General features: G+C 45.4%; 3 protein-coding genes and 1 pseudogene across 4 annotated transcripts; 2 read left to right on the top strand and 2 right to left on the bottom strand.

Annotated features, from left to right (window-relative positions):
• The first annotated feature begins 19302 nt into the window (after window positions 1-19302).
• LOC124706499 (guanosine nucleotide diphosphate dissociation inhibitor 2) lies at window positions 19303-24809 on the top strand. The gene is made up of 13 exons (XM_047238163.1): window positions 19303-19451; window positions 20123-20185; window positions 20401-20484; window positions 21926-22033; window positions 22185-22357; window positions 22725-22836; window positions 23004-23084; window positions 23181-23243; window positions 23321-23422; window positions 23597-23721; window positions 23832-24042; window positions 24119-24193; window positions 24453-24809. The coding sequence occupies exons 1-13, from the start codon at window positions 19365-19367 to the stop codon at window positions 24504-24506; spliced, it is 1338 nt and encodes a 445-aa protein (XP_047094119.1). The 5' UTR covers window positions 19303-19364; the 3' UTR covers window positions 24507-24809.
• A 2235-nt stretch (window positions 24810-27044) lies between these two features.
• LOC124706498 (guanosine nucleotide diphosphate dissociation inhibitor 1-like) lies at window positions 27045-51882 on the top strand. 2 transcript variants are annotated; one of them, XM_047238162.1, is made up of 13 exons: window positions 27045-27170; window positions 29542-29604; window positions 29729-29812; window positions 30088-30195; window positions 30343-30515; window positions 30997-31108; window positions 31280-31360; window positions 31451-31513; window positions 31592-31693; window positions 32019-32143; window positions 32268-32478; window positions 32556-32630; window positions 51792-51882. In XM_047238162.1, exons 1-13 carry the CDS (start codon window positions 27084-27086, stop codon window positions 51846-51848), a joined length of 1341 nt encoding a protein of 446 aa, XP_047094118.1. In that variant the 5' UTR covers window positions 27045-27083; the 3' UTR covers window positions 51849-51882. The 2 variants fall into 2 exon arrangements, with proteins under 2 accessions (XP_047094118.1, XP_047094117.1); XM_047238161.1 differs by lacking the exon at window positions 51792-51882 and adding an exon at window positions 32905-33240.
• LOC124707673 (putative F-box/kelch-repeat protein At1g15680) lies at window positions 33621-35248 on the bottom strand. The gene is made up of 2 exons (XM_047239335.1): window positions 34542-35248; window positions 33621-34440 (listed from the first exon to the last, which is right to left on the bottom strand). The coding sequence occupies exons 1-2, from the start codon at window positions 35246-35248 to the stop codon at window positions 33621-33623; spliced, it is 1527 nt and encodes a 508-aa protein (XP_047095291.1).
• A 704-nt stretch (window positions 51883-52586) lies between the features above and the next one.
• Window positions 52587-54233, bottom strand: LOC124647868 (annotated as a pseudogene).
• Between the last annotated feature and the right edge of the window lie 16382 nt (window positions 54234-70615).

The raw sequence follows: 70615 nt of genomic DNA, 5'->3' as shown, positions 1-70615 counted from the left end.
GCAGTGGACTGTCACAACTCCAAAACTGCAGCAGTGTTTGGAGTAAGATAACTGCTATATGATCGTATCAGCAGTAGACGAGTACGTGGTACATATAGAAACTATCTAGAATGGTTTGCTGCCTTTTATCTTCGTTGTAATCGAAGATAGCTGTGACTGAATTGGGGTGGCACGATGGCCAAGGACGGATACTGCTGTGACTGCACTAGTGCGGATCGATGTACTGCCCCGGATTCGCAACTGTACTCGTTGGCCAATTGGCTTGTGTTGGAGGGCAAACCCTGAAGATTTTGGAGGTCTGGATACAATGCACCAGACGCTTTGTGCGTTCCCGGGAATGGTGGTTCACCTACATAGCCGGTCATCCATCCTTTGACGCCCACTTTCCCCCTAGTGATGCAAGCAGACGAGACAGCCTCACATGGCTTCAGATTCAGTGTTGTTAAGGTTCCTCCCCCCTGGAGAGAACGAATCCCGCCCGTCCGAAAAATCTCGTCTCTTTGCTTATCACAAGTGGTGTGCTACGTAATTATGCCCTCTCGACAGCTTCGACTACGGATGATTTGATGTTCTTTAGTTCCCAGTAGTGAACTCGATGTACTGGCCGGACTGATAGCCGGTCGTTGCAGGATCTCAAACGAGATGTTCAGTATCTCTTCGCTGATACTCCTCTTACCCAGATACATGACAAGATCAAGCTAACGATCAAACCCTAAACCGTGCAATGTGCATGCATCGAATATTTGGTGGCGACCGTGGTGTACTCCCAGAATCGCACACGCATCAGCGTATCTGCTGGTTCAGCAAGCAGCGGCTTTGTTAATGATATAATATCCCTTAATTAAGTGCACCGCATGCTTGCATATCTCTTTGGTAAAGCGAGAGCGCAAGTTGGCCAGGCTCTGTTTGGGATTGAATGGGATCATTGGGACGGATACATGTACATGATCACTTGCTTTCATGTGAGCGTGGGTCGCTCGTTTGGGATCGAGTGATGCTGAAAGTGTCGAAGTGAGATGATCAATGCAAAATTGCAAATTGGCAATGACTTCAGTGCTGCAACAATTTGATAACCATGGAAACAAAACTAAATTTCAGAATTGTGTCACTACTCTCAGTGGCAGCCTTAGAAGTTCCAAATGTGCGCAAACTAAGGTCAACGTTGTTAAGGCGTCAATTTTCCATGTAAAACACCGTAAAATGTCACAACAGGTAATTAAGGTCTTGTATGGTTGGCTGGGCAAGGAGGGGCCCTATATGTCTGCCCATGACTGTTGGATGTCTTCCTCGTCGGTGCAAAGGGATCCAATCGGTGGTGGTGTTGCCTCACGCCGGTTCCCAGTGGCGGATTGTTTGGCCCGTGGGGTGTGGCGGTCCACGGTGAGGATGAGACTGTGGTCCAATTGGTGAAGCGAGTGAGGATGCGACCATCGACAGTGGTGCCTGTGGGTGTCGTATTCCTCATTGGAGGCGATGGTGGGGCGTCTCTCGCTCCATTGATTCCGGGGGAAACCTCACATCTGGGGGAGGCCACCATTGACAGTAGCGCCCGTGGGTGTCATAGTCCTTGTTAGAGGCTTTGAGGGGGCTTCCCGGACTGGATGATGGTGACGAATGCATCGTCACCCCCGTGGGGGCATCATCCTCGGAGACATGCATCGGATAGAAGGACGTGTGGACGGCTTTGATGGCTGGGTGACGTCCTTCGGTTGCTTCTTGCACGGGGACCAAGGCGGAGAGGCGTGGCATCTACCCTCTACGATGACGAGTCCTGGTGGCATGGTGCAACGGGGTCTCGGCTACGGACGCGCGCAGGGCGATGGCACCATGTGGCATCGTGGCAACATCGACGGTAGGCCTAGCAAGATCAATGCCTTGGTTCTTACCGAAGATTGGTTGACGAAAGATGGTGGCAACGACTTTCTGATCGTGTGCAATGGTGTGCTTTCAGAGTTTGTTGGACTGTTTTGTGTTCCCGACTCGATGTTGGGCGTTTTGGTGAGGCCTCCGGTTATCCAATGATGTGCGTAGGTGTGAGGTCCGGGCTTGAGGCCCCGACATGGCCACCCCCTTCATCAAGCTTGTAGGTGTTGCGGCATCTATCATTAGCGAGGCAGCTTCGGTTTGATCTTTGTATTTTCCTTGTAAGGCTCCGTTGAATATTTTTAATAAAAAGGCTATTTTTTCTTCTACTAGATAATTCTCTAACATTTTTCCCTAAAAAAAGAAATCAAACATCACACTCCTATCACCGAAGGGCTTAGCTATGCAATGGGCCTCGAAGTTGGGGAAAACCTATACACCGACCAGGTCGGTGGCTACTGGCCACCGCACACCCCCTGGTCGGGTTTGGGCCAGGCCCATTTTTTCTGTTTAGCCTGTATTAGTTCGGTTTTTCATTTCGGTTTCCTTTTTCCTTTTTTCTTTTTTCTATTTCCTTTTTCTTTTTTCGGTTTTGTTTATATTTATTTTTAAGATCTGAAATTTTTTATGTTTTAAAATTGTTCAAATAGAGAAAATTTTCAAATTCAAAAATGTTCAAATTTGAAAATCATTCGATTTTGAGAAATGTTAAAATCTGAAAATTATTCAAAATTGAAAACCGATCAAAAGTGAAAAATGTTCATATTTAAAACAATTTTTCAAAATAATAAAAAAGTTTAAAATTAAAAAATGTTCAAATTTAAAATATGTTTATATTCGAAAATGTTCAAATTTCGAAAAAATAAAAAATAAATCTGAAAAATGTTCAATCTCAAAAAATGTTCAAGTTCGAAAAATGATCAAATTTCGAAAAAATGTTCAATCTCAAAAAAATGGTCTAGTTCGAAAAATGTTCAAGTTTTGAAAATATTTAAATTTCGGAAAAAACTAAAATTTTAAATTCTAGATTTTATAAAATGGGATCTAAAAAGAATCAGCTGTTGGAAAACTTAAAGAGACAAATAGAAGAGAAAAAAATGATAAAGCAAAAAATTAAACAAAAAAGGAGGGGGAATGTTGGGCCGGCCCAATAACCCGTCTGGGGGGTGATAACCCACAAATATAGGGGATCGCAACAGTCTTTGAGGGAAGTAAAACCCAAATTTATTGATTCGACACAAGGGGAGGTAAAGAATACTTATAAGTCTTAACAACTGAGTTATCAATTCAGCTGCACCTGGAAAAGCACTAGTAACAGGGGTGATGTGAAAGTAGCAGTGATATGAGAGCAATAGTAACAGTAACACAACATCAGTAACAGTAATATGAGAGCAATGGCACCAGAAAATAGTTGATACTACTTCCAATGACATGTAGAACGAGTATATGATGATGAAAGATGGACCGGGGTTCCCAGCTATCTACACTAGTGGTAACTCTCCAATAACAAGTGTTGGGTGAACAAATTACGGTACGGGCAATTGATAGGATTGAAATAGCATTAAGACAAAACATCAAGATCATTAATCATGTAGGCATGTTTTCCATATATAGTCATACGTGCTCGCAATGAGAAACTTGTACAACATCTTTTGTCCTACCAGCCGTCGGCAGCCGGGCCTCTAGGGAATCTATCGGAAATTAAGGTACTCCTTTTAATAGAGCACCGGAGCAAAGCATTAACACTCCGTGAAAACATGTGATCCTCATATCCAAGCCTTCCCTCCAGCTTGTCCCAATTTCGTCACTTTGGGGCCTTTGGTTCCGGACATAGACATGTGCATACAACTTGTAGATACAATCTAAGCAATAAGTATAGAGCTTAAATCTAAGATCATGCCACTCGGGCCCTAGTGACAAGCATTAAACACAACAAGATTGCAGCAACAATAACTTCATAAACTTTGTAGATAGACAATCATAACGTAACAATCCATCGGATCCCGACAAACACAACACCGATTACATCAGATGAATCTCAATCATGTAAGGCAGCTCATGAGATCATTGTATTGAAGTACATGGGGGAGAGAATACCAACTAGCTACAGCTAGAACCCGTAGTCCATGGGGGAACTACTCACGGAGCATGATGGAGGCGATGGCGTTGATGGAGATGGCTTCCGGGGCACTTCCCCGTCCCGGCAGGTGCCGGAACGAGACTTCGTCTCCCGAAACGGAGTTTCGCGATGGTGGCGGCGCCCCCGGAGTCTTTCTGGAGTTTCGTCAATTGGTATCGCGTTTTTAGGTCGAAAGGGCTTATATAGGCGAAGAGGCGGAGTCAGAGGGGCCACGGGGGCTCCTCACACTAGGCCGGCGCGGCTAGGGTGGAGCCCGCGCGGCCCACACGTGTGAGGCCCCCAGGGCACCCCTCTGGTCCCCCTCCGACTTTTTGGAAGGTTCCGGAAAAAATAAGATGTTGTGTCTTCGTTTCGTCGAATTCCGAGAATATTTCCCGAACAGCCTTTCTGGAACCAAAAACAACAGAAAACAGCAACTGGCCCTTCGGCATCTCGTTAATAGGTTAGTTCCGGAAAATGCATAAAAACATTATAAAGTGCAAACAAAACATGTAAGTATTGTCATAAAACAAGCATGGAACATCAGAAATTATAGGTACGTTGGAGACGTATCAAGCATCCCCAAGCTTAGTTCCTGCTCGCCCTCGAGTAGGTAAACGATAAAAAGAATAATTTCTGTAGTGACATGCTACTTACATAATCTTGATCATACTATTGTAAAGCATATGAGATGAATGCAGTGACTCAAGGCAATGATTTATAGTTGCTAACAAATAGATAACATATAGCAAAACTTTTCATGAATAGTACTTTCAAGACAAGCATCAAAAGTCTTGCATAAGAGTTAACTCATAAAGCAATAAATTCAAAGTAAAGGCATTGAAGCAACACAGAGGAAGTTTTAAGTTTCAGCAGTTGCTTTCAACTTTCAACATGCATATCTCATGGATAATTGTCAACACAAAGTAGAATAATAAGTGCAACAAGCAAGTATGTAAGAATCAATGCACAGTTGACACAAGTGTTTGCTTCTAAGATGGAAGGAAGTAGGTAAACTGACTCAACATAAAGTAAAAGAAAGGCCCTTCGCAGAGGGAAGCAGGGATTAAATCATGTGCTAGAGCTTTTTAAGTTTTGAAATCATATAGAGAGCATAAAAGTAAAGTTTTGAGAGGTGTTTGTTGTTGTCAACGAATGGTAGTGGGCACTCTAACTACCTCATCAAACGATCTTTCAAAGAGCGGCTCCCATGAAGGACGTTATCTCTACCAAGCAAGGTAGATCATCCCTCTTCTCTTTTGTTTACACATGTATTTTAGTTTTATTTATGGTTGACACTCCTCCCAACCTTTTGCTTACACAAGCCATGGCTAACCGAATCCTCGGGTGCCTTCCAACATTCACATACCATGAAGGAGTGTCTATTTGCAAAATTAAGTTGCTTAACGATGAATCAGAGCAAAACACGTGAAGAGAATTATTAATGAAGGTTGATTAATTGGGGGCTGGGAACCCCGCTGCCAGCTCTTTTGCAAAATTATTGGATAAGCGGATGAAGCCACTAGTCCATTGGTGAAAGCTGCCCAACAAGATTGAAAGATAAAACACCACATACTTCCTCATGAGCTATAAAACATTGACACAAATAAGGAGTAATAAATTTTTGAATTGTTTAAAGGTAGCACATGAAGTATTTACTTGGAATGGCAGAAAATACCACATAGTAGGTAGGTATGGTGGACACACATGGCATAGATTTTGGCTCAAGGTTTTGGATGCACGAGAAGCATTTCCTCTCAGTACAAGGCTTTGGCTAGCAATGTTGTTTGAAGCAAACACAAGTATGAACCGGTACAGCAAAACTTACATAAGAACATATTGCAAGCATTATAAAACTCTACACTCGTCTTCCTTGTTGCTCAAACACAATTACCGTAAAATATCTAGACCTTAGAGAGACCAATCATGCAAACCAATTTCAACAAGCTCTACGGTATTTCTCCACTAATAGGTTTAAAATACATGATGCAAGAGAAACATGATCTACTTGAGAGCTCAAAAAAATTGCCAAGTATCAAATTATTCAAGACAATATGAGGCATTTTCTGTTTCCAACCAAATAGCAATAAATGCAATAGCTTCCAACTTTTATCATTGACATTTAAAAGTAAAACGAAGAACACGAGTGTTCATATGAAAAAGCGGAGCGTGTCTCTCTCCCAAACAAGGATTGCTAGGATCCGAATTTATTCAAACATAAACAAAAATAAAAACACACAGACGCTCCAAGTGAAGAACATAAGATGTGACCGAATAAAAATATAGTTTCAATAGAAGAACCTGATAAGTTGATGAAGAAGGGGATGCCTTGGGCATCCCCAAGCTTAGACGCTTGAGTCTTCTTGAAATATGCAGGGATGAACCACGGGGGCATCCCCAAGCTTAGACTTTTCACTCTTCTTGATCATATATCATCCTCCTCTCTTGACCCTTGAAAACTTCCTTCACACCAAACTTCTCATAAACTTCATTAGAGGGGTTAGTACTCAAAAAAACTTTAATCCACTTTAGCCCTGTAGTGACACATTGCAAGAACTCAATAAAACATTAGCTACAGCTCCCCACGTCTAGAAAGCCTCACTTAAAGTCCACAAGAGACAATGCAAAAAACGAGACATAATCTGTCAAACAACGAACAGCCAAGTAAACACGAATTTTTAAGAGGTACTTCACGTTGCTCAAATCAGAAAACTCAAAACTAATGAAAGTTGCGTACATATCCGAGGATCACTCACGTAAATTAGCAGCTTTTTCTCGAGTTACCTATAGAGAATCATACCCAGATTCGTGACAGCGAGAAATCTCGTTTCTCGCGATAATCCAAATCTAGCATCACCCTTCTATTAGAGACTTCACTTGGCACAACATTGCAATAAAATAAAGATAAGGAGAGGTTGCTACAGTAGTAACAACTTCCAAAACAAAACAAAACAGTAGCAAAATAAACACATGGGTTATCTCCCAAGAAGTGCTTTCTTTATAGCCATTAAGATGGGCTCAGCAATTTTAATGATGCACTCGCAAGAAATAAGAGTTGAAGCAAAGGAGAGCATCAAAAAGCAAGTTCAAAACATATTTAAGTCTAACCCACTTCCTATGCATAGGAATCTTGTACACAAATAAATTCATGAAGAACAAAGTGACAAGCATAAGAAGATAAAACAAGAGTAACTTCAAAATTTTAAGCATATAGAGAGGTGTTTTAGTGCCATGCAAATTTCTACAACCATATTTTCCTCTCTCATAATAATTTTCAGTATCTTCATGAACAAACTCAACAACATAACTATCACATACAGCATGCTTTTCATGATTCACAAACACATAATTTTTATCAAGCTCAGAAATAATAGGATTAAAACTTTCAAACCCACTTTTATCAATAATGTAACAAGATGATTGATCAATCTCAAAAGATATGGGACTCATAGATAAAGTCAAGACCTTTCCAATCCCATTTTTATTAGCAGTACAATTAATATTGTCAAGTAACATAGGACCATCATCTAGAGATTTATCATAAACATTTGCTAAGCAAAACTCTTTAGTACCATGCATTTCGACATCAGGAACAAACAAAGCATTATCATAAAATTTATCAAAGTTGCATGGATTATCATGAATAACAGTACCATAATTATGCTCGCAAGTTTTACTCATAGGGAATATTTCAAGAGAATCCACAGGAACATAACATTCATCCGCCTTTGGTAAGCATGGAGGACAATCAAATAGTGTAAGAGATAAAGAGTTACTCTCATTAGAAGGTTGGCACGGGTAGCTAATCCATTCTTCCTCCTTTTGTTCATCACTCTCCTCTTCTTTTTCATCCAATGAGCTTTCGTGTTCATCAATTTCCTCCTCTTTTTCATCCAATGAGCTTTCGGGTTCATCAATTTCTTCTTCCACTCGGTTCCCGCAAATTGTGAGTGCATTCTTGTGCATTAATGAGTCTCTCTTTATAATCAATGATATAAGGATTATCACTGTAGCTTTCTATGCAAAAATTAAGGATAGAAGAGACATAATCTTTAAGGTCCTTACAAACAACACAACTTTCATAATTTTTAGCAATGAAGGATTCAATCTCAGAAGCTCCCATAAACAAAACAAATTGTTCTACTTCTTCGAACCCAAAACGAATATAGCTATTCCAATTATAGTTCTTAATTAAAATTTCCTCACTAAAGCCACATTGAAATTTAAGATGTTTAGTATCCTGTTGAGAGCAATGATACGTCTCCGACGTATCGATAATTTCTTATGTTTCATGCCACATTATTGATGATATCTACATGTTTTATACACATTATATGTCGTATTTATGCATTTTCTGGCACTAACCTATTAACGAGATGCCGAAGAGCCGCTTCGTCGTTTTCTCGCTGTTTTTGGTTTCGGAAATCCTAGTAAGGAAATATTCTCGGAATTGGACGAAATCAACGCCCGGGGTCCTATTTTGCCACGAAGCTTCCGGAAGTCCGAGGGAGAGTCGAAGTGGGGCCACGAGGTGGCGACACACCGGGCGGCGCGGCCCGAGCCCCCGGCCGCGCCGGCCCGTTGTGTGGGCCCTCGTGACGCCCCCTTACCTGCCCTTCCGCCTACATATAGTCTTCGTCGCGAAACCCCCGATACCGAGAGCCACGATACGGAAAACCTTCCGAGACGCCGCCGCCGCCAATCCCATCTCGGGGGATTCGGAGATCGCCTCCGCGCACCCCGCCGGAGAGGGGAATCATCTCCCGGAGGACTCTTCACCGCCATGTTCGCCTCCGGAGTGATGAGTGAGTAGTTCACCCCTGGACTATGGGTCCATAGCAGTAGCTAGATGTTCGTCTTCTCCTTATGTGCTTCATTGTCAGATCTTGTGAACTGCCTAATATGATCATGATCATCTATCTGTAATGCTATATGTTGTGTTTGTCGGGATCCGATGGATAGAGAATACTATGTTATGTTGATTATCAATCTATTACCTATGTGTTGTTTATGATCTTGCATGCTCTCCGTTATTAGTAGAGGCTCTGGCCAAGTTTTTACTCTTAAGTCCAAGAGGGAGTATTTATGCTCGATAGTGGGTTCATGCCTCCATTAAATCCGGGACAATGAAGAAAGTTCTAAGGTTGTGGATGTGTTGTTGCCACTAGGGATAAAACATTGATGTTATGTCCGAGGATGTAGTTATTGATTACATTACACACCATACTTAATGCAATTGTTTGTTGTTTGCAACTTAATACTGGAAGGGGTTCGGATGATAACCTGAAGGTGGACTTTTTAGGCATAGATGCATGCTGGATAGCGGTCTATGTACTTTGTCGTAATGCCCAATTAAATCTCACTATACTCATCATATCATGTATGTGAATGGTCATTCCCTCTCTATTTGTCAATTGCCCAACTGTAATTTGTTCACCCAACATGCTATTTATCTTATGGGAGAGACACCTCTAGTGAACTGTGGACCCCGGTCCATTCTTTTACATCGAATACAATCTACCGCAATACTTGTTCTACCGTTTTCCGCAAACAATCATCATCCACACTATACATCTAATCCTTTGTTACAAGCAAGCCGGTGAGATTGACAACCTCACGTTCGTTGGGGCAAAGTACTTTGGTTGTGTTGTGCAGGTTCCACGTTGGCGCCGGAATCTCGGTGTTGCGCCGCACTACATCCCGCCGCCATCAACCTTCGACGTGCTTCTTGACTCCTACCGGTTCGATTAAACCTTGGTTTCTTATTGAGGGAAACTTGTCGTCGTACGCATCACACCTTCCACTTGGGGTTCCCAACGGACGCGTGCCGTACGCGTATCAAGCTAAATTTCCGGCGCCGTTGTCGAGGAGATCAAGACACGCTCGCAAGGGGAGTCTCCACAATCCAATCTCTTTACTTTGTTTTTGTCTTGCTTTATTTTATTTACTTTCTTGTTTGCTGCATTATATCAAAACACAAAAAAATTAGTTGCTAGCTTTACTTTATTAACTGTCTTGCACTCTATATCAAAAAAACACAAAAAAAATAGTTACTTGCATTTATTTTATCTAGTTTGCTTTATTTACTACTGCTGAAATGGCTACTCCTGAAAATACTAAGTTGTGTGACTTCACAACCACAAATAATAATGATTTCTTATGCACACATATTGCTCCACCTGCTATTACAGCAGAATTCTTTGAAATTAAACCTGCTTTACTGAATCTTGTTATGCGAGAGCAATTTTCTGGTGTTAGTTCTGATGATGCTGCTGCCCATCTCCATAATTTTGTTGAATTATGTGAAATGCAAAATTATAAAGATGTAGATGGTGACATTATAAAATTAAAATTGTTTCCTTTCTCATTAAGAGAAAGAGCTAAAGATTGGTTGCTATCTCTGCCTAAGAATAGTATTGATTCATGGACTAAATGCAAGGATGCTTTTATTGGTAGATATTATCCCCCTGCTAAAATTATATCTTTGAGAAGTAGCATAATGAATTCCAAGCAATTAGATAATGAACATGTTGCTCAAGCATGGGAGAGAATGAAATCTTTGGTTAAAAATTGCCCAACCCATGGACTGACTACTTGGATGATCATCCAAACCTTTTATGCAGGACTGAACTTTTCTTCGCGGAACCTATTGGATTCAGCTGCTGGAGGTACCTTTATGTCCATCACTCTTGGTGAAGCAACAAAACTTCTTGATAATATGATGATTAATTATTCTGAATGGCACACGGAAAGAGCTCCACAAGGTAAGAAGGTAAATTCTGTTGAAGAAACCTCTTCCTTGAGTGATAAGATTGATGCTATTATGTCTATGCTTGTGAATGATAGGATCAATGTTGATCCTAATAATGTTCCGTTAGCGTCATTGGTTGCCCAAAAAGAACATGTTGGTGTGAATTTCGTTAAAAATAACAATTACAATAATTCTAGGCCATATCCTGCTAATGGTAATTCTTATGGGAATTCTTACAACAATAATAGGAACACACCCCCTGGACTTGAAGCTATGCTTAAAGAATTTATTAGTACACAAACTGCTTTTAACAAATCTGTTGAGGAAAAGCTCAATAAAATTGATATTCTCGCTTCTAAGGTTGATAGTCTTGCCTCTGATGTTGATCTTTTGAAATCGAAAGTTATGCCTAATAAGGATATTGAAAATAAAATTGTTACTACAACAAATGCCATCCAAGTTAGAATTAATGAGAATATAAGATTGATGGCCGAATTGCATGCTAGGTGGGAAAGAGAAGAAAATGAAAAACTGGCTAAAGAGAATAATGTAGCTAAAGTTTGGACTATTGCCACCACTAGCAATGCTAATGCTCCACATGTTGCTGCACCTCCTACTAATAATGGTAAAATAATTGGTGTTGGCAATGTTTCCACTCCTAGTGCAAAGCGTGCAAAGTTGCCTGAAACTGCTAAAACTGCCTGTGATAAAACTCCTGAAATTTTTTCGAACATTGGGGATGATGATCCCATTGCTGTAGATCATAATGGTTTGGATTTTGATGATTGCCACATCTCTGAAGTTATAAAGTTCTTACAAAAACTTGCTAAGAGTCCTAATGCTAGTGCTATAAACTTGGCTTTCACAAAACATATTACAAATGCTCTCAAAAAAGCTAGAGAAGAGAAACTAGAACGTGAAGCTTCTATTCCTAGGAAGTTAGAGGATGGTTGGGAGCCCATCATTAAGATGAAGGTCAATGACTTTGATTGTAATGCTTTATGTGATCTTGGTGCAAGTATTTCCGTTATGCCTAAGAAAATCTATAATATGCTTGACTTGCCACCATTGAAAAATTGTTACTTGGATGTTAATCTTGTTGATAATGCTATAAAGAAACCTTTGGGGAGAGTTGATAATGTTCGCATTACCGTTAACAATAACCTTGTCCCCGTTGATTTCATTGTCTTGGATATTGAATGCAATGCATCTTGTCCCATTATATTTGGAAGACCTTTTGTTCGAACTGTTGGAGCTATCATTGATATGAAGGAAGGTAATATTAAATATCAATTTCCTCTCAAGAAAGGTATGGAACACTTCCCTAGAAAGAGAATGAAGTTACCTTTTGATTCTATTATTAGAACAAGTTATGATGTTGATACTTCGTCTCTTGATAATACTTGATACACACTTTCGCGCCTAGCTGAAAGGCGTTAAAGAAAAGCGCTTATGGGAGACAACCCATGTTTTTACTACAGTAATTTTATTTTATATTTGAGTCTTGGAAGTTGTTTACTACTGTAGCAACATCTCCTTATCTTAGTTTTGTGCATTGTTGTGCCAAGTAAAGTCGTTGATAGTAAGGTTCATACTAGATTTGGATTACTGTGCAGAAACAGATTTCTTTGCTGTCACGAATTTCGACCTGCCTCTCTGTAGGTAGCTCAGAAAAATATGCCAATTTACGTGCGTGATCCTCAGATATGTACGCAACTTTCATTCAATTTGAGCATTTTCATTTGAGAAAGTCTGGTGCCTCAATAAAATCCATCTTTACGGACTGTTCGTTTTGACAGATTCTGCCTTTTATTTCGCATTGCCTCTTTTGCTATGATGGATGAATTTCTTTGTTCCATTAATGTCCAGTAGCTTTGTGCAATGTCCAGAAGTGTTAAGAATGATTATGTCACCTCTGAAAATGTGAATTTTTATTATGCACTAACCCTCTAATGAGTTGTTTCGAGTTTGGTGTGGAGGAAGTTTTCAAGGATCAAGAGAGGGAGATGATACAATATGATCAAGGAGAGTGAAAGCTCTAAGCTTGGGGATGCCCCGGTGGTTCACCCCTGCATATTTTAAGAAGACTCAAGCTGCCTAAGCTTGGGGATGCCCAAGGCATCCCCTTCTTCATCGACAACATTATCAGTGTTCCTCCCCCGAAACTATATTTTTATTCCATCACATCTTATGTGCTTTGCTTGGAGCGTCGGTTTGTTTTTGTTTTTTGTTTTGTTTGAATAAAATGGATCCTAGCATTCATTGTGTGGGAGAGAGACACGCTCCGCTGTTGCATATGGACAAATATGTCCTTAGGCTTTACTCATAGTATTCATGGCGAAGGTTGAATCTTCTTCGTTAAATTGTTATATGGTTGGAATCGGGAAATGCTACATGTAGTAATTCTAAAATGTCTTGAATAATTTGATACTTGGCAATTGTTGTGCTCATGTTTAAGCTCTTGCATCATATACTTTGCACCTATTAATGAAGAAATACATAGAGCTTGCTAAAATTTGGTTTGCATATTTGGTCTCTCTAAAGTCTAGATAATTTCTAGTATTGAGTTTGAACAACAAGGAAGACAGTGTAGAGTCTTATAATGTTTACAATGTGTCTTTTATGTGAGTTTTGCTGCACCGGTTCATCCTTGTGTTTGTTTCAAATAACCTTGCTAGCCTAAACCTTGTATCGAGAGGGAATACTTCTCATGCATCCAAAATCCTCGAGCCAACCACTATGCCATTTGTGTCCACCATACCTACCTACTACATGGTATTTCTCCGCCATTCCAAAGTAAATTGCTTGAGTGCTACCTTTAAAATTTCCATTCTTTACCTTTGCAATATATAGCTCATGGGACAAATAGCTTAAAAACTATTGTGGTATTGAATATGTACTTATGCACTTTATCTCTTATTAAGTTGCTTGTTGTGCGATAACCATGTTCCTGGGGACGCCATCAACTACCCTTTGTTGAATATCATGTGAGTTGCTATGCATGTCCGTCTTGTCTGAAGTAAGGGAGATTTACCACTCATTTAATGGTTAGAGCATGCATATTGTTAGAGAAGAACAATGGGCCGCTAACTAAAGCCATGAATCATGGTGGAAGTTTCAGTTTTGGACATATATCCTCAATCTCATATGAGAACATTAATTGTTGCTACATGCTTATGCATTAAAGAGGAGTCCATTATCTCGTTGTCTATGTTGTCCCGGTATGGATGTCTAAGTTGAGAATAATCAAAAGCGAGAAATCCAAATGCGAGCTTTCTCCTTAGACCTTTGTACAAGCGGCATAGAGGTACCCCTTTGTGACACTTGGTTAAAACATGTGTATTGCGATAATCCCGTAATCCAAGCTAATTAGGACAAGGTGCGGGCACTATTAGTATACTATGCATGAGGCTTGCAACTTGTAAGATATAATTTACATGATACATATGCTTTATTACTACCGTTGACAAAATTGTTTCTTGTTTTCAAAACCAAAGCTCTAGCACAAATATAGCAATCAATGCTTCCTCTCGCGAAGGGCCATTCTTTTACTTTTATGTTGAGTCAGTTCACCTATCTCTCTTCACCTCAAGAAGCAAACACTTGTGTGAACTGTGCATTGATTCCTACATACTTGCATATTGCACTAGTTATATTACTCTATGTTGACAATTATCCATGAGATATACAAGTTGCAAGTTGAAAGCAACCGCTGAAACTTAATCTTCCTTTGTGTTGCTTCAATGCCTTTACTTTGATTTATTGCTTTATGAGTTAACTCTTATGCAAGACTTATTGATGATTGTCTTGAGTACTATTCATGAAAAGTCTTTGCTTTATGATTCATTTGTTTACTCATGTCATTACCGTTGTTTTGATCGCTGCATTCATTACATATGCTTACAATAGTATGATCAAGGTTATGATGGCATGTCACTCCATAAATTATCTTTGTTATCGTTTACTCTGCCGGACGAGCATGAACTAAGCTTGGGGATGCCGATACGTCTCCGACGTATCGATAATTTCTTATGTTCCATGCCACATTATTGATGATATCTACATGTTTTATACACATTATATGTCGTATTTATGCATTTTCCGGCACTAACCTATTAACGAGATGCCGAAGAGCCAGCTTGTCATGTTCTCGCCGTTTTTGGTTTCGTAAATCCTAGTAAGGAAATATTCTCGAATTGGACGAAATCAACGCCCAGGGTCCTATTTTGCCACGAAGCTTCCGAAGTCCGAGGAGAGTCGAAGCGGGGCCACGAGGTGGCGACACACCAGGCGGCGCGGCCCAAGCCCCGGCCGCGCCGGCCCGTTGTGTGGGCCCCTCGTGACGCCCCTTACCTCGCCCTTCCGCCTACATATAGCCTTCGTCGCGAAACCCCCAGCACCGAGAGCCACGATACGAAAACCTTCCGCAGACGCCGCCGCCGCCAATCCCATCTCGGGGATTCAGGAGATCGCTCTCCGCACCCCTGCCGGAGAGGGGAATCATCTCCCGTGAGGACTCTTCACCGCCATGGTCGCCTCCGGAGTGATGAGTGAGTAGTTCACCCCTGGACTATGGGTCCATAGAAGTAGCTAGATGTTCGTCTTCTCCTTATGTGCTTCATTGTCGGATCTTGTGAGCTGCCTAACATGATCATGATCATCTATCTGTAATGCTATATGTTGTGTTTGTCGGGATCCGATGGATAGAGAATACTATGTTATGTTGATTATCAATCTATTACCTATGTGTTGTTTATGATCTTGCATGCTCTCCGTTATTAGTAGAGGCTCGGCCAAGTTTTTACTCTTAACTCCAAGAGGGAGTATTTATGCTCGATAGTGGGTTCATGCCTCCATTAAATCTCGGGACAATGACGAAATTTCTAAGGTTGTAGATGTGCTGTTGCCACTAGGGATAAAACATTGATGCTATGTCCGAGGATGTAGTTATTGATTACATTACGCACCATACTTAATGCAATTGTCTGTTGTTTGCAACTTAATACCGGAAGGGGTTCGGATGATAACCTCGAAGGTGGACTTTTTAGGCATAGATGCATGCTCGGATAGCGGTCTATGTATTTTGTCGTAATGCCCAATTAAATCTCACTATACTCATCATATCATGTATGTGCATGGTCATGCCCTCTCTATTTGTCAATTGCCCAACTGTAATTTGTTCACACAACATGCTATTTATCTTATGGGAGAGACACCTCTAGTGAACTGTGGACCCCGGTCCATTCTTTTACATCGAATACAATCTCACCGCAATACTTGTTCTACTCGTTTTCTCGCAAACAATCATCATCCACACTATACATCTAATCCTTTGTTACAGCAAGCTCGGTGAGATTGACAACCTCACTCGTTTCGTTGGGGCAAAGTACTTTGGTTGTGTTGTGCAGGTTCCACGTTGGCGCCGAATCTCCGGTGTTGCGCCGTACTACATCCCGCCGCCATCAACCTTCTACGTGCTTCTTGACTCCTACTGGTTCGATTAAACCTTGGTTTCTTACTGAGGGAAACTTGCTGCTGTACGCATCACACCTTCCACTTGGGGTTCCCAACGGACGCGTGCTGTACGCGTATCAAGCAACAGTTTATATCATGGCGTTTAAGCAAGATTTTAGCAATTGTATTCAATTTTTGAATCACAGCACTCATAACTTTTCCCGTTCTTGATTCTCTATAATTATTATATAATTCTATAAGCTCCAAATAGGTTGTAAGTTCTCCCATAGCAACAGTTTTTAATTTTTTGATTTTTCAAATTTTTATGGATTTTTGTGTATATAGGAGAAATAAAACAAAACAAAAACAAAAGTAAACTAAGCAAAATAAAACTAGACATGAATAAACTAAGCACAAATAAACTAGACAAAAGTAAACTAAGCAAAACAAAATAAAATAAAATAAAAATAGAGATAGAGGTAGAGTGTACTCCCAGGTGAACTTATTAGTAGAGCTATGTCTCCCCGGCAACGGCGCCGTAAAAATAATCTTGATAACCCACAAGTATAGGGGATCGCAACAGTCTTCGAGGGAAGTAAAACCCAAATTTATTGATTCGACACAAGGGAGGTAAAGAATACTTATAAGCCTTAACAACTGAGTTGTCAATTCAGCTGCACCTGGAAAAGCACTAGTAACAGGGGTGATGTGAAAGTATCAGTGATATGAGAGCAATAGTAACAGTAACACAACATCAGTAACAGTAATATGGGAGCAATGACACCAGAAAATAGTTGATACTACTTCCAATGACATGTAGAACGAGTATATGATGATGAAAGATGGACCGGGGTTCCCAGCTATCTACACTAGTGGTAACTCTCCAATAACAAGTGTTGGGTGAACAAATTACAGTCGGGCAATTGATAGGATTGAAATAGCATTAAGATAGAACATCAAGATCATTAATCATGTAGGCATGTTTTCCATATATAGTCATACGTGCTCGCAATGAGAAACTTGTACAACATCTTTTGTCCTACCACCATGGCAGACCGGCCTCTAGGGAATCTATCGGAAATTAAGGTACTCCTTTTAATAGAGCACCGAGCAAAGCATTAACACTCCGTGAAAACATGTGATCCTCATATCTAAGCCTTCCCTCCGACTGTCCCAATTTCGTCACTTTGGGGCCTTTGGTTCCGACATAGACATGTGCATACAACTTGTAGATACAATCTAAGCAATAAGTATAGAGCTTAAATCTAAGATCATGCCACTCGGGACCTAGTGACAAGCATTAAACACAACAAGATTGCGAAGAACAATAACTTCATAAACTTTGTAGATAGACAATCATAACGTAACAATCCATCGGATCCCGACAAACACAACACCGATTACATCGATGAATCTCAATCATGTAAGGCAGCTCATGAGATCATTGTATTGAAGTACATGGGGAGAGAATACCAACTAGCTACAGCCTAGAACCCGTAGTCCATAGGGGAACTACTCACGAAGCATGATGGAGGCTATGGCGTTGATGGAGATGGCTTCCGGGCACTTCCCCGTCCCGGCTAGGTGGGCCGAACGCAGACTCTCGTCCCCTGAAACGGAGTTTCGTGATGGTGGCGGCGTCCCTGGAGTCTTTCTGGAGTTTCGTCAATTGGTATCGCGTTTTTAGGTCGAAAGGGCTTATATAGGCGAAGAGGCGGAGCCGGAGGGGCCACGGGGGCTCCTCACACTAGGCCGGCGCGGCTCGGGCGGAGCCCGCGCGGCCCACATCCGTGGGGCCCCCTGTGGCACCCTTCGGTCCCCTCTCGATTTTCTCGGAAGGTTCCGGAAAAATAAGATGTTGGGTCTTTGTTTCGTTGAATTCCGAGAATATTGCCCGAACAGCACTTTTCCGGAACCAAAAACAACGTAAAACGAAGAATCGGCCCTTCGCATCTCGTTAATAGGTTAGTTCCGGAAAATGCATAAAAAAATTATAAAGTGCAAGCAAAACATGTAAGTATTGTCATAAAACAAGCATGGAACATCAGAAATTATAGGTACGTTGGAGACGTATCAGGGGGTGTGCGGCGCCTGGTCTGTGCCGACCAGGTCGGCATACGACACTGAGAAAACCTATACACCGATTAGGTCGGTGGCTACCGGCCATCGCGCACCCCCCCCGCGCGGGTGTGGGCCTGGCCCAGGTAGGCTTTTACCGTTTTTCTCTCTTTTCTTTTCTTTTTATGTTTTTAGTTTAGTTTATATTTATTTTTCAGTTTTTAAAATATTCAAATTCAAAAATGTTCAATTATGAAAACCGTTCGAATTTGAAAACCGTTCGAATTTGAAAACCGTTCGAAGGTGAAAAATATTCATATGCATAAAATGTTCATAACTAAAACTATTTTTGAAAAAACTCAAGTTTTTTAAAAATGTTCAAATTTAAATTAAGTTCATATTTGAAAATGTTCAAATTTCGAAAAAAAATAAAAAATCTGAAAAATGTCCAGTCTCAAGAAATGTTTAAGTTCAAAAGAATTTCAAATTTTGAAAAAATTTAAATTTCATAAAAATCTTTTTTAAAATTCCAGATTTTAAAAAATCGGATCTAAAAAGAATTTGCTTTTGAAAAAAGAAAAAAGAAAAATAGAATAGAAAAAACAAAAAAAAGCAAAACAATAATGGAGTGGGAATGCCCAACAACCCACCTGGGAGGGGGGTGTGCGGCGTCTGGTCCGTGCCGACCAGGTCGGCATACATCACCCCCCTCGAAGTTGTGCGTGAAGGTACCAAGCCAACTGGTTGTACGAGGCGGGCCTCAGCAAAGGGCCAGCTGAGGCCCTAGAGGGGGTTAAAAAATAGGCCCAAATCTATTGAACAGATACAACAATCCAGCCCACCTACGGTGCCTCCGCGGCGTAACCGTCGTGGCGTCATGTGCCGGAGCACCAGCACACCCAGCGTGGCCCCATCTCCAGCGACCTGCATCGCAAAAGCGCCACGCCGTGCTTCTGCCGATCGGCATCGCATCCCCCGGATTCCCAAATCCCACCGCTCCTTTAACCCCTGCCCCGTTTGCTTGCTTGCGTCAAACTCGATTCCACTTCTCCTCCACCTCCCTCCTCCTCCAGCATCTACTCTGCTCGCCTGCGCTGCGATCGCCGCGAATCCGCCGCCATGGACGAGGAGTACGACGTCATCGTGCTCGGCACGGGCCTCAAGGAGTGCATCCTCAGCGGCCTCCTCTCCGTCGACGGCCTCAAGGTCTGCCGCTCCCCCTCCCTCCCTCCCCACCGATCGATCGCTTTCCCAGCGCTACCCCGCCTGCTTCAGTCGCTCCCGTGCTTGGGGTTTCGCTTCCCGACGGAGCTTCCGCGCTTGGTGTGCGCGCGGGGTGGTAGCCGCTGCTTCCAAGTAGTAGATCGGGTGGCGATCCGGACCTGATGCCGCCAGATGGGGCGGTTGGTTTAGCTCTCACACCGTCGTCCTCTGCTAGCCAGCTGAACTACTTCAGAAACTTAGGCGGCCGTCGAACTTCGTGGGAGGCAAATACTCTAGTGATGTGGATGTAGCGACGCAGGGCTATGGCCGAATCAGGCGGTGGTGAATTGCAGCGACGGCGACCCCAGCTGCCCTCTCCCTGCCTCAGTTTAGGCTAGTACTCCGATGTAGTCCGAGAGGAAGGGCCCGGCCCTGCCAGACCAGGCAGTGAGCCACTGAGGAAAATGAAAGGGAAGCATGACTTTTATGGTGTCTGCCCTTTTTGGAAGCATGGCTTTTATGGCGTATTAATTGGGGCGAGATACCGCGGATGAGCAAACGGCGGGCGGACGCTAGACGCTTGTCGGTTTTCGGTTGTCTGAAGAAGGGGTTATACTAAAAATGGTTATCTTGCTAAATGTGTTGTTCTGAAGGGTCCTTTTGTGCCTTTGCAGGTTTTGCACATGGACAGAAATGACTACTACGGAGGAGAGTCCACCTCCCTCAACTTGAACCAGGCAAGCAAGCTACTATATATGTCTAGATCTAGCGGTGTAAACTAATTCCGCGACTACCTAGAATAAGATTTTTTAACATCTCAATGAATACTTTGCTGAAAATACTTTTATCAAAATGGAAGTCACTAGTTCGTTTTGGTAGTTGATATGGTTGGTTTAGCCTTGTAATATTTTCTTAGTTATATCTCTTTAATGTTTGTATGCTTTGTCAACAGCTCTGGAAGAAGTTTAGGGGGGAAGAAAAACCGCCGGCACATCTAGGCGCGAGCAGAGACTACAATGTGGACATGGTTCCAAAGGTGCGCCCCGCCCCTATGATTAAATCCATCTTTGTGCTGCAGAGAGCGAATATTAATTGAGTATTACCATAGTTGTATTACTTTTTTCATTGCAAAAATATTTATTACCTTTCTTACCAATAAGGAAAACCGTTGGCGTATGACCACTAAATAGTGTTCCAAATATGGTTACTGTATTTGCTGCAACACCTTTCTAAATTGGTTCCCGTTGAGGATCGAAATCGATGACAATCGGGAAAGATTTGGTGCCTGATCCGTTGATGGATGCCAAACCAATCCAATCAAGAGAGAAATGGAAGAAGGGAGGATATGATTACTTCCAGCCGCCATCTGCCACTCATATTGTCCTTAGGAGCAGAGCAGCAAGGAAGTATGGAGCTGTGTCCTCTGTCCTGCAGCCTTGAGACCTTGACCACCTGGTTGAGGTGGGGTTGGAAGTTTGGAGAGGTTGAAATCAATCAGGAGACTTTCTTCTAACATGTTTTTTGGATGGAAAGGCATTGCTGGTGCAGCAGAAGGTTGTGGAGATATTTCTTCAGAAGGTTGTGACGCTACCTTAGGATTCCCTTCATAAGTAAAGGGTTGTCGCTGCGCTGGATGGGCTCACCAGGCCCTTGTGTTAGATTTCCATTTTTTAATGGGGATTGTCTCTACTGTATCCTTTGTTCCTAACTATCTGGTTTGCGTGTCCCATCTCCAATTCTTGATCTCCATCTTTGTTTCGTGATCCTGAGATGTATTGCCCACTAGGGAATCCAACTTTTTGTTAAGTGGCGAACCGGTTGGTCCACAAATCTGGTAACTATGTTTGGAAATTAATTGGAGAGTACGATTTGTTGGCCAAGTGGAGTTTTTTTTACCATATAGAGGATGCTACACGCAAGTTATATTTCAAGAATTATAACGAGTGCCTACCTCATATCTCATCCATATGGCAGAAAACTATGAAAATTACCTTGTATATAAGGCTGTACTACATGATGTTTCAAAATAACATAATATTGAAGTTGCAAAAATAGAATTAGTGTATGCTAAATTTAGCATCCTACTATGAGGTGTCAATTGGCTTCGCGACTTCTTTAACATGCTTTTGGCCAAGAAGCACTTTCTGTTTTTTTAATGTTTACTTGCATGTTTTGTTGCCTTTCCTAAGTCTACTCACTAGTATCTATATTATTTAACACAGCTCCCTTTATATACATATCTGATCAATAGCCACTCAGCTCTCACCCTATGTTGGAACCCTTAGCTGACTCCAGAATCTTGATAGTGTTTCTCGTTACTTGTATTTGTTTCTTTTGCAAGAAACTTGTATCATTATTATCAATAAACAACTGATTGGTTCAGAAACTGAAATGGTACAAACCTACAAGCTACATGTAATATATTCAGATGGTAAAGGCTTAATAAAAATAGTGTCTCTCTTTCTATGTATGGCCAGTTTATGATGGCGAATGGAACATTGGTTCGTACTCTCATTCACACTGATGTGACGAAGTATTTGTCATTCAAAGCTGTTGACGGAAGCTATGTCTTCAGCAAAGGAAAGGTACTTCTTTAGCTTACCCTCATCTCCCCTATGTTATATGGATGACACCTTTGTTGGACCTGACAGAAAACCATTCCGCGATCTACTATGTTTGAACACTATCATTTTAACCAGTCACCTACATTCTGTTGATGTGTTGCATTTGCATCAGGTTCACAAGGTTCCTGCAACTGACATGGAGGCTCTAAAATCTCCTTTAATGGGCATATTTGAGAAACGTAGAGCAAGGGGCTTCTTCATTTATGTTCAAGATTACAATGAGGCTGACCCAAGAACACATCAAGGATTAGACCTTACGAGGATGACAACTAAAGAGTTGATAGCGTAAGTGTCTAATCTGCGATGACATCAATTCTATATCTATTTTTTGGGGTATAAAGAACTAGACAAGAAAGCTACTTATTCAGTTCAGTGGTTGAAATGCACAAAAGCTAGTTTTGTCTGTCTCATTGTTAGGCAAGAGCACATGCTTGTTCTAACTAGGCATGCACCTTCAGCATTACCTTTGTTCTTTTCTTCTCTTTCAGAAGTAGGGATTGGTCTAATAATTATTCTCTTCTGAGAAAATCGGTTAAGTTGCAGAACATTTCAGTGTCATGTACTTCTCTGCATTCTCCATTTTGTGGAAGGATATCCCTTGTTACCTCCTGCACTGCAAGTGATCTTATTTTTTGTTTGTTATTTGTTCCAGGAAGCACGGATTGAGTGATGATACTATAGATTTCATTGGCCACGCGCTTGCTCTTCACAGGGATGATCGCTACCTAAGTGAACCAGCACTTGATACTGTTAAAAGAATGAAAGTATGCCCTGACTGAAGATTTTTTCATTTTTTCTTAAGAACATAGATGGTTTCGTACTTGTTAACATCATTATAACTTCTAGAATCTGCTATCCTGATATTTCTTCAATTGAAATATACTTTATTGATGGATATGAACTATAATCAAACTTCACTACTTGCTGCCAGCTCTATTCGGAGTCTCTTGCACGGTTCCAAGGAGGCTCACCGTATATTTACCCATTATATGGGCTGGGTGAGCTGCCACAGGTCAGTCGTTTTTCTGTTCATTGAGCTAATATATTTTGTACCACATGTTAATTCATAGAAGATGCTTATGTGCTAAAGTGTTATCTTACTGTTCAGGGTTTTGCACGTCTAAGTGCCGTTTATGGTGGTACTTATATGTTACATAAGCCAGAGTGCAAGGTAGGCTTTGTCCCTCCAGTGCTAATCATTCATGTCATTTGTGTGTGGGTTCTTTTACACAATACACTCTTTTGCAGGTTGAATTTGATATGGAGGGGAAAGTTTGCGGTGTTACATCAGAAGGTGAAACTGCTAAGTGCAAGAAGGTTGTCTGTGATCCTTCTTACTTGCCCGACAAGGTAGATATCACTGCTTTCAGTCGATGCTATAATACTTTTGTTCGCATATGTATGTACCAATTCACTGAAGTTCTTAACCTTCATGGTCTGGTCTCTTACAATTTTCATTGTCTGCTTACTGTTTTATATTACATAGCACTCTCCCATGTTGAGGTTTACTCGGTTTGTGAACAGGTAAGGAAGATTGGAAAAGTTGCACGAGCAATTGCTATAATGAGCCACCCAATTCCAAGTGCAAATGATTCCCACTCGGTTCAGATTATATTACCACAAAAGCAACTTGGGCGCAAGTCAGACATGTACGGACTTCCTTTCTGTTATCAATTCGCAAATAATTTTCATTGCATGAATTTCTAAGTTCAGTTTCCATTGCTTCATTGTGACATGCATGCTGGTGTATGTTCCTTAGGTATGTCTTCTGTTGCTCGTACACTCACAACGTTGCGCCAAAAGGGAAGTTCATTGCATTTGTGTCTGCTGAAGCAGAGACTGATAATCCACAATCTGAACTAAGGCCTGGAATTGATCTACTTGGCCCAGTAGATGAACTGTTTTTTGATATGTATGACAGATATGAACCTGTCAATGAACCATCTCTTGATAATTGCTTTGTCTCCTCGGTAAGTTTTGCGCTATATGAGAATAACTGTTCAAGTCTCATAATTTAGATGTTAATGGCAGTTTTTTTCTTTACAGAGTTACGATGCTACTACTCACTTTGAGACGACTGTAACAGATGTTCTTAATATGTACACGTTGATTACTGGAAAGGTAAGCTTGCGATTCACTCCTTTTACCTCAATGCTGGCCTGTTAATGTGGTGTTAAGTCCCGGTGTCCACAACTTGCTCCTGAGTTTTTGTCAAATTTTTGTTCACTATCCATTCATTATTTGCCTCCTTTTGTCTATAGAATTTGGACAGCAAAACTAGTTCATCTTATATACCTAAGCTCTTAGATATTGACAATTTGGTACTGATTAAACTTCACATTCTTATGGCCGAAAGCATAACTGTGTGCTCCTCTTGCAGACTGTTGATCTGAGCGTTGATCTCAGTGCTGCCAGCGCTGCTGAAGAATACTAAACGTATCAAACCAAGCATTTCTACAAGACGATACTTCCTGGAGGAACACCACGGAGCTCCTACCGCATGATGACCATGGGGGTACACATCAGCTGCATATGGGGTAGGCGTAGGGTCCATGCATGGTAGCATCACTATGCAAAATTGTTGGCTGTGGGATGGCGCTGGTTTCCTCCATTAAGTGAAGTGTTGATCAATTGGTGTAACAGTATGCTGTCGTAACGTTGGCTCTAGCATGTTCATGTTCAAATGTTCCTATTGTCGATGTATTCTACTGTTATACATATTGATGTTTTGGACGTATTTTCCTGCTCAGTATGACCAAATGTGTGGTTTATTTTCTTCTCATCTTGAAACGGAACTTTGTAGGTAATTCTGGAAATGTAACCTGAGAAAGCAGGTTTTGAACACAAAGAAACCCTGAAAGTTCAGAGGTTTGTTTGATTTTCCATCAAAATTGGTACGGAGTAACTCACTTAGGCTAGGGTGATATTGGCGTGCACATTTTATTTGCTGGCACGTGGGTACAGGAAACAATGCCAACAATGCATACCGAGTCGTGAGCTTTTCAAATTTGATAGAGAAGGCAACCTTATCTTTGTGGGATCTGGTGAGGAGATCATCGTTTTTGTGTGCAGAAGAAAAGAATCTGTTACATATGCTGGACATATGATCGTGTTGTTGCAATGATGGTGTGCTGTATATACATGTTTGATGTGTTTCGTACGTCTAAATTTTATTGTATTCATTTTTGTGATTCTTTACACAAGTTAAGGTTGTGTATGCATCTAGCAATTGTTGTTATGAGCTAACAAATTTTGTTGCGTGCATCCAATGGCTGTCTGTCCTTAGAGCCTGACCCACTTGCATCTATTAAGCCTGGAAAGGCAAATAGTTAGAAGTGCTAATTGTTGAGTGTTTGCCCGTGGAAGCACCCTCTTAAATCCTTGATATCTTGTAATGGAACACGGGTAGCTGGCCGTATAACCATTGGAATTTTGTTGATTTTTTTTGTACAAGTTCAAGATTTTGTTTGTATAGCGGATATAGTATTGTCTTCTAAATTTGATGCATGAGATAATTTTTTTTTTGGAATATGTTAGTTTTTGAGGTTTTGTTTAAGTTTTTGCTAGAAAGTTAACCAGGGGATTCAAGTGAACTCGTGCAAGGAGCATGGAGATGAGGGAAATCAGTAGACGGACATTCCTTTTTTTTTTATAATCTAATGACACATGTTCCTTGTGTGGTGAGTGTATTCGTTTTGCCAAATGTGAGGTCAAATAAAGGTGCCCATCGAACGGTGTAACATACTACTGAGCAATGCCATTTGGATAGTGGCATTCAATGTGCCCATCGAACGGTCTAACATACTACTGAGCAAGTTTAAGGATAAGGAAAAATCTACTGCTATATTCGGGGGACGAAACAATATCACACCCTCCTCCTTGTGCGTGCGACGCGTGTCCATGGGTCCCACCGCACTGTTGGACGTCCTATCCTTTCCCTCACTTTTCTTGGCCACTCGTTTCTTTCGTCGTCGTCCCCAAATCACGAGGAGACCACTCAGTTGACTAGGACTGTATCCACAACCGTTGCTACCTATGACCATGGGCACACAACTTGTACCCACAGACGTCTCCCCTCCCATGTGTGCCCTTCCTTCGCTCGTTGGCCGAGCACGTTACCGCGGTTAGCCCGCTCCAGGCATTCCCCGTCTATGGGGACCTCTCCCTTGGCTCCCTCAGTGGTGAGGAGTGCCGACTCACCATCCCATAGTGACGATGGCCACACACCACCTCACAAGAAAAAACTGACTTGATCGCCACCTGCCTTAACCTCCACGACCATGGCCACACCACCCCACGTGGGGGACATCACCTTTCGCCTGTTGCTACGCTCAACTAGGCTGCCCCGTGAGAGTACCTCTTTGTTGGCTCCCTAGGCTACGAGGGATGGCAATGCTGCAACAATTTGGAGTCAGGGATGCTGCAAGGGTAAGATAGTGATGCTACCAGCGACATCCAGCGATGCTACCGACAACAGTGTCGGTGCAACGAAACCATGGCTGGGTTGATGAAAGGGGATGACGCTGATACTAGTGACGACATCCGACGACGCTACCTACAGCGTGTGACGATACTGCTAACCAGGGGTTGTGTTGCTGCAAGGTGTTGAAACTTTATCTAAATTTAGATGTATCGTATAGAAAATTAGATGCATCTTATAGATATATTTGAATTTAAATAAAGTTTTTTTAGGTGAAATTTAAATAAAGTTGAAACATATTTTGCTGAACATGTGAGTATGTGACATTGATAGACCGAACACGAATGACCGAGTCAGGTTTTATCCAAGGAACCGCACACGAAAGCGACGGGGCCGTGTTCTCTCCTCTGAGTGCCATCGCACGCGCATCCGACTTCTTCCGGTTACCAAAGCCCAGCAGCCCCCCCAACCGCTGCCTTTTGTCAACTCCACTTCTCTCCACCGCCGCCGCATCACCTCCCGCCTCCCGCCGTCCCTTGCTGACGCCTCTCGCTCCCCGGAACCAGCTCGCCGAGGGTCCGCCGCGCCGCCATGGATGAGGAGTACGACGTGATCGTGCTGGGCACGGGGCTCAAGGAGTGCATCCTCAGCGGCCTCCTCTCCGTCGACGGCCTCAAGGTCAGCCGCTCTCCCCCAATCTGGCTCTGGCTCGCTACTCCTACGATCCGCCGCGCCCATGCTCGGATTTCGCGCCCAGTGTTCCCCGTCTCGCTTCCGTTGCCCGGGGTGGACTGGATCGATCGCTGGAGCGCGCGCGCTGCGTCGTACGGCGTCAGGCGGTGCCGCGCATGCTTGATCTGGGCTTGATTTGCTGCTAGATAAGCCCTCCGTCTGTGGTGCGCGTGAGCCGATCCAAACGGGCTAGCCACCGAGTCGCCCATTTCGTGAGCTTTCTGCTGAGCTGAGCGAGGTGTATTCCCAAGGGAGGGCGATATCCGATAGCTTCTGACTTTACCAGCCTGGTGGTCCTTCGTGTTGGATGTGTAGACTACCGATGACAAAATTCATGATAGATCCAGGATTTTTTGAAAAGATGAACTGGCCGGCGAGTAATTACATGACATTTCAGTGTCATCGGTTGGTGCCAAATCGGATGATTCATGTCGACTCCGGCGCCTTCGCCTGCAATGCCTGTGTGTTTGACGGATCGACGGGAAGTCAGGACTTTGGTCCAGTTGGTCCTCAATCAAGCTGTGCTTTGCTGGCATGCCAGACCCCACGACGCTACCTAGCGGCGGGCTAGCTGTAGCAGTAGAATTTATTGCTACCTTTCTTCTTGCTTTGTTGTTAATTTCCTTAGCTTTCTAGCTGTTGTTTTTCTTTGGCAGGTATTTTTGTTTTCTGATTTGTTTTGTTCCCGTTTGTATTTTGGCATAGTCGTGACGCTTAATACAAAATGACACGCACTTAGATGCGTGGATAAGAAAAGAAAATCGAATGATTTGTATGAATCCATAATGAATGGATCGTCAACACCGTCTGTTTTCTTTATAGGAGTAAAGATTAGTGAGATACTAGGCATCCAGACTGGGAATGGCGCAGCATGTACAATTTATCCATGCCTTTGGTTTAGCTGTGGAAGTAAGCTGGTCAACAAGCCCCGTCTTAAACTACCACAAAAGGGCCTTGCTCAACTTGGAGCTGAGCTTGAGTCTTGGTGGAACTAAATTTGAGCTTTAATCACTTTTAGTGTTGATTGCGGAACAGTGGCTCGCTGTCGCGGCCCCTCTGGTGCTGACCTCTGTGCCACTGTCCTTTACCACCACCTCTTGATTCGACTCCAGTTCGAGCTCGATGCAGTCGGCACCAGCAGTGGAGCATCACAAGGGACATCAGGTTCAGTGGACCCAATGAATACAATGCAAATCAAGAGAAAATTAGTCATACTCACTATTGATTTAAAGGGGGTGAATCCATTATAGTGAATATGACACCAGCAGTCTGCTCGTCTAGATTTGGCCCCGGTTGATGCCAAAGTCAAGCAGCAGCAACACAAAAAGCAAGAATAGAAGGCCAGCGATGCCTATGACGTGATGAGAAAGGCAGCTGCGCCATGGTCAGAAGAAATAGCAGGAATGAAAGATAGAAGGAAGTCATGGGACAGGAGAAAAAGGAAAGGAAGACATGTTAGGGCCACTATCTGATGTAGTGCTGTGTCTGGTCATCCGGCGCAGACGTGGTTCCAGGCACTTGTCTCAACACAAACTTTGATATAAAGCTGCATATATCCTTTTGTTCGACAAAAAGTTTGTGATAGAAATACCCTTATGGTGAATATTATAATATAGACAAGGACATTGGTTAGTTAGAAGGACAAGGCCATCAGCTAGTTAGAAGGATTTTTTGGGATGTGATAATGAAGTGAATAATCTTGAGGATTTGATTAAAGATTTCTTCCTTAGATTTCTGCAAGAGTTTAATTTCAACATAGGGTTTATTTTTATTTGTTTCTGCGAAGCAGTTATCTCTGTGCGTTTTCCATTAGTAGTTCTTTTGAGGTGGGGAAAAGAATCAGAGGAAGGTACACGTGAGTTCATATGCCTGCCTCCCGGTCTATTGAAAACATGCTAAACATGAAAATCACCTTGAGAAACTTACGCAAATTATTTCTAACAAAGTGACCTAATTATTTTTTCCGCTAACAATAGAATCTGTATTAACAAGTAACAACTACCACGTCATCCTGATGCATCTTTGTACAGATATGGACATAATCATTTATGTTAAACAGCAGAAATATGAGTAGAGTTTTTATGTTATTCCAAAAATTGAAAAGCTCAAAGCACATTAAGTTCCTGATTGTTCACCCACTCCACTATTAACGACATGGTATTGGTATTTTTTCCGAGCCTGGATATTAAATAGCTCACGAGCCTTGTGCCTTTTAATGGCCCTATTTAAAAGTACTTGCATTTTAAAGCATAATGTAGTAATGCTGGATTTTCACTTTTTGAACCACCTTACGGATGTGTGTGTGATGATTTTGCAGGTGTTGCACATGGATAGGAATGACTACTATGGTGGAGATTCCACTTCTCTCAACCTTAACCAGGTAAGCAATTCCAATGAGTTTATTTAAATGCTAGATGTTCTAGATGTGTTAACCCATTTCTTGTGAAAGATTTTTTTTTACTACACATTCTTAACCACAGATTGTAATTCTCGTTTTGGAACAGCTCTGGAAGAGATTTAGAGGGGAAGACAAGCCCCCGGCACATCTAGGCTCAAGCAAAGATTACAATGTTGACATGGTTCCAAAGGTACTAGTCTCCTCCCATCTAAAACTATATTTATAGCACAGCTAGACCACCTATGCTTGCGATGATGAAACAAACAAATCCTGATGATGGTGCATTATTTTTATCTTGATGGGAAACAAATGGAGCTTCTTTATGCAATAAAATGTGGTGATTCCTGATTCAACAAAGTATGAACATCTCATGTATTACTAACAGGAAAAAAAAAGAGCCTGTATGGTAATTGTCCAGATTTCTTTATTTTTTCATTGATTGTCACAAAACATTTATGTGATCAGTTTATGATGGCAAACGGGACATTGGTTCGGACCCTCATTCACACTGATGTAACGAAGTATTTGTCATTCAAAGCTGTTGATGGGAGCTTTGTCTTCAGCAAAGGGAAGGTAAATTCTTAAGCTAATGTCCGCCCTTTTGTCTTCCATCAGCATCACAATCACATTTCCTGTATCTTCCATAGGTTGTTAGATTCTGTAGTCTGATCCTATGCTAGAGGTGCAACTTACCTTGTTTCTGTCATTGTGTTCAATCAGATCCACAAGGTTCCTGCGACTGATATGGAGGCTCTGAAGTCTCCTTTGATGGGCCTTTTCGAGAAGCGCAGAGCAAGGAACTTCTTCATTTTTGTCCAAGACTACAACGAAGCTGATCCAAAAACACATCAGGGATTAGACCTTACTACGCTGACAACTAAAGAATTGATAGCGTGAGTGCATCAATGGTTGCTGTATTCTGTCTATTTTGCTTTGTTAGTAATGTTACTCATGAACAAGTTGCAACATTCCAAGCCGCCACCCTAGTTTGGCTGAGTGAATCCTAGTAGTTGTTGGAAAGTTGGGATTAGCCCCACAAGTATAGCGGTGTCAGGGACTTAGGGTAGCACACAATGCCTGGAAACCATGCATATAAACGTATTTCAAGCAAATTAAGCATGAAAGTGTATGGGTTGGTTTCAGTGGCACGTATGAGTACTGTTCGATTCCAGCTCTTTAGTTTCCTCATAAAATTGCTTACCATATGTTCTGTCTTCCCTATTTTGGGCCTACTTCAGTATAGATTCTTGCCTATATTGCTTGTAACAGTAGTCCTTGGCCTTCAACCATATGTTGCGAGAGGATATTTCCTGTCCTTGTTGTTATCCCTTTCTGCACAAAAATAATTATATGTTCCCATTTGTGCTTTTTCAGAAAATATGGTTTAAGTGATGATACAGTGGATTTCATTGGCCATGCACTTGCCCTCCATAGGGACGATCGTCACCTCAATGAACCAGCACTTGATACTGTGAAAAGGATGAAAGTAAGTCTTGACAAAAGCTCTGCTAGATGGTCCTTGCTTGTTATACAAGAGTAGTTGTCAATTATCCACAATCCAATCCCTGTAGTTGTTCTTCCTTTTAGATGTGCCATTTTTTTTTGGGTTGTGCTCTGTTCACAGATTTCAGTTACATTTACCATCATCTGCTTTTAGTTATATTCAGAGTCTCTTGCACGTTTTCAAGGGGGATCACCATATATTTATCCGTTATATGGGCTGGGTGAGCTGCCACAGGTCAGTCAGTTTTCAGTTAGCTATCCCTGTATTGTTACTACAGATACATGCAAGATAACTCATATACCATGCTGCTTTCTTACTCTACAGGGTTTTGCACGCCTAAGTGCTGTTTATGGTGGTACTTACATGTTAAGTAAGCCAGAGTGCAAGGTAATATTTTTCACCTGCCCATTAGTAATCGCATAACAAATAACACACTTTTTCACATGTGCAACCCATTTCATGTAGGTTGAATTCGATATGGAAGGTAAAGCATGTGGTGTGACATCAGAAGGTGAAACCGCAAAATGCAAGAAAGTTGTCTGTGATCCTTCATACTTAACGAACAAGGTGCATATTCTTGTTGTCTGTATTATGTTTTCTATTCCATTGTTGCTTTCACAATCAATCACGAACCGCATTTTTGCAATTCATGTCTGGCATCTATTTTCTATTTTGCAAGAGTTGTCTCATCTAGCATGCTTGGCCTTCTTCTCACCTTCCTTTGTTCCTCTTAAGTACTAACCCATTGCAAACACATTCAGTCTAGTTCTGGCCTTTCATCTTTGTTTTTTTCTTCCATTCCTGAGAAGTTTATATTGACTGCAACCCTCATCTGGCACTTTGTTAGTATCTTGCTTCCAAATGATGATGTTTTGGTCATGTTTTTCAACAGGTTAGGAAGATTGGCAAAGTTGCACGCGCAATTGCTATTATGAGCCATCCTATCCCAAATACAAATGAGTCCCACTCAGTTCAGATTATTTTGCCACAGAAACAACTTGGACGCAAATCAGACATGTGAGGCCTATCTCAAGCCCAAACAGTTTTTGTTTAATGAATGGCTATTTTTATGACTCATCACTTGATTGAGTCGATTATGCAATCCTCATTAATGATATTTCTATTGGTGCTCTCTTGTTAGGTATGTCTTTGGTTGTTCATACACTCACAACGTGGCACCAAAAGGGAAGTTCATTGCATTTGTCTCCACTGAAGCCGAGAGTGATAATATACAGTCCGAACTGAAGCCTGGCATCGATCTACTTGGTCCAGTAGATGAGCTGTTTTTTGATATGTATGACAGATATGAACCGGTGAACGAACCATCTCTTGATAATTGCTTCATCTCAACGGTAATTGTGCAGCTTATGTATCACAACAATAGGTTTTGCTGTTTTAAACTGTTTTATGACAGTTCTTCTCTCTGTAGAGCTATGATGCTACCACACATTTTGAGACAACTGTGACAGACGTTCTTAACATGTATACAATGATCACTGGGAAGGTAATGTTTCATCCTCATATTCCTTTCAAAATCTGTATGCTTCTTTGATATTAGTTTAAGCTAACTAGGGCTTTACATCCTATTAGTATTTGTATCTCCTTTATAATGGTGAAAGTTCCTTTCCTGTACGCTGTTGTACCTTTGTAAATTGCCTTGTAAAGCGGCTGCGCAATTTGGTTATGGAACATGACAGCAGGATTAAGTAGGTCACAAAAAAATGTTGCTGACTAGCTCTACTTCACATTCTAACTTTATTTTCAATTCCTCATTGCAGGCTGTTGATCTTAGCGTTGATCTAAGTGCTGCTAGTGCTGCTGAAGAAGAATACTAGGTTTGATAATCAAGATCCGATTACTGGTCTGTGACATACTCAAAAGGGGACACCGCAGGACAAACCATGACAAAAGGCTTATCTACTTCAACCCCAGATTAAACTTGATTTTGTGGCCATTGTGTTCTGCATGCTTGTTGCTAGCAGCAATGTGAATTGTTGAATTAAGACTATTGAGCTGTGCTGGTTTTATTTATTTAGTATACTTCAGTAATTAGTGGATGGTGTAAACAGTGAACTGGGTTGTGCTTTTATGTATGTATCATAACTGTTCAGTAATTCTACAAGTCTAGTTTCTTTCCTCCAATAACTGTTTGCCAATCTAGTCTCGATCCACACACCCACAGGTAAAAAAAAAAGCTTGAATGTGCACTATTTACTCTTCATGTATATAATAAATAAACTACACCGCAGGGTCCTTCAAAATTACTGGTAGACATGGTTGGCTTGGCCCAAGCAAATGCAAGGTACACGAAAAGTTGCAAGTGCATGGCCTCAAACATGAGTGCGCTGTCCGATATGTGCACATCTTCAAGTTGGTATTTCAAATTATTTGCATGTACCTGCTCATTCAACCTAGATCCAGGGACGATCTCCTTGGTGACCTTGCCAAGGTCGAACTTGGTTGCCTTGACCTTCATGTTGGTGAAGGTGGGTTCCTACCGAGCTGTGATGCGGCGTCTACGACGAAGTTTGGTGACCGAGTTCTTGTCCCTCTTGGCGCGCCCACTGAACTTGCGCAACTCGTACTCGTCCGCACAAGAAAAGTTGGAGTGATCTTCAAGTTGAGCTTCCAGTTCTGACTTTTTTCTAGCTATCTCCTCCTCTTCAAGTAGAGATTCGAATTCGTTTCCAGGAAACTCGCCCATCCAACAAGGCGTGTATGGGAAAGATACGGTTGTCCCTTCTTCGAAGTAATGGTTATCTGTTGGTTCTGAACAGCCCAAGTCCTGGAATTTTGAGCTATTCCAGTCATAGGCCACTCCTCTTCCCCTATGTAATTCAAAATAGACAATCTCCTTATAGGGGTGGAATCCAAGGAAATGTGAACTTCCACTATAATACACCCCTTCAACAACATCTTCAATGTAAAGAAAGTTATCCTCATCAGAGTTCCAGTCATATTTCTCTTCCACGGGTGGTCTGTAACGTCCATTATGATATTCCTCCCTGATCTTGCGGTTGTTAACGTCCTGAAGGATCCACGGTTTGCCTATTTGTTGAGTAGAGTCCACCCCAAACCTCTTACGATAATTGTGGAACCTGCGTTCAAGAGTGCTAAGATCGATATCGTAATTGAACACCCATTCAGTTTGATGGTGTGATTCATCGAGGTGCCAAAGCTGAAGCATGTTACAGTAATTATGTTTTGCGCAATAGACCCCTCTCAACGATCTCCCTAAATGGTAGTCATTTCCTCTCATCTCATCGGGAGCCGGTAGTTCAATTACTTTGTACGTGTGGTCTGACAAGGACATTCTGCATAATTTGACGAATAACAGCAGGAGTGAATCTTATATTTTTTTGTTAGATTATAAGATAGAGGAGAATGACGACTGAGGAGATGTAGCTATATATACCTGGTAAGATAGCCATGTTGGCAATGGATGTAGAGCGTGCTTCGCCAGTAGACGGCATGATACAGATGGTACCATGGATCGAAATCCATGTCACCGACGATCCCTGCGGCCTCCCCTTCGCGAAGAAAGGTCTTCTCTCCCCACTGACCGGCCGTCGAGGAAAACACATGCAGTACATAGAGGGCGGGAGGCCACTCCGATTCAAGCAAGGCCTTGTCGTCCGATTTGTCGGGATCTGGCAGGCGCGGGATGAGGAAAACCTCATAGTGTGGCGACACGGCGGGATCGAACGCGAGGTAGGCGCTCTGGCTGAACCCCGGCATATGCGGCGGAGGACGTTGGGGCAGACGCGCCCACTGCCGTGTGGCCGGGTTGACGACGTAGTCGCGCTCTCGATCGCCGCAGAGCAGGAGCCCGTTGCAGTGATCCGTGACCTTGACGCCTTTGGTAGGCAGGAAGTCGAGCCCTCCGCAGATCGTCGGCCCCGTGGAGGGACGGGAGAAGAACTCCGAGAAGTCATGGCCGGTGAAGTTGATGAAGATGCCGCGCACCGAGCGCGAGAGCAGGTGGCGTCGCAGGCGGGCGTCGACGGTGTCGCGCCACGCCCTGCAGACCCGCCGGGACGCGGCCAGGACGAGCGGCGCGAGGCGCCGGAGGACCTCCGCGAGGACGTCTTGGGGAAGCGCCGCGGCCGGCTGCGGCGCCATGATCGGTCCAGTTCGCGATCTACTGTTATGGACCTCTGGGGCCGTGTAGATATTAGCAAATCTTGGACGGCTCTCCGGCCGGAGTATTTGGACACGGAGTCGGATCATCACGACGGGGCTTGCCTGTCACGCACGCGTGCGACCATCCGTGCGCGACGTTAAAAATCTATCGAGCGGCTGCTATTCCCGCACCCCATAGGGCTTTTTTTTTTTTTTTGAGAGCAACCACATATTTCATTAATCAAACACCAAGTTACATGAAGCAACACATGTGGAAACTAAAAGACAAACCGGGATAAAATGATTATCCTGAATTTGCTGATAAAATCCTAAAAGATCGAGAAATACAAAACGATCCCTAGGGTTTCCTGCAACCACCGTAGCCAACGGCCGCCGTCCAATTCCAACGATGCCGAGACGAACGCAAGAAGAGACGCCGAGCCTCCACCTTTGCAAGATCCAAAAAAGCACCATCGCTAACGAGACTTTGTGAGTCGATGAACAGGTCTGCTGCAAGCAGCGAGGCACATGTCGATGTGGCACGTCGACCGGGGGACGTCCCCGTGCTGTCTTGGACCAAGATACGCCGCCTCCCATCGACGAAGTCTGAGAAGAACGACATAACCACCACCTCCGGACCATCATCTTCGCTCCGGAAGAACCACCTCGCCCGGCCCCCGGCCGCCGCCGTGGACAACGACAAACGCCAGTGACACGTCGAGAAACAGATCTCGCCAGATCTGAAGAACGACGAGAAGACCAAGCTGCCGACCTGAAAGATCGACAAGCACACGTTACCAACAACTCCGAGACGCCGCTGGTGTGGAAGTGAAGTTGTGGCAGATTTATTTATCCGGGCGCCGCTCCCACCACCCCAGCGACGCACCATAGAAGACAAAAACTAACCCTAACTATTAGGTCAGAACGGAGGAACGAGATTCCCCCTTCCTCATGCCACCGCCAGAGCGGCAAGCAGAGGGAGAGGAAACCCGGCCCGAGGGAACGCCCTGGCCGAAGATTAGGAAATTGGATCTCCGCCACCGCCTCGTGAGAGCGGACGGGGAAAAAACGGTTCCGTATATTGATTCTTGGTTATTACCTTATGGCCGGCCACACCCCCTAGCGCTGGGGCCATGCATATCCTTCCGATGTGGGTACATATTACCTTCTGTCTGCCATTCCTATACACTGAACATGTTGGCGCATACGCGCCGCACACCGCCGCGTGGTACATACCAACCCAGTTCGGGTTCGGCCACTTTCTTTTTTTCTAACCATTTTTTCTGTTATTATGTTTTTATTTCTGTTTCGTTTTTTATTTTTTATAGGGTTTAAAAATGTTAAAATAAAACAAATAATTTTTTTTTATTTTTTTGCAATTAAAAAGTTCAAATTTGAAAATTGTTTAAATCTGAAAATTGTTCAAATCTAAAAACTGTTTAAATAAAAAAATTAAATCTAAAAAATGTTCAAATTTGAAATTTGGTTGGTTAAAAAATGGTTAGCTTTAAAAATTGTTCAAATTTTGATTTTTTGAATTATTAAGATTTTACAATTCGTTCAAATTTTAGAATTGTTCAAATCTAAAAATTGTTCAAATTGTAAAAAAATTCAAATTTTGAAAATAATATAATTTCCGAATATGTTAAAAATATAAACTATTCATTTTTTAAAAATGTTCAAATTTTGAAATCGTTCAAATTTTAAAACTACTCAAATTTAAAAATATTCATATTTCAAAAATCTCGAAAAAATATTTTTAAAAGGTGTTAGATTTTGAAAAATAAAATATTATTAACAGAAAAGAAACATAAAAAAACAAAAAAAAGAATCGTACCTCAGGGTAATGGGCCACGACCCAGCCTACCCGACCTGGTTGGTGGGATGGGCGGCACCTGGCACGAGCCGACCAGGTCGGCCTGTAGCAATCCTCCTTCTATCAACCATGGACAATAGATCGTGGGCCTGGCCGCCTCGTCGACACTGCACCTAGCCTTCGCGGCATCCCCCACCTCGCCGCCGCGGGGAGTGAGACAAGCACTAACCCTTCTAGGTGCCTTCTCCAGCTTCACAGGCTGCCTTCCGCCGAGACCATTCGGGCTACCGTTGGTCTTAATCGCTATGACATCTTCCGCCGAGGAATAGATGCGTTGTTGCGCTCATCCAAGTCGAGGCACCATATTCCTGACCCTGAGGCGGTAGAGCGGCGAGATCCATCGAGGGGTTGGGGCTGGAGACCGGAGCCCGAAGGAACGGGAACACGGCGGCATGGCCAGAGGTATCTGCTTAGAGCATCGCCAATTGCGTTCCTCAAAGTGCCCCCAAAGCTTTTTGGGCCGCGTCGGCTATTTTACCGCCCCCAGCTGCGCCCCCAAAGGGCCTTTTCGCCTGGCGTGGCCCAATACGATGTCCGGTGCCCCGAGGCCATCGCCGCTCCATAGGGGATGCTGCGGGCGTGCCTTACAGACACAAAAGCGAGGCGGGGAGTGGCGGGCCCGACGTGTCACTCATACACGAACGCCGTGCAACCGTCGCCTACCTCTCGACGAAAGTAAATGGTGCACACTGACAGTGCAGTTTTCCCAGAGGCGCAGACATGTCTCGTCGTGCCTAGCTCTCCGTGCCGGCGTTATGCGCGGCACCACTCCCTCGCCTTCCTCCGGCATATAAAAAGAGTGCTCACACATAGATCCTCACACAAACCCTAGCGCCGCAATCCACAAACCTAGCTGCCACCATCTTAGGAGTCGAGGTCGCGGGCCACTCCATGGTTGGTCGAGGTCGAGGTCGCGGGCGTGGCCATCGCGACCGCAGCGGAGCAGCAACACCTGCACGGTCATCGTTGCCTGCGCCATTGTCGTCATCCAGGGAGGTGTGGAAGTTCGAGTTCATCATCGTCCTCAATGATGACCCACTCGGCATCCAGAGGTTGCCGGACAAGTTCGGCGAGTCCGTCGCCCGCAATGAGCCGGCCACACTGCAGCTGTGGGAGGCTGTCTGCGGATTTTGCTGGTGGCCGGTGGATGTGCTCTTCGATGGGTGCGGCAAGATCTATCTCCACACCGGTTGGGAGAAGTTCGCACGCGTCCACAACCTCTAAGCCGGGTGTAGACCATCGTTTTGGGCCGATGGCTAATCAAGAACATAATTCCACCATGACATCTGAAAATGGTTAAGTCGCAATTGGAAAGATTCGCTCGACGAGTTTTTATTGCTCATTGAGGAGACACCATGTCCACCATGTCAAGTTGTGCCATGATTCAGCTTGATAGCCGATTATGCTAGCAGTCAGAGCTGATCTCGAGGATCGATATATGAAGGCTTCCACTAGAGCTCCTTTAAGATGACCTCAAATGAAGAAATGATAGAAACGAAAGTTGTGAATTTCGACGAAACAAACAATTTTGTTTTTTGAGTCATCATGATCTGAGTTATTATGCAAATACACCTGAGATCCGAATTACGGATTGTGGTGTCCCGAATTGAAGTGTCTTAGGTAGGGCGCGAGCGAAGTTGGAGCAACGAAATCGTCAGGATTTATCATTTTTCTTGTGACCTTGATTAAGTGGTCTAGATGAACTTGGAAGGAAAAGTGGTCAACAGGAAAACTCTTCGTTTTTTCGAGACGAACAACTTTACTGTATTTGAGGTCGTTTACTGTCTCAAAAAGGGCCATCAACGTATAAATATGTTTTTGACCAAACATTTATTGAAAGTTCAGACTAAACCATTCGAGTTGGACCCAAACTAGGGTTTTGGACATGAATCCAACCCTCTTTCGTGCATGAAAAGTCCAGCCGCTCTTTATATAGTTGCATGGAAAGAACATGGCATGGATCCCTAAGGGAGGATCTCAAAGCAAGGAGGATGTGCAAGTTCCTGTTGCAACTTGCAAGGATAGCAGCAATGATGAAACAAGAAAAGACCTCAGATCCGTGACGGCCTAATCTAACTGTCAGCCCGACCATCTGTGACGCGATATCCGCCACGGTCCTGCAAACTGTCAGTATGAGGCCTCCGTGACGGAGTTTGCACATTCGCTAATGAACTAAAATCGTTATAGAAGACCCATATTTTACTAGTGCTCATAAGTAAGCATCAGCGGAGGTGGGCGCCCGTAGACCACCTCGAAAGGCGAGGCATGTAGGGCGGAGTGATATGAGGTGTTGTAGCAGTACTCCGCCCATGCCAACTAGTCCACCCAAGCTCGTTGACGATCACCTGTAACACAATGCAAATACATGGCGATCACCTTATTGACCACCTCTGATTGGCCATCCGTCTGAGGGTGGAACGCCGTGCTCATGCGGAGCTTTACGCCCACCAGCCGAAAGAGATCCCGCCAGATGTGACCCATGAACACAGGACCACGGTCGCTGATGATGGACGAAGGAAACCCATGGAGGTGGATGGTGCCGTCGAAGAAGGCCCGGGCCACGAACGCGGATGTATAGGGGTGACCGAGGGCGATGAAGTGCGCATGCTTGGAGAAGCAGTCAACCACCGTGAGGATGACGGACTTGCCGCCCTCCTTGGGAAGGCCCTCGATGAAGTCCGTGGAGATATCTGCCCACGCCTGTGAGGGAACATCCAACAGCTGTAACATACCCGCGGGTCGCAACGTCTTCGTCTTGTTCCGCTGGCACGTCACGCATGACTGCACCCAGTCACGGACCAACGCGCTATCACCGGGGATGTAGAAATCAGCATGGAGGCGATGGAGGGTCTTCTGCACGCCCTCGTGTCCTACAGAGTGCGCCAGGGACAAGACCTGGTGGCGCAGGTCAACATGGGCGGGCACAAAAAGGCGGCGCCCGTGTAGAAGCAGCCCATCGTCGGGGCTCCAGGGCGCCCCCAGCTCGCCATCGTCAAGGCGCCCGCGGAGCGCCTGTGCGTCCGCGACATTGGAAGTCACCCGACGAATGTCATCGATGAAGGTGAAGGACGGCCCGAAGCGGATGCACAGGACAGTGCCCACCGTGGCAACATCGTCTGCGACATCCTTAGTGTCGCGGCGGGACAAGGCATTGGCGACCGTGTTGAGACGGCCTGGGCGGTACTCGACGGTGAAGTCGAAGCCGAAGAGCTTGCTGATCCACTGGTGCTGCGGAATGGTGGAGTGGCGCTGGTCCAACAAGAACTTGAGGCTGTAGTGGTCCGCGCGCACACGGAATGGCCGACCCCAAAGGTAAGGTCGCCAGTGGCGCACCGCCTGGACCAGCCCGATAAGCTCACACTCGTATGTCGTGAGCTTGTGATGGCGAGCGGCGAAGAGGCGGCTGAAGAAGGCCAGTGGTCCCTCGCCCTTGTGGAGGACGGTGCCAAAGCTGATACCGGAGGCGTCGCAGTCCACCACAAGGCATGTCGAAGTACGACATCTGGAGGACGGGTCCCGTCGTGAGCGCCCGCTGGAGGGCTATGAACGGCGCAGTCGCCTCCTCGTCCCAGGAGAAGGCGTCGCATCGAAGGAGGCGCGTCAGTGGTGCAGCGATGAGGCCGAAGTCCCGGATGTACTTCCGGTAGTAGCTGGTGAGGCCCAAGAAGCCGCACAGAGCCCACGATGACTGCGGGGTCGGCCACGCGGCAATGGCGGTGACCTTGTCCGCGTCCATCGCGACACCTTCCGTCGAGATGACGTGCCCCAGGTATGCTACGGAGGTCATGCCGAATGAGTACTTCGAGCGCTTGAGGTGGAGACGATGCGCTCGAAGCTCGTTGAAGATGATGGCCACGTGCTGCAGGTGCTCCGTCTAGGATGAACTGTAGATAACAATGTCATCAAAGAAAACAAGCACAAAGCGGCGGAAGTATGAGCTGAGCACGTCGTTCATAAGGGCCTGGAAGGTCGCCGACGCGTTGGAGAGGCCGAATGGAATCATCAGGAACTCGAAGTGGCCATGGTGAGTATGGAACGCCGTCTTCTCGATGTCGTCCGGGTGCATGCGCACCTGATGATAGCCCGAACGCAGGTCGAGCTTGGTTAAGAAGCGTGCTCCGTGTAGCTCGTCCAAGAGCTCATCCACGACGGGGATGGGGAACTTGTCCTCGAATGTCATGGCATTGAGGGCGCGGTAATCGATGCAGAAGCGCCATGTGTCACCGGCCTTGCGCACAAGGAGCACCGGGGCGGAGAACAATGATGTCGAAATCCGGATGATGCCCTGCGCGAGCATGACCGCCACCTGGCGCTCGAGCTCATCCTTCTGCAGTTGGGGGTATCGGTACGGGAGCACGGCGACAGGCGCCGTGTCCGGTAGCAGGTGGATGCGGTGGTCATAGGGCCGCGCGGGTGGGAAGCCCTGTGGCTCGTCGAAGATGTCACTGTGCTGCTGTAGGAGGTCGGCCAGGAGAGGATGCGCCTCGTCAAGTGCGGCCACCATCAACTGAAGCTGCGGGTTCGCGGCGCCGACGCCGCTGATGCCCATCCACTGAACGCGACGGCCGCCCTCGCGCCAGAAGATGAGGGACAACACGTCGAGGTCCCAAAGAATGGGGCCTAGTGTGGACAGGAAGTCGATGCCGAGGATGAAGTTGTAGCAACCCAGGTCGGCTTGCTGACGCAGTCGATGGAGAAGGGCTCGTCGCCGATGAGGACGGGAACCTACCACGCCATGCCCTGACAAGCAAGGCGGTCCCCGTTGGTGACGGTGACGCTGAACTTCTCCGCGCCCGCCGGCTGGAGGGCGAGGCATGCATGGCGTCCCTGGATAGGAAGTTGTCCGTCAAGCCCGTGTCCACGAGTGCGGTGAGACGCTCCCCGTGGATCGTCACCGGAAGCAGCATCGTCTTCGTCGTCTTGATTCCCGCCATGGCATGAAGGGAGACGACGAAGGCGGTCGCTTCGACCGGCCCGTAGGTCGTGACACCGGCCTCGGAGAGTGTGGTGGCGTCGAGCTCCGCGGTGAGGGCCACCACCACCCCCGCCGGCTACGCCCTTCGCGCCGCCGCCGCCACCGCCCGCGCCGGCTGCGCCCTTCGCACCACCACCACCGCCCACCGTCGCGCTCCAGGGACTCCCGATCACCCAGATCAGGTTCCCGTCGTCGCCGTCCCCACTGCCTACGTGGATCGACACGCCGACCTATACGACGGCGCCGCCACAGCCAACGGCGCTGCAGCCGCCCGCCACCACCGTCTGGGGGGTTCGGCGGGTATACTGCCCCATACGCCGGGAGCTCCATGGTGCCGCAGTACTCTCCTCCTGCCATGATGGGCCGCCACGAGGGCGCTTACACGGCATCGCCGCACGTGCGGCAGCCGCCTCGCTTCACCAACCGGAGTTCGCCACCTACGACGGCCGGCGAGGCCCAAGAAGCCGCAAAGAGCCTGCGGTGACTACGGGGTCGGCCACGCAGTGACGGCGGTGACCTTGTCCATGTCCATCGCGACACCTTCCGCCGAGATGACGTTCCCCAGGTATGCTACAAAAGTCGTGCCAAATGAGCACTTCGAACGCTTGAGGTGGAGACGATGCGCTCGAAGCTCGTTGAAGTTGATGGCCACGTGCTGCAGGTGCTCCGCCCAGGATGAACTATAGATAAGAATGTCATCAAAGAAAACAAGCACAAAGCGGCGCAAGTATGGGCTGAGCATGTCGTTCATCAGGGCCTGGAAGGTCCTCGGCGCGTTGGAGAGGCCGAACGACATCACCAGGAACTCAAAGTGGCCATGGTGAGTACGGAACGCCGTCTTCTCGATGTCATTCGGGTGCATGCGCACCTGATGATAGCCCGAACGCAGGTCGAGCTTGGTGAAGAAGCGCGCTCCGTGTAGCTCGTCCAAGAGCTCATCCACGACGGGGATGGGGAACTTGTCCTTGGACGTCATGGCATTGAGGGCGCGGTAGTCGATGCAGAAGCGCCATGTGCCGTCGTCCTTGCGCACAAGGAGCACCGGGGCGGAGAACGACAATGTCGAAATCCGGATGATGCCCTGCGCGAGCTTGACCGCCACTTGGCACTCAAGCTCGTCCTTCTGCAGCTGGGGGTACCGGTATGGGCGCACGGCAATAGGCGTCGTGTCCGGCAGCAGGTGGATGCAGTGGTCACAGGGCCGCAGGGGTGGGAGGCCATGTGGCTCGTCGAAGATGTCACTGTGTTGTTGCAGGAGGTCGGCCAGGAGAAGATGCGCCTCGTCATGTGCGGCCGCCATCAACTGGAGCTGCGGGGTCGCGGTGCCGGCGCCGCCGATGCCCGTCCACTGAACGCGACGGCCGCCCTTGCGCCAGAAGATGAGGGACAACACGTCGAGGTCCCAAAGAATGAGGCCTAGTGTGGACAGGAAGTCAATGCCGCGGATGAAGTCGTAGCAGCCCAGGTCGATGCCAACGCAGTCGATGGAGAAGGGCTCGTCGCTGATGAGGACGGGAACCTGCCGCGCCACGCCCTGACAAGCAAGGCGGGCCCCGTTGGCGATGGTGACGCTGAACTTCTCCGCGCCCGCCGGCTGGAGGGCGAGGCGGCGCATGGCGTCCCTGGATAGGAAGTTGTGCGTTGAGCCCGTGTCCACGAGTGCGGTGAGACGCTCCCCGTGGATCGTCACCGGAAGCAGCATCGTCTTTACTGTCTTGAGGCCCGCCATGGCTTGAAGGGAGACGACGAAGGCGGTCGCATCGATCGGCCGGCCCGTAGGTCGTGACGCCTGCCTCGGAGAGTGTGGTGGCGTCGAGCTCCGCGGTGAAGGCCTCCACCTTCGCGTCGTCGACGGTCTCCAAGTAGAACAGGTGGGCACACGTATGACCCGGAGCGTACAACTCACCGCAGTTGAAGCACATGCCCTTGCGGCGCCGCTCGAGCTGCTCGGCTGACGTCAAGCGCCAGAAGGTACGTGTTGGCGCGGGGGAGGCTGTAGCGATGGCCGACAGGGCGGGGCGTGTCGGGGTGGTGGTAGCCGGTGCGGGGCGGGTCAGGGGGCGCGCGCCGCGGCCCGGGAAACCCTTCTGCATGGCGTTGGCGCGCTGCTCGTACCCGCGCGCGTAGTATATGGCGGTCTGCAGGTCCTAGGGGCCGCGCATCTTGACGTCGACGCGGATGTGGTCAGGGAGGACACCGACGAAGAGCTCGGCGCGTTGGCGAGCTGTGACGCCAGGCGCATGGAAAGCCAACGTTTGGAAGCGGTCGGCGAAGTCCTACACCGAGGTGGTGAAGGGGAGGCGACCGAGCTCGGCCAGGCGGCTCCCACTTATGGGGGGGGGGGTGAATCGGAGGAGGCACAGGTCGCGAAAGCGCTCCCACGGAGGCATCCCGCCCTCTTCCTACTCAATGGCGTAGTACCACATCTGCGCGGCGGCACGGAGGTGGTAGGAGGCGATCCACGTGCGGTCGGACGCCATGGTCCGCTGCCCCCTGAAAAACTGGTTGCACTGATTGAGCCAGTTCAGGGGGTGGACGGTGATGTCGTAGGTGGCGAACTCCAGCTTGGTGAAGCGAGGCGGCTGCTGCACGTGCGGCGAGGCCATGTAAGCGCCCTCATGGCGACCCATCGTGGTGGGAGGAGAGTACTGCAACACCATGGAGCTCCCGGCGTATGGGGCAGTATACCCGCCGAAACCCCCGACGGTGGTGGCGGGCGGCTGCATCACCGTTGGCTATGGTGGTGCCGTCGTATAGGTCAGCATGTCGATCCACATCGGCAGCGGGGACGGCGACGACGGGTACCTGATCCTGGTGATCGGGAGTCCCTGGGGCGCTACGGTGGGCGGTGGTGGCGGCACAAAGGGCGTAGTCGGCAGGGGCAGTGGTGACGGTGGCGCGAAGGGCGCAACCGGCGGGGGTGGTGGTGGCGCGTAGGGAGCTTGGAGGAAGGTCCGTAGGTTCGAGACCGCCAGGGTGAGGTCGCGGATTGCCGACGACATCTCCACCGGAGAGAGGACGGGGGCCGCGTTGGCCGCCAGGGCCGCGGTGCCCGAGGCGGGCAGACCCGAGGTGGCCGCCGGCGGCGGCTGGAACAGCAGAAGCGGCTGCTGCGAGGTGGCGGTGGCCGCGTTGGTGGAGTAGGTGGCGGTGGTGGGGAGGCCTGAAGAAGTCATCGAACCAGAGCAATCTGATACCAAATTGGTAGAGACTATGGTTCTACCATGTCTCGGGCGTAGATTATAGGGATGGAAGTGAGGGCGGTGAGGCTAGAGGCGCAGACGCCGGCGGCTGGGTGCCGTCGCTGCGAGAGAGAGAGAGAGGAGGCGGCTGCTAGGGCAGGGTGCGGCTAGGGTTTGGGCACCCGGTCTCCTAAGGGAGATGACAACATTATATTTATTGTCTAATTATAATCGAAGGGGTACATGTGTTTATATAGGAGGACAACTCCTCTAAACCCTAGATGTGATAAAAAAAAACTCCTCTAAACCCTAGATAACTTGGCTAAGCCCCTAATTCGGCCCACTATTGGGCCTCTTCCATGCATACTGGAGCCCGACCATAGCAAATCACCCTTTAATATTTTCGAGAATGTTTGGTAGAACTCCGCAGGAAAACCGTCGGGTCCGGGAGCCTTATTTTTCTCCACTTGCATAATGGCATCGCGAACCTCCTCCTCCGTGAAGTTGGATATTAGAATGCTATTCTCTTGCTCAGAGAGGTGAGGTATATCATATGTTGCATTTTCAATTAAAGAGAAATGATTAGGAGCTACTGCTCCAACAAACTCTTATAGTATTCTATGAGGTATAACTTTAGGTTCTCTTGACCAACTATGGTACCCTCATCTTGCTCAAGTTGAAAAATTATTTTTCTCCTATGTTTACCATTGGCAACAAGGTGAAAATATTGTGTGTTACTGTAGACTTTGGCACGTTGAGTCCATTTGGCTTCCTCTTCACGCCTAAGTTTAGCAACTTTATTCATTGCCTCTTTCATAGACTCTCTTACGGCTACTAAGAGAGGAGATGATTCAGCTTTCAAATCAAATGATCCGATTACACTAAGAAGGCATTCCTCTTCTTTTTGGGATTTCTATTTTCGTGTCCTCGGGTCCTTAGTTGTACCCAGTTTTCCCCAGCTCCTTAGTTTTTTCTCAGTTTTTCCCAAGCCCTTGTCTGAAACCCTCACAAGGAGCTCGGATGGGAGGAATCCCGTTCAGTTGACCGTTCCGTGCTGACGAGTGGGGCCGCGTCGTGTGGGGCCGTGTCATGTGGGGCTGGTAGAAAGGGACCGCGTGGGACAGGACGAGACCGTGTTCGGTCATACGAGCGGAGCGGGGGTCGTAGCGTGTGGGGCCGTAGCGTGTGGAGCCGTGTGGGTCCGGGACATGGGCACGAGTAGTTTCTGTCTCTTTCGCCCAGATTTGCAGTTTTTAATACACCTTTTTCCTCTCTCTTGCTCGATCTCATTCATTCTTGATTGCCCAAATTGGTAGCAAATCTAGAGAAGCTTCTCCTTATGTTTTTTAACGCCATTCATTTCTTTATGCCTTCGTTTTTACCCAATCAGGTAGGATCCAGGGCACAAATCCATAGAAAATATAGGATAAGCTGCATACAATAGCCAACATAGCATAGATATATTCACGACAGATCCAACAGTACTACCGATAGATCCAACATAAGCTACATTTTACATGAATTTAAGCTGCTCTACAGAAAGAGCAGTCACATACAGAGAGTGCAGTATGCACGTTCAACGCCTCCAGGTAGCGACCGTAACTCGCTTGGAGGCTGCACATGTGAATCCCAAGTGCTTTGTGTTGGGCCATGAACGCATGCACGTTCACGGTCGTTCGAACTCTAGCGCCGCATCTGCCAATGGATTCAGCATGGTTCACCAGGAAGTTGAAGTCGGTGGTGCGGAGCTTCCTGTTGCAGAAGGGTCACCTGTAAACGTCTCGAGCAAAGTGGTCATCGTAATGGCCGGAATGCAGCCTCCTGAGGATGTGACGAGTCTTGGTGTGGAAGGACTCGTCATCACTGTCGACGTCGCTGCTCTGCACCTGTCACGTAGCACCAAAGATCGTGCAAAAAACACAAAGTCAGTTGCAACGATGATGAAACAGAGAGTGAACAAAAGATCATGCATGATAATATGGGCACGAAAAAAAGAGGTAGCATCAGTTACATTGTACACACTTATATCCAGGATTTGAGTCAGTGAACCAAAGATCATGCACAACAAATTTGTACACACCAATTGTTCACTGACAAAACCCTGAATCAATTTGTGCCCAAATATTCATCATCATCGGCACAAATTAACCGGATGGGATTGATTACTCACATAAGTTAACCGAATCAACAAAAGCAAATCACAAACACTAATAACGCAAGATCTAGAACTAGGAACAGACGAACCCTAATAACGCAAGATCTAACACAAAAGGATTGAACTAGGAACATATGAACCCTAATAACACAAGATCTAACACAAAAGGATTAAACTAGGAACAGACGAACCCTAATAACGATAGATCTAACGAAAACGTATTGAAATGGGATAAGAACAAGGGAACAAAGGGTTACCTCCGGCTCGTCGTCGACGATGCTCGTGTCGTAGGGTTCTCTGGCGCGACATACGACACTGGTTCGTACGGGTCCCAAGCGACGGGGGCCTAGACGGGGGCGGTGGCCGATGCGCCGGCGGCTGATGCGCCGGCGGATACGTTGGAAGCAGCGACAGGGGCCTGGACGGGGGCGACGGCCGATGCGCCGGCGACTATGTTGGAAGCAGCGTTGGGGGCCTGGACGGGGGCGGCGGCTGATGCACCGACGGCTACGTCGGAAGCGCCGACAATGGGCATCTCATTCTTCTCCATCGCCGACGGTTTTCTTCGGGGGTTTTTCTTCAGTTGTGGAGAAGATGATGGGACAGAAGAGGCGGTTGCAGTGAGAATGAGAGAGTGGGAGAGCGTCGAGGGAGAGAAAGAGGGGCTCTATAAAGACGAAGGTGGCGTGTACCGCAACACGCGTCCTCTATGCACGGCTGCAGCGTGCACCACAACACGAGGCTAACCCTGGGACGTTTGGTGTACTCAGTTATAGCCTCGGGCCTTATACTGAAATTTTATCTGTACTCAGTTTTCCACTCGAGTACTTAGACTGGCAAGTGCAATATACTCAGTTTTACCCTCAAGTAGCTGGTCAACAGAGAGTCAACAAATGAGATTAACATAGCTAATTGAGTCATTTTATGCACAAAAAATAAAAAATAATAACATAGTGGCACCTACTCATGGAGTCTTCCTACGCAACCTGCCACCTAGGAAACCTTAACAAACATAGATAAATCATGTTTTACCACAAATTACCACTTCTCATAATCACTAGTAGCTATGAAGATGCATGGTTTTCCACTCAAACCCCTTTGCAAAACATCTTCCCCAAAACATAGTTTGTCTAAATGAGGCCATAATTGTCACACTCATGTATATTTGAATTGCAAATATTTTGGTGTAGACCAATATGAATTATATTATACAAAACACACATTTTCATTTTGTAATTCTTTTGTTTGAATCCCTTAGTCTATTTATTATTTACATGCCCTTGGTTTCTTAGTACTACTCACTTTTGCCCTCAAGTACTGTCACAAATGCTCACAGAAGCCCAAACTTAACCTGATTGGTTGAGCCGTTGTCACACGGATCGACTCCACCAACTGTTGATCCACTGATCTAATGGGCAGTATACCCCTCTCCGTCTCTTCGTGGCCACCCCCTCTCTCTCTCTTTGTGGCCACCCTCTCTCTCTATCGGTGGACAGTGTCACCCCTCTATTTATGTGCAATAACGAGTTTGCCATGTAACTATATTCCCTCTATTTATGCATTATTTTCCACAATCTAAAAATGTTAAACTAAAAAGTGGTATAATTTTAGTGTAAACAAGAGACATACATATTTGCGGATTTTGCTGAATGCATTATTTGTCACCCCTCTAACAATTATCAACTCTCTTTAGCATTCATTTTCTTTTAGGGAATATAGTTTGGGATATATTTTTGGTAGTTTGAAACGGCCCAAAAGTGGTATAATTTTGGTATACACATGAGGCATACATATTTGAGGGATTTCGGTGAATGGATTATTTATCACCCCTCTAACAATTATCAACTCTCTTTAGCATTCCTTTTCTTTTAGGAATATAGTTTGAGATATAGTTTTGGTAATTTGAAATGTCCAAAAGTGGTATAATTTTGGTATAAACATGAGGCATACATATTTGAGGGATTTCGGTGAATGGATTATTTATCACGCCTCTAACAATTATCAACTCTCTTTAGCATTCCTTTTCTTTTAGGGAATATAGTTTGGGATATAGTATTGGTAATTTGAAATTGCCCAAAAGTGGTATAATTTTGGTATAAACATGAGGCATACATATTTGAGGGATTTCGGTGAATGGATTATTTATCACCCCTCTGACAACTATCAATTCTCTTTAGCATTCCTTTTCTTTTAGGGAATATAGTTTGGGATATAGTTTTGGTAATTTGAAACGGCCCAAAAGTGGTATAATTTTGGTATAAACATGAGGCATACATATTTGAGGGATTTCGGTGAATGGAGTATTTATCACCCCTCTAACAATTATCAACTCTCTTTAGCATTCCTTTTCTTTTATGGAATATAGTTTTGGTAATTTGAAACGGCCCAAAAGTGGTATAATTTTGGTAGAAACATGAGACATACATATTTGGCATATTTGGGGGATTTCGGTGAATGGATTATTTATCACCCCTCTAACAATTATCAACTTTCTTTAGCACTCTTTTTCTTTTAGGAAATATAGTTTGGGATATAGTTTTGGTTATTTGAAATGTCCCAAAAGTGTTATAATTTTGGTATAAACATGAGACATACATATTTGTGGGATTTCGGTCTGTATAGAAGATCGTCTGTATGATTTTTGAGGTTATTTAGAGAAGGTCGAAAAAACCTAACTTGTTATAAACTTCACCATGGTGTCAGCAAATTTTTTAGTTACAAACTTTCGTATTTTACCAGACCTTCAACAGGAAACTTATTTCAAATTCATTTTGGCGTACAAGAAACAAATCCCACCTTGATTCGAGCACCACAGCCTCCAAAAGATGCCGATGCCGATATCGGCATGGTTAGAACGGCTATACTCACCGCCACTGCTAGGTCACCGTCGGGATGCACCCTCAATCCTGTCCCCTCATTCGATCACTGACACACCAGAGATGCCGCCGATGCCAATGCCGAACGTACATGCTGATGCCAATACCGAACATGCACGCCACTGTAGGCACGACCACGCCGCCCCGCTATGTTGGATGCCACAGAGCACCGCGGGGTCTTTCCCTTCACCATCACACTCCCCTAGCACCCATCTATACACGCCAGAAAGGAGAGACACTAGTGTTCTCTACATTGCTCGCGTTCGTGTCCAACACCGTCAGTCAAAGTGTTGAGGTAGTCGTCGATGTCCTCGACCATTTCTTCTCTTCTTTGCATGGTTAAACGCGTCTAGTTCATAACTATCTAACGCGTCTGGTCTCGCCTCATGCAGTTCTTTGTGGACGTTGATCTCATCTCGGCACCCCGCAGGCCACCTCCTCCGTGCCATCGCTGTAGAGCTCCGTTTAAAAATCTAATCCTACCCATGTATTTCCCCTTGTATCAGCGTCATGACCCCACTTTTCATTTCGATATACCGAAGCCCCACTCATTTGCGTTTTGGCCAGGGATACGGCAATGCTTACGGTCAAACAAAGATGGATGGTCTGACGTGTCTTTGCGGGCTCTACTTGGCCCCACTAGTTAGCAGATAACGGTCAAAGTTGTTGACCCGTCGGGCAACCGGCCGTTCCAGCACTTGTGAGGGTTTCAGACAAGGGCTTGTGCAAAACTGAGGAAAAACTAAGCGGCTGGGGAAAACTGAGCACAACTAAGGACCCGAGGGCACGAAAATAAAAATCCCTTTTTTTTATAATGCCCACTCAGATTTTTTGTCCACCCGCGAAGAAACCTACGAAGATGGGGAATCTTATTTTTGCCAAACGTCCATAGGTGTGCTACCAAAGGAGACCGATCTCCATTCATTGGCCACCATATCGAAGAACCCATCTTGTTTGAGCCAAGATAGTTCAAAAGAAAAAACAAATTTGTTCCCTGAGCTTGTTCACCCGAGTCCAAAATCAAAGGCGTATGGTCCGAACCGGCTCTAGTTAGGGCTCTAACCGAGACTAAAGGAAATTTTTGTTCCCACTCCACGCTAGCTAGAACACAATCTAGTTTCTCATAAGTGGGAATTTCGCGACGATTTGCCCAAGTAAATTGTCGACCAGAGAGGGCAATTTCCGGTAGGTCGCGACTTTCTAGGATGGCATTAAACATGAAAGGCCAGCAGGCATTGAAATTGTCATTATTCTTTTCATCTTGCCTATGAATAATATTAAAATCCCCCTGACTAACATAGGAAGCGAATCATCTTCGCAAAATCGCACTAGCTCGGCCAAAAATGCTGCCTTTTGAGCATCTTGTGCCGCCCCATAAACAGGAATTAAAGCCCACTCAGGCAGGGTTAAGTAGGTCACAAAAATGTTCTGACTAGCTCTACTTCACATTCTAACTTCATTTTCAATTCCTCCTTGCAGGCTGTTGATCTTAGTGTTGATCTGAGTGCTGCTACTGCTGCTGAAGAAGAATACTAGATTTCATAATCAAGATCCGATTACTGGTCTGTGACATACTCAAAAGAGGATACCGCAGGACAAACCATGACAAAAGGCTTATTTATCTACTTCAACCCCAGATTAAACTTGATTTTGTGGCCATTGTGTTCTGCATGCTTGTTGCTAGCAACAATGTGAATTGTTGATTCAATACTACTATTGAGCTGTGTTGGTTTTATTTATTTAGTATACTTCAGTAATTAATGAATGTGTAAACAGTGAACTGGGTTTGTGGTTTTATGTATGTATCATAACTGTTCAGTAATTTTACAAGTCTAGTTCTTTCATCGAATAACTGTTTGCCAATCTAGTCTGGATCCACATGCCGGTAAAAAATAGCTCGAGTAACTCCTCGTGGGCATGCACACTATTTACTTTTCATTTGTATATATAAATAATAAAGCACACCGGTCCTAAAGAATTACTGGTAGACATGGTTGTCTTGTTCGAAGCAAATACAGGGTACACGAACAGGGTCTAAAACTTTATTTTGCATCAACAAGTTGCAAGTGCATGGCCTCAAACATGATTGTGCTGTCCGATTTGTGCACATCTTCAACTTGGTATTCCAAATTATTTGCACGTACCTGCTCATTTTGGATTCCAGAAAACTAATCAAGTAGGCTAGATCCAGCGATGCAAGCTGACTATCTCCTGGATTACCTTGCCAATGTTGAACTTGGGCGCCTTGAGCATCATGTTGGTGAAGGTGGGTTCCTACCGTGCTGTGACGCGGCGTCTGCGACGAATTTTGCTGACAGAATCCTTTTCCCTCTTGGCGCGCCCACGGAGCTTGTGCAGCTCGTACTCGTCCACGAAGCTAAAGTTGGAGTGATCTTCTAGCTGAGCTTCCCGTTCCAATTTTCTTCTAGCTATCGCCTCATCTTCAAGTAGAGATTCCAATTCGTTTCCAGGAAACTCGCCCATCCAACAAGGCGTGTACGGGAAAGATGCGGTTATCCCTTCTTCGACGTAATGGTGGTCTCTTGGTTCTATACAGCCCAAGTCCTGAAATTTTGAGCTATTCCAGTCATAGGCCACTCCTCTTCCCATGCATAATTCCAGATAGACAATCTCCTTATAAGGGTGAAACCCAAGGAAACGATAATCTCCACTATATCCTCCTTGAACAACATCTTCGATGTCGAGAAAGTTATCCTCGTCAGAGTTCCAGTCATATTTTTCTTCCAGTGGTGCTCTGTAATAAGGGCTACGATATTCCTCCATGCCCTTACGATAGTTAACGTCCTGTAGGATCCATGGTCCGCCTATTTTTTGAGCACGATCCTCCCCATACCTCTTACGATAGTCAAACGCGTAGAGATTGCGCGCAAAAGAGGTGAGATCGATGTCATGCTTTAACACCCATTCTGTTTGATGGCGTGATTCATCGAGGTGCCAAAGCTGAAGCCCGTTCCATAAATTATCTTTTGTGCAATAGACCCCTTTCAGCGATCTCCCCAAATAGTAGTTGGGATATCCTCTCAACTCATCGGCAGCCGGTAGTCTAATTACTTTGTATGTGTGATCTGACAAGGACATTCTGCAAAATTAGACGAATTAATAACAAGAAGAGTGAATCTTATATATTTTTATTAGATTAGAGGAGAACTACGAAGGGAGGAGATGGAGCTATATAGTATAGCATATAGTAGTACCTTGTAATATAGCCATGCTGGCAATGGATGTAGAGCGTGCTTCGCCAGTAGACGGCATGATATCGATCGTACCATAGATCGGAATCCATGTCTGCGACGATCCCCGCGGCCTCCCTTCCCGAAGAAAGGTCTCCTCTTCCCACTGGCCGGCCGTCGACGATAACACATGCAGCACGTAGGACGCGGGAGGCCACTCCGATTCAAGCAAGGCGTTGTCATTCGATTCGCTGGCGCCTGGCAGGCGTGGGATCATGAAAACCTGGTAGTGTGGCGACACGGCGGGATCGAACGCGAGGTAGGCGCTGTGGCCGAACCCCGGCATCTGCGGTGGAGGGCGTCGGGGCAGGCGCGCCCACCGCCGCGTGGCCGGGTTGACGACGTAGTCACGCTGCCGATCGCCGCAGAGCAGGAGCCCGTTGCAGTGATCCGTGACCTTGACGCCTTCGCTGGGCAGGAAGTCGAGCCCTCCGCAGATCGCCGGCCCCGTGGAGGGACGGGAGAAGAAATCCGAGAAGCAATGGCCGATGAACTTGATGAAGATCCCGCGCACCGAGCGCGAGAGCAGGTGGCCGCGCAGGCGGGCGTCGATGGCGTCGCGCCACGCCCTGCAGACCCGCCGGGACGCGGCCAGGACGAGCGGCGGGAGGCGCCCTAGGACCTCCGCGAGGACGTCTTCGGGTAGCCCCGCGGCCGGCTCCGGCGCCATCATCGGTTGATCAGTTCGCCGCTCCTTGATCCCGTTCGCGATCGGGGACGCGACCTATAGTGCTCTGGCCTCTGGAGCTGCAGGTTGTTGGCAAATTTATTGGAACGTGGACTCGTGGAGCAAACATTGTAGGAGTAGGTTATCCGGCAATATCCCGGCCTTGAGTATTTGGGCCTTCTCGAAATAGGCTTTGACCCCCTTATATATATATTTTTTTGAGCTGGAACACCTGATTCCATTACTTAACAGACACAGCAGACATGCTGATCTTCAGAACAAATACATCAGCAGCCAAAAAGTTCAGCCACAGCGACTGGATCTCTCTCCTACGCACACCAAGAGCTGCTAATTCATGTGCCAAAACATTACATGCCCTTGGGCAAAACGAAAAGGAAACAGACATGAAATTCAGACGTAAGAAAGCACGCATGTCCCGATATACGATCCCTTCTTCGGTGCGATCGAAACTTGTCTCCTGGAGGGCCTTGATTAGATTTTGGGCATCCGATTCAACATGGACATGTCCCATGCCCCAACTTGCTGCCGCTGACAGAGCTTCTTGACATGTGTGTGCTTCAGCATAAGCAGCGCTGCCCGCTTGCGCCAGAAAACCAGCACCAGATCCTCTGACCACGCCATGTTGGTCTCGAATAACAAAGCTCCATCCTCCAGTACCTGTTTCCGCTGAAAATGATCCATCAGAATTTAGTTTAAGCACATCTCCCGATGGTGGACACCATTGTGGCTTGTTCATCACCCCGCTAGTGCCGACTCCCATCATCTGAATCCTCTTACAGTACTGTCGCGATTCGGCCGCCCAGTAATTAGCCTGTTTCACAGTACCCTCCACCGACAGTTCCAGTCCCTCTGAATTTAGTTTGTTCCTTGTAGTCCACCAGCGCCATAGAGTACAACAGACCAAAATCCTGTCGGCCTCTTTGAGACAGAGTATTTCTTGCACCACAGAAGCTGCAGTACTGTATGCGCACATTCGATCACAGACATCCTCCATCCCTATTAATTTCCAAACCTTCCTTACCTCCTTACATTTGAGAAAAAGGTGAGCTCCGTCCTCATCAAATCTTCCGCAGCAGACACACAGCGTGTCACATTCTATCCCTCTCCTCTTGATGCTCATCTTCAGAGGTAGACTGTTATGGGCCAACCGCCACATGAATTGTTTGATCTTTGGAACTACTGCCAGCTTCCAAATATTATTCCACTGAATTTGCGCATCACCATTACCTGATCCACCTGGGTTATCTGGGTAATTGACAGTCATGTATAGGTGACATGCTGACTTGACTGTAAAGACCCCCTTTTCATCATAGTGCCATGCCGGGAAATCTTCAAAATCTTCCCTAACTGGGATTTTCAGAACAATGTTAGCATCTGCATCCCATAATGTGTCACGTACCAATTCCTCATCCCATTGGCCAGTAGCTGGATTTATTAGTTCATGAACCTTGGTGAGTAAACTCTGTCGCCTTGGGGTAATGGGAAGCCTCGAACCATCCCGAGGAAGCCAAGGGTCCGACCACAGGTTTACTTGTGTTCCATCACCAATCCTCCATACCAAACCCTCCTTGAGTAGCGACACACCTTTAAGAATGCTACGCCATGTGTAAGAAATACCAGGTGCCGCAGTAGCCTCAAGGATAGAATAAGTAGGGAAGTATCTTGCTTTAAGCACCCTGCCACACATCGAGTTTGGATTATCCAGTAGTCTCCATGCTTGCTTTGATAACATAGCCATGTTAAAACCATAAAGATCTCGGAAGCCAAGTCCTCCTTCGTTCTTCAGTTTTGTCAATTTCTCCCAGCTCAACCAATGAATTTTGTTCTCATTCTCCTGCTGAGCCCACCAGTAGCGACATATCATCGTACTAATCTCCTCACATAGTGTCTTAGTAAGATCAAAACAGGACATCGCAAACGCTGGAATGGCTTGCGCACATGCCTTTATCAAGATATCTTTCCCAGCTTTAGACAACATCTTCTCCTTCCAACCCTGAATCTTCTTCCATACCCTATCCTTAAGATATGCAAACACTTTTGATTTGGATCTTCCAACATAGATTGGTAGTCCCAAGTACTTCTCTGTCCTAGCTTCAGCTCTGATATGCAGCTCGCCAAGGACCTGGTTCCTTCTTCCATTACTCGTATTCTCACTGAACATGACTGATGATTTGTCAAAATTAATGGTTTGCCCCGAGCACATCTCATATAGTTTTAGCACATTCTGCAGCGTCCTGGCACTTTCGCTAGTAGCTTTAATAAGTACCAAAGAATCATCTGCAAATAAGAGGTGATTAAAACTCGGCGCAGCGTTGCATATACAGATTCCTTCCAAACTTCCATCTTCCTCCGCATGGTTCATTAGTGCTGAGAAACCTTCAGCACAAAAACGAAAAAGGTATGGCGAGAGGGGGTCTCCTTGTCTCAATCCTCTTTGTGGAATAATCTCATCAGTTAGTGAACCATTTATTCGAATTTGATATTTCACTGTTGTCACAAACATCATGATCAAATTAATCCATCTCTCCGCGAAACCAGGTCTCCTCATCATTCTCTCCACAAAGGGCCATTCAACTCTATCATAGGCCTTGCTCATATCCAACTTGACTGATGCATAGCCTTCCTTGAGTAGTGACACACCTTTAAGAATGCTACGCCATGTGTAAGAAATACCAGGTGCTGCAGTAGCCTCAAGGATAGAAGAAGTAGGGAAGTATCTTGCTTTAAGCACCCTGCCACACATCGAGTTTGGATTATCCAGTAGTCTCCATGCTTGCCTTGATAACATAGCCATGTTAAACCATAAAGTTCTCCGAAGCCAAGTCCTCCTTTGCTCTTCGGTTTTGTCAATTTCTCCCAGCTCAACCAATGAATTTTGTTCTCATTCTCCTGCTGAGCCCACCAGTAGCGACATATCATCGTACTAATATCCTCACATAGTGTCTTAGTAAGATCAAAACAGGACATCGCAAACGCTGGAATGGCTTGCGCACATGCCTTTATCAAGATATCTTTCCCAGCTTTAGACAACATCTTCTCCTTCCAACCCTGAATCTTCTTCCATACCCTATCCTTAAGATATGCAAACACTTTTGATTTGGATCTTCCAACATAGATTGGTAGTCCCAAGTACTTCTCTATCCTAGCTTCAGCTCTGATATGCAGCTCGCCAATGACCTGGTTCCTTCTTGCATTACTCGTATTCTCACTGAACATGACTGACGATTTGTCAAAATTAATGGTTTGCCCCCGAGCACATCTCATATAGTTGTAGCACATTCTGCAGCGTCCTGGCACTTTCGCTAGTAGCTTTAATAAGTACCAAAGAATCATCTGCAAATAAGAGGTGATTAAAACTCGGCGCAGCGTTGCATATACAGATTCCTTCCAAACTTCCATCTTCCTCCGCATGGTTCATTAGTGCTGAGAAACCTTCAGCACAAAAACGAAAAAGGTATGGCGAGAGGGGGTCTCCTTGTCTCAATCCTCTTTGTGGAATAATCTCATCAGTTAGTGAACCATTTATTCGAATTTGATATTTCACTGTTGTCACACACATCATGATCAAATTAATCCATCTCTCCGCGAAACCAAGTCTCCTCATCATTCTCTCCACAAAGGGCCATTCAACTCTATCATAGGCCTTGCTCATATCCAACTTGACTGATGCATAGCCTTCCTTCCCCCGTCTCCTGGACTTCATATAATGTGTGCATTCATAGGCCAACAGAATATTTTCCGTGATCAAACGCCCTGGGACAAAAGCACTTTGGTTTGGAGAGATGATAGCATCCAAGATCAACTTCAACCTATTTGCAAGGATCTTCGAGATGATCTTATACACCACATTGCAAAGACTAATGGGTCGGAGATCTTTCATACCTTCTGGATTGTTGATCTTGGGGATTAGAACAACACATGTATCAGTCCAATTATCAGGCATAGGACCCCCATCTAACACATGCAACACCTCTTCGGTCACTTTTTCTCCAACAACATCCCAGAACTTTTTGTAAAAAATGGAGTGCATCCCATCGGGTCCCGGTGCTTTGAGGTCTCCAATGCCATCAAGTGCCACCATCACCTCCTCATTGGAAAAAAGGCTTGCACAAGGACTCATTCATCTCATCTGTTACCCGAGGTTGTACATGCTGCAATAATTCCTCCATCAGGGTACCTGGGGTAGATTGGAAGAAATTTAAAAAATAGTTAGATGCCACCTCTTTCATGGCCTCCTCCTCCTCCACCAGCACCCCATCCCCCTTCTTAACTTACAGATCCTATTTATTTTCCTCCTCTCTGTGGCTACTGAATGGAAATACTTTGTGTTTCTGTCACCCCCTTCATCCAGTCAACATGGGCCCTCTGCTTCCAATAAGTATCACGTTGTTCCTCCAACCGACTCAACTTAAACCGAAGTACAACTTCCCTTCTCACTTGTTCAGGTCCAATTCCTTCTCTCCTCCACCTTTCCAATTCCTTTTTCAGCTTGCATATCCGTTTATCTAGATCTCCCAGGACATTTTTGCTCCAATCCACCAGTTGCCCCAGTACACCCCTCACTCCTTCGACCACCCCTCTTTTTTTTAACCTCCACCTCTAGCTCCCAAGAATTTTTAACAATTCCCATACATGCCTCCTCTTCCATCCACCGAGCTTCAAATTTTGGCACCCTGATCCGAGCCGAGCTACTCAATCTTGCCTCTGAACCATGCGTATCAACAACCACAGGTCAGTGGTCAGAGTGTCGAGGATCATCGTTTATGACTTTAAACGCCGGGAACCTCTCCCTCCATTCTCGGGTTGCCACTTCCCGATCCAATCTTTCTTTAATATAACTACTAGCCGAATGGCTATGATTTCGCCAAGTGAATGGATCGCCAACAAAGCCAAGATCATCCATCCCACAGAACTCTAGTGAGACCTTAAACTTATCCATACAACCCTGGGGCCGAGCCGCCCCTCCTTCCTTCTCCCACGAGTGTAGCACCTCATTAAAGTCACCACAACATAGCCAAGGTTTATTACTTTGATGTTTCAGATTTCTCATCAATTTCCATGTCTTATCCTTCCCATCAGACTTCGGATCACCATATATTCCAGTAAAGCGCCACACAAAACCATCAGTCTCCGTTATCTCCGTATCAATATGGTATTTGGAGACAAAACCCACAAGCTTCAGATTGACTTCATTTTTCCAGAACAAAACCAGCCCGCCACTCCTTCCCTCACAGTCTTTTACAATCATGTTTGGCATCCCAAGCTTCCACTTCAAAACCTCCAGATTCTCCTTACACATCTTCGTTTCCAACAGGAACAGTACGTCAGGGTCCACCTTCTTCTGGAGATCCAGAAGACCACGAATTGCCGGGTCATTCCCCAATCCCCGGCAATTCCAGCACACACACTTCATTGGGACTCGCAGGGCTGTTTCGACAGCCCCGCTTCATTGTTTTTATTGCCAAATTCCTTCTTACTCTTCTTCAGCTCCTTCTGCTCATCCACATCCATAGCATCTGCAGTACGTTTCCTTCCTTGGTCATCTAACCTCTCCCCCTCCTCTTCTGTTCCTTCCTTACCCGCCCGTGGGAGCCTCCTGAATCTACCTCCCTTCCCATTTCCTTCCTTTACACCGACACACATCACTCATTCCCCGGCCTTCTTCCCTTCCTTCCCATCCTCTAGGTTTGCCTTTTCTCCTCTACATGCTCCCTCAGCCTCCTCTATCACCATCAACGTCCCAAAGCCATTTAAATTGTCTCTGGTTCCTACCACCAAAACCTCCTCTCCAGTCATCACCTCCGTTGTCCCACAGTGTTTATTTTTCTGCTCCTCTCCTCCCTCCTTCAAAGGCCTAATGACCTCCTTTCCATCATTTCCTCCATGTGGACCACTGATACGTCTCCAACGTATCTATAATTTCTTATGTTCCATGCTACTTTTATGATGATACTCACATGTTTTATACACACTTTACGTCATATTTATGCATTTTCCGGCACTAACCTATTAACAAGATGCCGAAGATCCAGTTGTTGTTTTCTGCTGTTTTTGGTTTCAGAAATCCTAGTAAGGAAATATTCTCGGAATTGGACGAAATCAACGCCTAGGGTCTTATTTTTCCACGAAGCTTCCAGAAGACTGAAAGGGAAACGAAGTGGGGTGACGAGGCGGCGAAATGCTAGGGCGGCGCGGCCAAGGCCCTAGCCGCGCGGCCCTGTCGTGTGGGCCCCTCGTGACGCCCCCTGACCTACCCTTCCGCCTACATATAGCCTTCGTCGAGAATACCCCAGTACCGAGAGCCACGATACGGAAAACCTTCCAGAGACGCCGCCGCCAATCCCATCTCGGGGGATTCAGGAGATCGCCTCCGGCACCCTGCCGGAGAGGGGAATCATCTCCCGGAGGACTCTTCATCGCCATGATCGCCTCCGGAGTGATGTGTGAGTAGTTCACCCCTGGACTATGGGTCCATAGCAGTAGCTAGATGGTTGTCTTCTCCTCATTGTGCTATCATTGTTCGATCTTGTGAGCTGCCTAACATGATCAAGATCATCTATTTGTAATGCTACATGTTGCGTTTGTTGGGATCCGATGAATATGGAATACTATGTTATGTTGATTATCAATCTATCATCTATGTGTTGTTTATGATCTTGCATGCTCTCCGTTGCTAGTAGAGGCTCTGGCCAAGTCGTTACTTGTAACTCCAAGAGGGAGTATTTATGCTCGATAGTGGGTTCATGCCTCCATTAAATCTGGGACAGTGAAAGAAAGTTCTAAGGTTGTGGATGTGTTGTTGACACTAGGGGTAAAACATCAATGCTATGTCTAAGGATATTTGTGTTGATTACATTACGCACCATACTTAATGCAATTGTCTGTTGTTTGCAACTTAATACTGGAAGGGGTGCAGATGCTAACCTGAAGCTGGACTTTTTAGGGATAGATGCATGCTGGATAGCGGTCTATGTACTTTGTCGTAATGCCCAATTAAATCTCACACTAATCATCATAATATGTATGTGCATTGTCATGCCATCTTTATTTGTCAATTGCCCAACTGTAATTTGTTCACCCAACATGATATTTCTTATCGGAGAGACACCACTAGTGAACTGTGGACCCCGGTCCATTCTTTACATCGAATACAATCTCATCGCAACATTGTTCTTACTGTTCTCTCGCAAACATCATCTTCCACACTATACATCTAATCCTTTGTTACAGCAAGCCGGTGAGATTGACAACCTCACTGTCACGTTGGGGCAAAGTATTTTGGTTGTGTTGTGCAGGTTCCACGTTGGCGCCGGAATCCCTGGTGTTGCGCCGCACTACACTCCGCCGCCATCAACCTACAACGTGCTTCTTGGCTCCTACTCGGTTCGATAAACCTTGGTTTCTTGCGAGGGAAACTTGCCGCTGTACGCATCACACCTTACTCTTGGGGTTCCCAACGGACGCGTGCTGTACGCGTATCAAGGCTAAATTTCTGGCGCCGTTGCCGGGGAGATCAAGACACGCTGCAAGGGGAGTCTCCCACTTCCAATCTCTTTACTTTGTTTTTGTCTTTCTTTACTTTATTTTATTATTGCTTTGTTTGCTTTCTTATATCAAAATACAAGAAAATTAGTTACTTGCTTTATTTTATTTACTGTCTTGTTTGCGTTCTCTATATTAAAAACACAAAAAAATTAGTTACTTGCATTTACTTTACTTATTTCATCATGTTTCCTCCTAAGTTCACTCTTAAAGATGTACCGGTAGGATGAGGGTCTATCATTGGAAGAGATAATATATAAGAATTGTTCACCCATGTTAGTATGGATGAAGATTTTGAAGATATACCATTATTAAAAGTTGCTCCTACTTATGAAAGTGCTTCTGCTTGTTTAGTACACATGTTGGAAACTAGATTTGTTAATCTCAATCCCATAATACAACATATGTTTCTTACACTTTCTGATATGGAGATGGGAGAAAAGAGAGATTTTGTTTTAAAAGTCCTTCTTAGAGAATTTGAAGATATAGCTAAAGAAGCTAGAAAAGTTTTTATTAAGCATAAGAGCCTTGGTTTGTTCACTGATTTTAAAAGAACACTTGAAAAGATGGACATGGATAGAATAAGGTACACTAATAATGTTAATGATGGTGGGGAGATTAAAGTACCGATACCTAGTAAGCTCCTAGGAATGCATGAAGCTCTAGAAAATAACTATGCTTGGCTTGTTCTCGAAAATTTGTTTGATGAGAATAGCAAGCCTAAGAGTAATGAAAAGGAGCCTCTGAAACTTACATAGATAAGATACAATGCATAGTTGAGAAAACTCCAAACCCCTCTGTTGATGCATCATCTCTTGATAATACCTTGATTCACACTTTCTGCGCCTAGCTGAAAGGCGTTAAAAAAAGCGCTTATGGGAGACAACCCATTATTTTACTTCTGCACTTTTGTTTTATATTTGAGTCTTGGAAGTTGTTACTACTGTAGCAACCTCTCCTTATCTTTATTTTATTGCATTGTTGTGCCAAGTAAAGTCTTTGATAGTAAGGTTCATACTAGATTTGGATTACTGCGCAGAAACAGATTAATTGCTATCACGAATTTGAGTAGTATTCTCTGTAGGTAACTCAGAAAAATCTGCCAATTTCCGTGCGTGATCCTCAGATATGTACGCAACTTTCATTCAATTTGAGCATTTTCATCTGAGCAAGTTAAGTGCCCCAGAAAAATTCGTCTTTACGGACTGTTCTGTTTTGACAGATTCTGCCTTTTATTTTGCATTGCCTGTTTTGCTATGCTTGATGGATTTCTTTGTTCCATTAACTTTCAGTAGCTTTGTGCAATGTCCAGAAGTGTTAAGAATGATTATGTCACCTCTGAATATGTGAATTTTTGATTATGCACAAACCCTCTAATGAGTTTGTTTTGAGTTTGGTGTGGAGGAAGTTTTCAAGGATCAAGAGAGGAGAATGATACAATATGATCAAGGAGAGTGAAAGCTCTAAGCTTGGGGATGCCTCCGTGGTTCATCCCTGCATATTTCAAGAATACTCAAGCATCTAAGCTTGGGGATGCCCAAGGCATCCCCTTCTTCATCGACAACATTATCAGGTTCCTCTAGTGAAACTATATTTTTATTCCGTCACATCTTATGTGCTTTACTTGGAGCGTCTGTATGTTTTTTTGTTTGTTTGAATAAAATTGGATCCTAGCATTCATTGTGTGGGAGAGAGACACGCTCCGCTGTTGCATATGAACACATATGTTCTTAGCTTTATTCTTAATGTTCATGGCGAAGGTTGAAACTGCTTCGTTAATTGTTATATGGTTGGAAACGAGAAAATGCTACATGTGGTAATTGGTATAATATCTTGAATAATGTGATACTTGGAAATTGTTGATAGATCATGTTTAAGCTCTTGCATCATATACTTTGCACCTATTAGTGAAGAAATACCTAGAGCTTGCTAAAATTTGGTTTGCATGATTGGTCTCTCTAGAGTCTAGATATTTTCTGGTAAGGGTTTTAGCAACAAGGATGACAGTGTAGAGTCTTATAATGCTTGCAATATGTTCTTATGTGAGCTTTGCTGTACTCGGTTCATACTTGTGTTTGCTTCAAACAACCTTGCTAGCCTAAGCCTTGTGCTGAGAGGGAATACTTCTCGTGCATCCAAATCCTTGAGCCAAAAACTATGCCATTTGTGTCCACCATACCTACCTACTACATGGTATTTTCTGCCATTCCAAAGTAAATTGCTTGAGTGCTACCTTTAAACAATTCAAAATTTATTACCTCTTATTTGTGTCAATGTTTTATAGCTCATGAGGAAGTATGTGGTGTTTATCTTTCAATCTTGTTGGGCAACTTTCACCAATGGACTAGTGGCTTCATCCGCTTATCCAATAATTTTGCAAAAGAGGCGGCAATGGGGTTCCCAGCCCCAATTAATTAACCTTCATAATTTTACAAAAAAATAGACACTCCTCCATGGTATGTGATTGTTGGACGGCACCAGAGGATTCGGTTAGCCATGGCTTGAGAAAGCAAAGGTGGGGAGGAGTGTCATCTAAATAAAACTAAAATAAAAAGACACTCCTTCATGATATGAGATTGTTGGCAGGCACCCGAGGATTCGGTTAGCCATGGTTTGTGAAAGCAAAGGTTGGAAGGAGTGTCACCCAAAAATAAAAAAAATTCATGGGAGCCGCTCTTTGAAAGTCTGCCTGGCAAGGGGGTTAGAGTGCCCACTACCATTCGTTGACAACAACAAACACCTCTCAAAACTTTACTTTTATGCTCTCTCTATGTTTTCAAAATAAAAGCTCTAGCACAAACATAGCAATCCATGCTTCCCACTTGCGAAGGGCCATTCTTTTACTTTTATGTTGAGTCGGTTTACCTATTTCCTTCCATCTTAGAAGCAAACACTTGTGTTAAGCTGTGCATTGATTCTTACATGCTTGCATATTTGCATTCATCATATTACTTTGCATTGACAACTATCCATGAGATATACATGTTACAAGTTGAAAACAACCGCTGAAACTTAAATCTTCCTTTGTGTTGCTTCAATGCCTTTACTTTGAATTTATTGCTTTATGAGTTAACTCTTATGCAAGACTTATTGATGCTTGTCTTGAAAGTACTATTCATGAAAAGTCTATGCTATATGATTCAGTTGTTTAACCATTGTCTTTACCATTGCTTCGGATCGCTGCATTCATTACATATGCTTACAATAGTATTGATCAAGATTATGATAGCATGTCACTTAAGAAATTATCTTTGTTATCATTTACCTACTTGAGGACGAGTAGGAACTAAGCTTGGGGATGCTGATACGTCTCCAACGTATCTATAATTTCTTATGTTCCATGCTACTTTTATGATGATACTCACATGTTTTATACACACTTTACGTCATATTTATGCATTTTCCGGCACTAACCTATTAACAAGATGCCGAAGAGCCGAGTGCTGTTTTTCGCTGTTTTTGGTTTCACAAATCCTAGTAAGGAAATATTCTCGGAATTGGACGAAATCAACGCCCAGGGTCTTATTTTTCCACGAAGCTTCCAGAAGACCGAAAGGGAAACAAAGTGGGGCGACGAGGCGGCGACACGCCAGGGCGGCGCGACCCAGGCCCTGGCCGCGCGGCCCTGTCGTGTGGGCCCCTCGTGACGCCCCCTGACCTACCCTTCGGCCTACATATAGCCTTCGTTGAGAATACCCCAGTACCGAGAGCCACGATACGGAAAACCGCCAATCCCATCTCGGGGGATTCAGGAGATCGCCTCCGGCACCCTGCCGGAGAGGGGAATCATCTCCCGGAGGACTCTTCATCGCCATGATCGCCTCCGGAGTGATGTGTGAGTAGTTCACCCCTGGACTATGGGTCCATAGCGGTAGCTAAATGGTTGTCTTCTCCTCATTGTGCTATCATTGTTCGATCTTGTGAGCTGCCTAACATGATCAAGATCATCTATTTGTAATGCTACATGTTGCGTTTGTTGGGATCCGATGAATATGGAATACTATGTTATGTTGATTATCAATCTATCATCTATGTGTTGTTTATGATCTTGCATGCTCTCCGTTGCTAGTAGAGGCTCTGGCCAAGTCGTTACTTGTAACTCCAAGAGGGAGTATTTATGCTTGATAGTGGGTTCATGCCTCCATTAAATCTGGGACAGTGACAGAAAGTTCTAAGGTTGTGGATGTGCTATTGACACTAGGTATAAAACATCAATGCTATGTCTAAGGATATTTGTGTTGATTACATTACGCACCATACTTAATGCACTTGTCTGTTGTTTGCAACTTAATACTGGAAGGGGTGCGGATGCTAACCTGAAGGTGGACTTTTTAGGCATAGATGCATGCTGGATAGCGGTCTATGTACTTTGTCGTAATGCCCAATTAAATCTCACACTACTCATCATAATATGTATGTGCATTGTCATGCCATCTTTATTTGTCAATTGCACAACTGTAATTTGTTCACCCAACATGCTATTTCTTATCGGAGAGACACCACTAGTGAACTGTGGACCCCGGTCCATTCTTTACATCGAATACAATCTACTGCAAACATTGTTCTTACTGTTCTCTGCAAACATCATCTTCCACACTATACATCTAATCCTTTGTTACTGACAAGCCGGTGAGATTGAGAACCTCACTCGTCACGTTGGGGCAAAGTATTTTGGTTGTGTTGTGCGAGGTTCCACGTTGGCGCCGGAATCCCTGGTGTTGCGCCGCACTACACTCCGCCGCCATCAACCTTCAACGTGCTTCTTGGCTCCTCTCGGTTCGATAAACCTTGGTTTCTTGCGAGGAAACTTGCCGCTGTACGCATCACACCTTCCTCTTGGGGTTCCCAACGGACGCGTGTTGTACGCGTATCAACCACTCGTCACTAGCTTTTCGTTTCTCCTCCAGGATGGACCATCACTACCCGGGTTGCTCCCACTACTACCCCATCCGTAGCCACCATAGCTCCTCCTTCCCCCACTGTCATTCCATCCTCTCCGTCCCTCTCTTCCCAAACTCTTTGGTGGTAACCACTTTAGCCAGTTCCCATACTGAGGCTCTTCTCCTTTGCTAACCTTTATATTGCACTCTTTGTCCACATGACCGACAATGTCACATACATGACAAAAATCAGGTAGAAACTCGTACTGAAACGGGCACTAAATGGTTCTTCCCTTGCCATCCAGCTCCAACATTGTACCCCTCATAAGGGGTTCAGTAATGTTCAGTTTCACCTTGACCCTAAGGCACTTTCCGACCGCCATCCCATCTTCCACACCCTCCATCTCCATGAATTCTCCAACTCTATCTCCCACTAGTTCGCCATTACTGTCTACTCATCATCCCCAAAGGCATCTTGTAGACTACTGATCCAGATCGGGATGGTTTCAAAACCATATTCCTCCGCAGTTTTCATCGGATCAAAATCTTCAAGCACAACCAGGCTCTTATCGAACATCCAAGGCCCATTCTCCATAGCTTTCTTCCGTCCTCCCGCCTGAAGAAAGGTAAAAAGGAACACATTCTCTCCAATCTCCTTGCACTCAATACCTCTCATCGGACACCAGATGGGCTCTAGTGCACTCTTGATCGCCTCCGTAAAGACCGGTTTGCTTGCCAACACCTTCCCCACCGCCAGTTCATGCTTGTTGTTGTTGCTCCTAGACAGCGAGCCCTGTCCAACTTTCACTCCCCTGCGTTCTGCCTCCGACAGCTTCAAACCCCTCATCATCCCCTCTACCCCGTCCATCTCTTCCTTCCCCGCCTACCCTGCTGACCTGAGCACTCTAGGTGAAGGTGTTTTACGATCACGCGCCCTAGCACACGTGAAAGGTCTATGGTGATGGTGATGGGTGGATTTAAACACGGAAGGCACCAGGCACGGTGAAACCTCCTTTCCCCGACCAGGAGAAGGAGAAGACTGAGAATGGGGTTGTGGCGTGGACTCGTCGGAGACGGGAACGGAGGCTCGGTTGCTAGATCTGATCGCCGCCGGTTCGCCAAGCTGTCCGCCCGAGAATTACGGAAACCAACCGTCACCCAAGGGACAGACGCTCTGAAGTTATTGGTGGCCCTCACGATCACCCCCTTATATTGATATATAGCAACCACCCGATACAACGAAACAGCCTAGACCACAGCCTAACCAAGCCCAAACGAAAAGACAAAGAAAAGAAAAAGAACCACCAGAAGATTGACGAAAATGAGGATGACCCGCAACCGCTGCGCCCTCTGGAGAAGTACCACCACGCTCCTAGCACATGTCGCATGCCAAGCAACACCTTCAACAAGGAAACGACGATGACGCCGCTACTGCCCGAACTAGTCCTAGGGTTTCTCCTGGTACGCGGAAGGGATTGGGGATGGGTACATCCGATGCCCTTCATGAAGGAAAGCGGCACCCGCAGGTGTGACTGCGTCGGTGTCGGACATGCCGACAATGATTTCTGCCGACCAGCAAACCCACCACCCGAAAGCTCCGACGTGCACCACCTAACATGCCACCCACCAGCACATGCCACCACGGTCTTGTAGTCACCCTCGCCGTCGCCTTTGTGTTCACCGGAACATGGCCTAGAGGAAGAGACGAGATGCAGCAGGGACAGGGGTAGCAATACCACAACCGAGCGGGAGGGAACTACCTCCACCGCCTTCGCGGTCGCTGATCGAACATGGCAATGAGAGCAAACCAGGCCCGATTTAGCCCGGCCGGGCCCAAACTGGCCCGCTGATACGTCTCAAACGTATCTATAATTTCTTATGTTCCATGCTACTTTATTGATGATACTTACATGTTTTATGCATACTTTATGTCATATTTATGCATTTTCCGGCACTAACCTATTAACAAGATGCCGAAGAGCCGATTCTTTGTTTTCTGCTGTTTTTGGTTTCAGAAATCCTAGTAAGGAAATATTCTCGGAATTGGACGAAATCAACGCACAGGATCTTATTTTTCCACGAAGCTTCCAGAAGTCCAAACGGGAACCGAAGTGGGGCGACGAGGCGCCGCCACACTAGGGAGGCGCGGCCCGGGAGGGGCCGCGCGGCCCTAGCGTGTGGGGCCCCCGCCAGCCCTCCGACTCCGCCCTTCCGCCTACTTCAGCCTTCGTCGATAATAGTTCCGATGCCGAGAGCCACGATACGGAAAACCTTCCGGAGACGCCGCCACCGCCAATCCCATCTCGGGGGATTCGGGAGATCACCTCGGCACCACTGCCGGAGAGGGGAATCATCTCCGGAGGACTCTTCACCGCCATGGTCGTCTCCGGAGTGATGTGTGAGTAGTTCACCCACTGGACTATGGGTCCATAGCGGTAGCTAGATGGTCGTCTTCTCCTAATTGTGCTATCATTGTTGGATCTTGTGAGCTGCCTAACATGATCAAGATCATCTATACGTAATGCTACATGTTGCGTTTGTTGGGATCCAGATGAATAATGAATTCTATGTTATGTTGATTATCAATCTATCATCTATGTGTTGTTTATGATCTTGCATGCTCTCCGTTGCTAGTAGAGGCTCTGGCCAAGTTTTTACTTGTAACTCCAAGAGGGAGTATTTATGCTCGATAGTGGATTAAATGCGGGATAGTGACGAGAAAGTTCTAAGGTTGTGGATGTCTTTGTTGCCACTAGGGATAAAACATCAATGCTATGTCTAAGGATGTATTTATTGATTACATTACGCACCATACTTAATGCAATTGTCTCGTTGTTTGCAACTTAATACTAGAGGGGTTCGGATGATAACTCTGAAGGTGGACTTTTTAGGCATAGATGCATGCTGGATAGCGGTCTATGTACTTTGTCGTAATGCCCAATTAAATCTCACACTACTCATCATAACATGTATGTGCATTGTCGTCATGCCATCTTTATTTGTCAATTTCCCAACTGTAATTTGTTCACCCAACATGCTATTTCTTATCGGAGAGACACCACTAGTGAACTGTGGACCCCGGTCCATTCTTTTACATCGAATACAATCTACTGCAATACTCGTTCTACTGTTCTCTGCAAACATCATCATCCACACTATATGTTGGGGGGCTGACCCCCGGTATGCCAAAGGCATGCCAAACCGGATGGTTTGAGTTATCAAGATACCGGTTTAATATTCTTACCGGAGCACAAAGATAAGAATTTGGCTAAGTGAAGCTAAGACGGTATCCCAAGAGGGGTATCACGGAACCGGATAACAAAGATACCGGAAAGAAGGGCCTGTCGGCAAGACTGGTCAAAGATTCTCTTCAGAGCTAGAAGACAAGGATGAGCTAAGCAAAGTAGCTTTAATCGAAGCACTGGCGCCAAAGAGAGGGTGACGCTGAAAGAAGCCGGAGGACGTCAGCGTCCTTGATTAAAGAAGATCCCGGCGTCATCCATGATTAAAGTAGCTTTGTAAAGTAGTTTGTCCAGTCAAAGATGCCATTAGGGTTTCTTGCTCTGTAAGCCACCCTCTCCCCTATATAAGGAGAGGGGGCACAGCCTCTTACGGGCGCGTGTTAACAGAAGAGATTAGACGATAGACCTTGTATCCAAGAACCGGTAACCATGTTGAGATCAATGAAGCTAGCGATCTAGAGCAGAGTTCTTCCCCTTGTCTTTCTTCTTGCCTACCGGCCTTTGGTTGTGTTCTTGAGGAAAGCATCCGGAAGTTCGTCCCATCTAGTCGCAAACCCTCCCCCGAATCCTCTAGCGCCCATTCGGCCCCAACTTAAGCCATCCCATGTCATCTGCTCGTTCGCCACGACGACAGTTGGTGCCCACCGTGGGGCATGAAGTGGCGCTTGCTGGAGTTCACATTCGGGCGGGCATCCTCGAC

The sequence above is a fragment of the Lolium rigidum genome, chromosome 4 (genome assembly GCF_022539505.1).
Source record: "Lolium rigidum isolate FL_2022 chromosome 4, APGP_CSIRO_Lrig_0.1, whole genome shotgun sequence".
NCBI lineage: Eukaryota > Viridiplantae > Streptophyta > Magnoliopsida > Poales > Poaceae > Lolium > Lolium rigidum.
This window is presented reverse-complemented; position numbering and strand designations above follow the sequence as displayed.

Bases quoted from the DNA above. Each gene is read 5' to 3' on its own strand.
- LOC124706499 (XM_047238163.1), top strand. From the start codon at position 19,365: ATGGACGAGGAGTACGACGTCATCGTGCTCGGCACGGGCCTCAAGGAG. The intron at 20,485-21,925 runs GTGCGCCCCGCC...ATGTATGGCCAG, and splicing joins ATGTGGACATGGTTCCAAAG to TTTATGATGGCGAATGGAAC. The intron at 22,358-22,724 runs GTAAGTGTCTAA...TATTTGTTCCAG, and splicing joins ACAACTAAAGAGTTGATAGC to GAAGCACGGATTGAGTGATG.
- LOC124706498 (XM_047238162.1), top strand. From the start codon at position 27,084: ATGGATGAGGAGTACGACGTGATCGTGCTGGGCACGGGGCTCAAGGAG. The intron at 29,813-30,087 runs GTACTAGTCTCC...TTATGTGATCAG, and splicing joins ATGTTGACATGGTTCCAAAG to TTTATGATGGCAAACGGGAC. The intron at 31,514-31,591 runs GTAATATTTTTC...CATTTCATGTAG, and splicing joins TAAGTAAGCCAGAGTGCAAG to GTTGAATTCGATATGGAAGG.
- LOC124707673 (XM_047239335.1), bottom strand. From the start codon at position 35,248: ATGGCGCCGCAGCCGGCCGCGGCGCTTCCCCAAGACGTCCTCGCGGAG. The intron at 34,441-34,541 runs GTATATATAGCT...CAAATTATGCAG, and splicing joins CAACATGGCTATCTTACCAG to AATGTCCTTGTCAGACCACA.